Genomic DNA, 72,089 nt, shown 5'->3' with positions numbered 1-72,089 from the left:
GTTTTTTTGTCTATATGATGTTGCAGTGGCCGTAATATCTTTTTGTTCTTGACCCTAGGTGCTACCCTGAGTGTGATCGTGGACATGGACATTAATGTCTCAGTGGTTATCTCAGCACTCATTGCAATCTTTTACACTCTGGTTGGAGGACTTTACTCTGTGGCCTACACTGATGTTGTCCAGCTCTTCTGTATCTTTATTGGCCTGGTAGGTTCATGTTGAGCAGAAGTTAAAAGATGATTACAACTAGTGTTGAGTAGATTTACTGTATTTGTTGCACCGAATTTCATCGCACCTTGACTTAAAAATGCCAAATCATTACACACAAAAATAGTCACTGATTGCTGCAAAGATAACTAAGGTGGGGTAAATAAAGAGCTAAAGTTTTAATAACCATTAAACCTATACGTGTTTGTTGTACTGTTTTTGTTTCCGGACGTCTACAGTGGATCAGTGTCCCTTTTGCTTTGACCAACCCTGCGGTGTCAGACATTACCGTTACTGCAGTGCAGCAGGTGTACCAGTCGCCCTGGAGAGGCAGCATCCAGAAGGGTGACGCCTGGGTCTGGATCGACAACTTCTGCCTCCTGGTACAGCCACCTCAAGTTATTCATCCCTCAGCTTCATCAGAATTTAGTCTAGGTCTGAAGCTCTAACACTGATTGTATGAATGAACCGAATACCATCACGCTGAGACTATTTGTTTATTGTCAGAAACTTCTTCTGTGAGTGTCATCTATGAAGTGTAAATACGACGGCTCGCTATCAAATCATTTAGTTGAACCTCATGGCGAGGAGTTTCATGCACTCTGACATTACTGTGTTACATTTTCTTCTCATGTTAACTGTGTTTTTTGGGAGTTTTTTCTTATCCAAACTGAGCCCTTCGAGGCAAATTTGTGATTTTGTGCTGTCTTAATAAAACTGACATAACTATGTTGGGGTTGAGTTCTGCGAATGTAATTCACTGGTCTCTAAATCTACTGCAGATGCTTGGAGGAATACCTTGGCAGGTGTATTTCCAGAGAGTCCTGTCGGCCTCCTCGGCCACCTATGCCCAAGTCCTCTCCTTCCTGGCCGCTTTCGGGTGCCTCGTCATGGCCGTGCCCTCCGTTCTCATTGGGGCCATCGGGGCCTCCACAGGTTCGAGAGCTAATACATGAGCTAGCATATGCACAGTCTGAGTGTGTTTTTGTTTGGAGGGGTCGGGGGGGTCCATGTTGCCCTTAGATCTGAGAGAGCCTGGTAAATAGCAGCTGGTTTACCTCATCCATAATGAAGCAGCAATCCATTTAATAACCACGCTGTGTAAATATTACATTAGAGGGAGACAGGGGACCAAATTAGAGGTTTGATCTCCAGATTTTTAGGCGTCAGATTCATCAGTGAACATCTGAATACACAACTTTGTTTTTGGCTTGTATTAACATGAATGTGATAAACATGAGCTATCATTACAAACTTAAAATGATGAGATTGTTTTCTCTGCATAAAGTCATATTATATTTGTTAGGCTTCAAGTTCAACCTTGCTTATTCCCATTATCTGTAACATGTTGTTTATTTGGGTTTAATGACCCTAAAATTGTAAAAACAAAGAAAACTAAATAAAAAAAATATTGCATTGCTCTCATATTTCATTTTATATCTTTCCCTTGCTCAGACTGGAACCAGACAACATATGGTGCCATTCCTCCAAAAGAGAAAGACCAAGCAGACATGATTCTACCCATCGTGCTCCAACACCTCTGCCCCCCATTTGTCTCTTTCTTCGGCCTGGGTGCAGTGTCTGCAGCTGTCATGTCATCTGCAGACTCCTCCATCCTTTCAGCGAGTTCCATGTTTGCGAGGAACATCTACCAGCTCGCCTTTAGACAGTCGGTGAGTACGTGATGTGTGTGCCCTGAAGTCATCTGACAAAATGTTTATACAAAATCCAATTTCTTTGGCTTGTTTTTGGCTGTTCTGCACATGTATGTTACAGTCCTTTTTCCACTCCTTTCTGTCACCTCAGGCATCTGACCGTGAGATTGTGTGGGTGATGCGTATTACTATCTTTGTATTCGGCGGCCTTGCCACGTTGATGGCGCTGTTGACCGGGACAGTTTACGGCCTCTGGTACCTGAGCTCAGACCTGGTCTACGTCATCATTTTCCCCCAGCTGCTCAGTGTGCTCTTTGTCAAAGGCACCAACACGTACGGCTCTGTGGCTGCCTACGTGTGTGGCATGGTGCTGCGTATAGGTGGAGGTGAACCCTACCTGCGTCTGCCTCCTTTCATTTACTACCCTGGCTGGACCACGGAGGAGAGGATACACCACATTACTGGAGAAATGGAGGAAGTCGTCATCCAGAAGTTCCCCTTCAAGACCGTCTCTATGCTGGCCTCTTTCCTGGGTAACGTTGCTTTCTCCTACCTGGCAAAGTACCTGTTTGAGAGCGGCAAGATTTCACACAAGTACGACTTTCTGGATGCAGTGGTGTCCATGGACAGTGGAGAGATTATGGATAAGACGACGCTTGTGACTCGCAGCAACAACATCGGGTTGTCGGAGATGGCGCCTGTCAAACCGCGGCTGAGCGTGACCTTGGCGGCCGCCTTTGCGCGCCGCGACACTCTGCCGGCAGAAACAGTGGAGGAAGAGGAGGACTCCAGCCCTGATTCCTCCCACCATGATGACAAATGAAGAAAAACCAAAATAGACAAAACATGTTGAGTGAACTGACAGAGAACTGGTTACTATGTCAGATCCTCCAAAAAGAAGTAAGAGACAACAGGCAAACATCCTCCCTTTGGGACTACAAAAGTACCACATCCAGCATGTGGTGATTGGATAACAACCACATGTCTGGATATATAGCGTAGACGCTTGCTGATTGTCCGGACATGAAGTTGTCTTTTCTGTGAAGTACATCAAACATTCACTCATATAGTACTTATGCCGTGTATGTATAGTCATCCTTTTTTTGAACTGGTTTGTAGATCTACTTACAGTAAAGAAACGTGTATTCAGATAATTTAATTAATTTGATTTTGATCCGTAATGAAAAAGCTGATCAAACTGCAAATGAGCGGAGAAAAAAAAAAAAAAAGATGCTGCATACAGTTTCTACTATGTGGTGAAATATTTAATCAGAAATATGACAAGTGATCAAACACATGGCAGGTACTTACTAAGAAACGACTGACAGCACAACCATATTTTGGAAGGAGGGTTTACTGTATGTACCAACTGGATAAAAGCAATAACACATACACACAGTTTAGCACCTGTGCAGCAACTATTATAAATCTGATTCTGTGTGTGTGTGAGAGAGAGAGAGAGAGAGAGAGAGAGAGAAAGAGAGAGAGTTAAAGTAAAATAGATCATCAAAAGGGAATGATGGAAAACAGGATATTTTATAGCTTTAATATGTCATATCAAGCCAATACAGTTATGTTATGTGTAATTAACATTTTTAGTATGGAAATAATTAGGTTTTGATTTATGAATGAATTAATACATTAAATAGACTGTAATGTTAAAAAGTGAAATACGTCCGACATATTAACCAAAGCCCAAAACTAATTGAGTTTGATACAGTTTTGTCAGGCTTTTCATGATTACAGATAAACACATCATGACTGTGAATCAAGAGAGAAACAATCCATGTATCATGCTGAGTAGAAAATATACAAGCAGTAGTGACGGTAGTTGACTTGAAGCATTAGCTAATATTCTCTTAATTAATGTCAGGTGTAGAAGCAGTTTTAAATTAGTGTTTAAAAATGATCTTGTATTCAACTGCCTTAATGAAGCTCTGCAGCGAACAAAGACTTGAATATGAATGTAACCTCTACAAAAAGATCGAATTATCTCAAATAGTGTACTTCTACTGCGGTTTGTGTCTGTTTTTGTTTGTGATTTTGCAAAGTCAAACAGTGACTGGTGATAACAGCGTGGCGGCTGGTCCTGCTTCACAGATTTGTTGTAAACAGCAGTGTACAGATTATTTTCTCTGTGATGTGTAAGTTTGTATAGATATGGAAAGAAAAATATCCACATAGATAACAAATCATGCTGTTTATTCATATAAGCTAGAAAGGATGCTGTCTAAATGTTTATTTATTTTTGATGTCATAAAAGATGAAACAATAAAAAATAGAACAAATTATTTCAGGAAAATATATAAATTCTACTTTTGAAACAAGATAAAATTGGTATTTCACTTTTCACTGACTCTTGTTAAAAATGCACTGTGAATATTCCAAATGTGGTTTTACTTAATTTTCTTACTAAATTGGATTTTAGCATGCACATTTTATTTAGCTGTCTTTTTTTTTTTTTTATTGGTCATGATGCTGCAACATGAAAAGCATCGTGGACGTTCTGTGCCATCTAATTTCTTAAAACAAAGCTATATTCTCTTAGGTTCAGCCAAAAAGATTCTTTACCGTCGGTTTGTTGTATGTTTATAACTTTAGAGGCCTGAAGAGGTCATTTACACACAAAAAAAGACCAAAGGTCCTTTTGTGTTGCAGAAATAAATTTTTTTCTGCTTAGGACCCATTTGAAGGATTTCTGTTTTATAGGAATATTTTCTTTTCTGTGTGTAACTTTAAGCTCATATGAGGTATCTCAGACTTCAGACCTTCAGCTGTCTGTTAACTGTAAAATATATTTTCTTTCTTTAGAAAAAGGCTCACATTAACTTTGCAGTCTGTGCAAGCTCTTTCTTGTCTGTCAGGCCCTTCAGCTAGCTGGATGGTAGACGCAGAAAGAGAACATGTCCGAAAACGTGACTGAAATTACAATCGCTTGGCTTGCGTCTTTGTCCCCCCTCCACGGCCACAATGAAAGACAGCATCTTAAAATAGCTCTGGCTCTCCGGTTATTTACATTACTTTAAGTGCTGTACTCTCTGTCGTCTGGGACTCGGGGAGGAGCCACCCAGGGATGGGTGGGGCTGCTGGTGGTCAGGCAGGGAAGATGGACTTTGGGTGGGGGTTAGAGGGGGTGTAGCTTACTGGCACCCGTTGCCATAAAATCCACCAACCCTGATGTGCAAGAATGACGCAGGTGCCCCACCCATCCACCGCATCCTCCTCCCTCCATCGCTGGTGTCCTTTCGGACGTCCTTGAGAACTAAGACCAATCCCATAAAAAGAACAGAGGATGGGGGAAGAGAGAGAGAGTGTCCCATCTCCATTCATAGAAAGTACCTCAGAGAGCACTCATGATAATTAACAATTATGAAGGAAAACTGTTGCTTGTCCAAAAGTCAATCCATTTATTTAAGGCTTCAGGGGGTGAGGAGGAGAATGTTGGGGGATGGTTTTTTGCTTTCTTCTAGAGAGCATTTGGATGTAAACCAAAACAGATTCATTCATTCATAACGACTGGACATATTGAGAACGTCCTATGATGCCGTTCCAGGAGTCATTGATATTTGGCCAGTGCAGATTTTAGTCCTGCATTTGTAATAATCTCTACACATTTTGTAGAAGTTTGTTTTGATAGAGGATCCTCTTCTCTTCTTTTATGTTTACACATAAGTGCACCGAATGACGTTTTGCTTTTCCATTTATTAAGAAACCCATGAGGATTAGATCGACTGGTCACACAAACTGGAAACTACCCTTCCAAACCTCTCGTACAGCTGCATTTTACCTTCCTTCTTGGTCTGGATGAAGATTCTTTAAGTGTCTAATTAGGTCCCAAAAGGAGAACAAGCACCCTTTAACCTATGGCCGATGGACGGACATGTTTAAAAATGGCTAATTGAACCATTTTTCCTTCACTACATTTTATCTGCTACAGCTGTCTGGCTTATTTTCCCCGACCAACCTTTAGAGATAAAAGAGAGTTCTGGGAATCAAGGTCCCACTAGAGCACTTTCCCTCAATGTGGACACGAGGAGATGAGATTACAGAGAGCAGACGGTGCATTCAGATAGACATCTAAATTGCTGGAGTCAGGCATAACTTTAGAGAGCAAAGAGACCAGAGTCCATGGATCACACTGCTCGCTGGAAATGTTGATTGTGATATGGAATGTTTTTTGTTTAACTTTTAAAAGCTTGGAGTAGCCTGAGCTATGATATTGTTTGGTAAATGATATCTCATTTCAACTAACATAATTGGCTACAAGGGGCGTAGCACAACATTTTGGGCCCTGTGGAAAGGCATTTTCTATGGGCCCCTCCCCGCATCCACAGCTATTCATTCTAGCATCTTTTTGGGCCCTCCTCACATGAGGGCCCTGGGTACTCAGTCCCCTTTTCCCCCCAGTCTGTGCCCCTGTTGGCTACCACCTTACATAAATTAGGGACTCTGAACTCTGCATCAACAAATGTACAGTGTAATAAATCAACTGCAACAACAGCACAATTTTTAAGGTTTGACTCGTACAAGCAAATAAAAATCAAGATAGATCTCTCAACCTCTGCCACTTCGATTTTTCCTGCTCTTAAAACTTGTACTTGAGTGGGGTACTGTCTTCAACCTCAGAGAGCTCTGATCTAACTGAAGCTCCAAACAGCCCCTGGACCCAAACACCATCCTGTCAGAACTGTTCCAGTGTTAAAAACAGTGAAACGATGGGTGGAAAGCGGCGTTAATATTTCTTATTGTTTGCCAAGAACACTTAAAGGTCCCCTTTAGACATGTTATAAGATATATGGAAATGATCTGCTTTAAATAATATTTTTCAACTACTGAACACAAGATGTCTCCTACTTCACTGTCCATTCCTCCTAGTCCATGAGGCTTTACGTTGGCCTTCACGTGTCACTAAATCATGCTCGTACGTACACGTTGTCTGAAACTCTGATTTAAGAGGGGCACAGACAAACTCCCCCCAGCAGATCATCAGCAGATCCAAACAGCCTTCATTTTGCACAAATGGTCAAACATCCAAGTGAAGTAACAATATACAAAACACATTTTCGAGTGGACGTGGGCTTTAATATTTTTTGTTGTAAGTAGCGAAAAAGTAAAAAATGCGTGATCTGAACCTGATTAAGACATGGTTTTTGGATCAGAGTGTCTCTTCTCCAGATGGCGTGACACAAGGCAGCTCATATTTCATCTGTGGTTGAGCCACCATCATGTTGGCGGACCACTATTTATGTCCCTCTTAAGTAATGCCCCCTGTAATCTAATTGCAAGGCAGCTAATTGAAACACTGAGAGGGCGGGGGAGGGAGAAGGGCAGAAGAAAAAAAAGTGATGTAGGTACAATAAGGAGATATAAGAAAGTATGTGTGTGGTATATCAGCGTAAATGTTGATAAAAATGAGTTTTTACTTAAATGGCACAAACATACAGCTTTTTTATACACAAGTACAGACACGTGCACAAACATAATGCCATGTGTAATTGTTTCCCACATATCGCTCCATCTCCTCCATTAGTCTTTCTAAGCAGCTGAGGAGCATCTTTAGCAAAATGAATGTAGCGGCTGCTCTAATCGAATCAGCCACGAGAACCTAATTATAGAACCGGCTTTGTTTCACTCGGGCCGGCTGCAGGTAGAACCGTCTGGGGCTCAGCACAAGAAGATTCCTAATAAGTCAGAACCATGAATCAGCTTCACTCATATGGAATTAGAGCTGGGATTCAAACTGTTACTCAGATCCTTACGAGGCTCGGTGGTGGAGAGCCTCGTGCTCCAATGGATCAATAAGAATCTAATTGTTTCTAATTGTCCAATGGACCTGCATGTATGGAGAGTCAGTGGGGCAGAGATTGAGCAACAAAAAAGACCTCTTGCATGTAAACTTCAAGTACAAAGCAACAGTCATGAGTTTCTTTATTTGTGTTTGGTAGAATTTATTAAAAAAAGATGATGCAAAGTTTCTGTTACAGTATTTACCAATTGATTTGGCTCAGTTTTCAAAAAACAGTTTCAATCTGCAAACTTTTTAGTGCAAAAAAACCAAAATGCCCCCGAAGTTTGCAAGGCTTTCTCCCTATTTTAACAAAAATACGCTGGTGAGCATTGCAACATAATTGCTAAAGACTCTACCACATTTCTGATATATGAGTGAAAAAAAAGAAGAAATTAAAATTATTTCCTTTTAAACCCTATCAAAATGTTGCAGTTTTTGAGAGTCTGTTGCTATGAATGTGTAGTGAGTAAAATATGTTATGTGCTTTACAACCATATGATATCGCTGAACTTTAGCTTATTGTATTTAAGATTTTTAACACGTTTGTACTTTTGTAACCGTTGTGACAAAAAACATCTTGAATCTTGTTTTATTGTTTTTTTTGTACATGTTGTTAAAGTGATTGGAACGTAAATGCTTGATGTCTTGAACACAAAATTTATGATTGTACAGAACAGGGAAGGTGACTTGATGTAGTCCAAATCATACTTTCGCTGTATCAAAGTAGGATTTACTGTGGTGTAAAGTTAGACTCTAAATTGATTTATTTATTATTTACAGTAATTCAGGATAATTCAATAAATAAAATGGAAGTCAGTACTACTGTGTATAATTTTACATACCGACTACTGCGTGCATTTTCCCCCTCATTGATATTTGTATAATCTTCTCTGAAATGACTGTTGCAAACTCAGTTTTGATGTGAATTAGTAACTGTAAAAAAATGTATTTGATAGTGACCATCTTATGATTAAAATTCAGTGATGAATATATAAAATGTATTTTTTTCCAGTTGTTTTTATTTTGTGTGCTATGTGAGATTTAAGGCCAAATTTAGGAGTATAGCACGTTTTGCCACAGCAACTGTAAAAATACTAATGCATCAGTATCTCTATATCTTTATATTCTGACTTGTGTTTCTTTATTCATATGAGGGCTGCCCTGCTGTACAACATGTCCCCCTCGGTCCATCTCTTTTCTAAAGACAGCAAGGAAGGGGCACGTTTGATGGACGGTCATTTTTCTTATCCCATTGAAAATCAGTGGGGAGAATAATGTAGCAGCCACACACACATACACATACATACAAAAGCACACATTAGCCCCAGGGGACCTGTTCCCTCTCCAAATGAAGAGGGAGGGAGGGTGGATGGGTCCCATGTGAACTATTCACATGCGCGCACAAGGGCCCTTGTGGTGGTGGTGATGGGGGGTGGGTGACACAGAAGGAAAGATGTGAAAAAGCAGTTTGTATGTATATATAATTTCATTAATATAGCCTTAAGATTTTAGACAAGAGAAAAATTAAGATTTTTTTAAGGACATTTGAGATTTTGTTAAATTTGACCTAATTAAATTCTAGATTTTGATTTTGTTTTTTGACAGCGTTACATTGATTTGAGTGCAAGAGGTGCAGCATAAAGGGACAGAAATGGTGAAGCACAAGAGAAGAAACAAAGGACAAAGAGAGGAAGAAAATGTTAGGAGGGTCGTCGTATCTCTTAGCTCATCACGACGCACATCCAGCCTCCAGCCCCACCCTGTCCTGTGTGTGTGTGTGTGTGTGTGTTTGAGTGTCTTTAGTATCACAACCAGTGCCCTGGCTGAATCTGAGCCAGAGGATCCATTAGAGCTGATTGAAGAGCACAAGGGTGCAGACATAACCCTGAGAGAAGGTGACGAGAACACACACACGCACACGCTCATGCGCTCGCATGCGCGCACACACACACACGTGCGCGCACACACACACACACACACACACACACACACACAAACACACCAGTCCGGGCTAGTCACACAAAGCATGAGTAAAACTAGAGCTACAAGCAGCTACTGTATGTCACAGCCATATAAAAGACACACACATGAGCACAGAGATGCCCATAAAGTAGATCCACCATGTCAACGCATTTAAACATGCACAAAGACACACACAGTCATGACCCCACCCACACACACTCTTTTTCACAGCAGGGATTTTGAATTATCATGGTCAGGTAAAGCACGGGAGTTAATAATATTAATGATGTCTCTGTTCTATTTAAGTGTTCCAGTAAGCCATGACAGTGTGACAGCATGCAGACTACAAGGACCCAAGAAGGGAAGCTAGTAGAATACAGTAAGAAAAGTCAGACTAGACGTGTATGAGATATGGTGACATCCAATTGTGGGGTCAAGAAGAAGTCAATATGTGTTTTGGAGAAAGACGAGTGTTTCCCTGTTGACAGAGAAATAGAGAGGGTTTCTGCCTCTCGTCTGTGTCGTTGTGTTAGACAGGAGCAGGGAGAGGATCACTGGAGAGGAGCTGAGTGAGGGCGAGAGAGGGGAGGCACATGGATGAGGGACGGGTGCCGTAGAGAGCACAGAGACCGTTTTGAGGAGGACACACTTCAGCACGCCGCAGAGTGACAGTGTTTGGCTGGGTGTCGCATCAGGAGCTGCTCAGGTCATAAGCAGGAGGTCTTAATGCAGCACTGTCCACACACACACACACACACACACACACACACACACACACATCCATAACAACATGTACAGATACACATGGAGTGAAAGTACTGGGGGGAAAAACAATGCATCATCCTTGACTTGTATTTGGAGCACTGCTCAGTTTGGACACGTTTAAAGCTCCTCTGGCCTTGGCATAAAACAAGATTCAAGATATTTATTCTCACAACAGCTATACAAGTATAAACATGTTAAAAGCTTATGCATGGGAGGCTCCATTGAAGAAAAACAATTAGTGGACTATGCAAGTGGCATATTAAATTATAATGAAATAAAGTAACAAATCTAAGAGGCAGTGAAAGAAAAACAGTAAATATAAAAACACATAAATTATAATAGAATAAAATATAATAACAAAATGTAAGATGCAATAAAAAATATATACATGATTCAAGTCCTATTTACAAAACAGTGACTGTTGTACACAGAATGAATATTGCACAGGGGGTTGAACTGTATTTAAACATACCAACAGATAGGTTTTCCAATCCATCAACAGGTGCAGTATTACAAACATATAATGTAAATATGGGATGCTGTGTAATATCCTGCCTCCTTTGTTTTTCAGTGAATATACTGTAAGATGAAAATAAGTATCTTCCATCTCACTTCTGACCACCAAGTAAAGCCAAAAGAATATGGGGTTGCACATTTGTATTTGAGTTTTTATGCAAAAAAGTAACTTCTAAACAGAAAATTGCAACTCCACCTATTGCCATTAAGAAAAGAGATATGTCCCCTCCAGGCTCTTTGGATGATTTCATTTAATTAACTATTTGATGCCCAAAGAGCTAACGCTATTCAGTATTTCACTATCATGATAATATTTCCCATTTATCATCTCATGACCACTTAGAATTATCTTGTGACCCTTTGGAGAGACCTGAATTCTAAATTAGGATCCACTAGACTAAACTACCTGTAGCCTACAGTATTTTTTGTTTTATTTTATTGCTACAGATAGCCTATTCCACCACTGCAGAGGACACACATATGTTTTTAGGTGAACAAAATGATTTCACTTCTCCAAAAAACTTGAAAAGTTACTTCCTCATCAGTTTTAAACAGCACTTTAAACAACAACAAAAAGCCCCCACAAAAAGTGTGGTTTCAGTGGTAGAGCAGAGTAACTTAGAGTAACTAATGTAATTGTGGATTAATGCATGACATAAGAAAATCATATGTTGCTGCTGTTATTTATTATTATTCTACAATGTATGGTCAGTGGCTGGATAGAATACTTTTAAATGGTGTTTTAAATGTGCTCCAGAAGCGATGGGGCTATGTGATGATAGTCTTGTTGTGGCAAGCCCACGCTCATGTGCCCGAGCGTGAAGAAACAACAATAGGCATGGGCGAGGCGGATGAATTAATGCGGATGGTACAAATTTAGTACAAAAGGTGGGGCTGATTGCTTGTTTTCCTAGTGTCGTCATTTGCTGTAGTTGGCAAACGTTAGTGTTTCCAGAGACCGTTTAGTAACCTATAGAGGATCTTTGTTATTTGTTAGTAGGCTGTGAACCTAGATAGAAAACTAATACTTGGTGCCCACTTAGCCGCGGGGTGTTGTTATAAACCAAATCTGTGGTAAAATAAATCTGATTTAACCATAGACTGCATGGATTTAACTGGAGTGTTTCTCAAAAAACAAAATGGCTAACGTTAACATTGCTTACTGCTAGTTTATCAGAGAAGACAACTTTTGGCTCCCCGTGTTCCAGTGCCACATGGTTAACAACAGCTGTCAGGCTCTCAGTCTTCCCTGAGAGGATTAGGCCTACCAAATATGAAAGCAGCAGGACAACGCTGTTAAATTGGGCAAATATAGCTACCCAAACTGACTGCACACACCAAACTTTTCCATCTAAAAAAAAACATGAAGTCTAACCCCAACATGTGTCACATCAACATAAAGCCTATGGTGTCTTCTGTCAGGGTAAACAACCCTCAGCCCAACATGATGTATGGGTGGATAGACATATAAACCAAAACACTACGGATAGATACCTGAAGGGGAACCCATATAATGAACTCTCACAAGCTGCCATATCTCTTAACCTTCATATTCTCTTGGAAATAGATGGAAAGCTTAAATTTACAACTTCCTTGATCCAATTATCTTCTGCCAGACTGTGAGGAAAATGGTAACCTTTAACGGCAATAACAGACACAAGGTCCAAACTGGACAGAGGACGACTATTAGGTGTATGTGGTGTGCAGAGAGAGAGAGAGAGAGAGAGAGAGAGAGAGAGAGAGAGAGAGAGAGAGAGAGAGAGAGAGAGAGACTTAATCATTTATTTAATTATAGCAAAGTGTTTGTGATATACCTGTTTTTCAGTGTCAGTTGCTTTATACAGTGGGCAGAAAAACTGTCACAATTAATTTTTGTTCGGTTGCTTTTTGGTGTTTTCAGTTTGTGGTCGGACATTTATGAATAATTCCTTTAGCAATTTCTTAATAAATTACAAATGGTGGCCGCTCATCTTGCAGGCAAATCATAAAAATAAAAATTTGGATACAATGTGGCCTATATGTACGTTACTCTTGTACATTCAAGAACAACCTGCTTCTTTATTTATTGTCCACTAGATGTCGCTCTAATCCAAAGGTAGAAATGTCTCGACTAGGAAAGGCTGGGTGATACATTCATGTTCATGCTTTAAAACAAGAGCTTCAAGTGTCAGGAAAGCAACAAGTTTTTGCGCTTTCAGCTGCAAAAGTTGGACATGATGTTGTAACCACGAATAACAATATGATATATATCATATAATGTAGCTATAGTATGGTGGAAGTGGTGATGTGCTGAAGAAAGAGACAAAATGTTCAAAGTTACTTAATTAGATTTATCCAGACATGACACATGACAAGTGGTTTTCTTTTATTGTATTTGGGTCAAAATGCATCAACATACCAATATTTGTAATTACATAGTTATTTCAAATGTTTGTTTTCTGCTTATTGTAAAGCTTGTATTGTATTCAGAGTTTATTTTAAACAAACATTATTCCAGGATTTGGACTGAATATCCAGATGTTTAAAAAGATTTTTGCTTAATCAAAATCTTTATCAACATTTCCACAGTGGCATATTTGTGTGTTGTCCTTGAATTAACACTTTTGACCACCAGCCATATGGCTAGTTGTTTAAATGTGCTATGTTTAAATGTTACCAGCCACTCAATTTGTTTTGATTTTTGGCTGGTGAGTGAAGCAAATCTACCAGCCACTTGCATATTTTACCAGTATTTGGCTGGTGGATGGGGCTAATTTTGAACCCTGGTTGCTTTACTTTCCCATCAGATTGGCTAAATCTCAACAAGATTGAATCCATAATCATATTCATTGTATAACTGTATCAACACCATTCTGATTGGTTTTTACATACCATATCATTTCTGCGACCTGCAGCTGTATATCTAAGTGGTTCTGTGTTGTTTTCCATTATACAGATCTTGATCATTTTCTCTTACAAAGAGCTGGTGCTTTTTATGCCAAAAAAAATAAATGAATGTTAATTAATGGTTAAATTAAACATCGGAGATAACCGACCAATTACTCAGATAAAGAGTAATAATGTCAGCTGTCCTCCCCAGCAGAAATACTGGTGTGTGGACTGAAATATGAATACAGCCAACACTGCACTTCAAGAATAGATCAGAGAGCTCTTTGGTGTTAAGCTAAAATCGATCTTGGGTTAAGATGCATGTGGATTTGAGGAAAAGTCTTTTCAAGGGATTGTGGCGAGACCACAGATCAGTCAGACTTTCTTACCTTTATTAAAGTATAGATTTTTGGTACATTGTGTTATTCTATTTTCAGTGCAGGGGTTTTACACACAAAGACCCCAGACACACTTATACTACCTCCCCTCTCAGTTGTACAGGAACGTTGGGTTTTTGTATTTCATCTTCGATACAAAGGATTGACTCTGAGCCAAGGTGATGTAATCAACCTCCATTATACGAAAACTTGAGCGTTTTTTTTGTCAAACACAGGTCTCTAATGCAGTGTTCAAATTCTTAGCTAAAACGTGGGAGGCCTGAGGATGAGTTTTATTCCTGGGGGGCCTAGAAGAAAAAATGCTCCCCTGCCTCCCTGGATTTTGGCATTCAGCTCAACTGCTTGATTCTTCAAATAAAACCAACACCACCTCACATGTTAGCAACGCTTTGAAGCCCATAATGCATCAAATCAATGCATCACAACAAGTTACATCAAGCTTTTATAATGCATTACAAAGACATACTGTATAATAACAGCCAGAGGACGTTAAATAAGTTGACAAAACAATCTCACATTAGGGTCCATTTAGTAGCTGCACAGGAGCTTTCGATCAGTCTTCATGCAGATTGCAGAAGAGTTTGATAAGTTTTCAAAATTTTCATTTTTATATATATATATATATATATATATATATATATATATATATATATATATATATATGTTTGTATATACATGTATATATATGTGTATATATGTATATATGTATGTATATAGTGTGTATGTATATATATGTGTGTGTGTGTGTGTGTGTATATATATATATATATATATGTATGTATATATGTATATATGTGTGTGTGTGTGTGTGTGTATATATAAAATGTGTATGTGTGTTATATTTTGACCTTTTTAACTGTTACATACCGTGCTGCAGAAAGACAGACATTTTGTTACCAATATGAACACATCCTTACTTGACCTGTCATAAAGGCATTACTGCAGGCAATAAAAAACATTTACCATTGATTATGGTTACAAAAAGCTCCACAATGTTCCCAAATCTTTACCACTTGTCATGAACAATTAGTAAAGTAGGCAACTGTATTGGGTTATTTGACCAGTGCATCCAATTGTATAAGCTGTGCATATGTTTTATATGTAAAATCTTAATATGTGGTAACTATAGCTGTTAAGAAATGTAGTAAGTAACAAGCACAATATTTGCCACTGCAATGAAGTAGCCTATAAAGTAGCGGAAAAAAGGAAGTACTCAGGTAAAGCACAAGTAGGCTACCTACCCACTTAATCTTGTTTGTTTAATCTGTACAACAACAAAGTAGGCTATAAAATGACAAGTTGTGATTTTAGAGGTGCTGATAGGCATCTTTTACCTTTGGACAGAGCCAGGTTTGCCCCTCTCTGTCTTCAGTCTTGTGTGAGTGGTATGAATGTTCTTATCCAACTCTTGGCAAGTACAGTAGCCCAGTGGTTCCCAACCTTTTTGGTCTGAGGTACCCCCACAGCCCTGAACTCACGTACCACATCGTGCAATACATTTTTTCTCATGCAATTGAACTGTCAATATTTAGGTTGGTTTGGTCAGCAATCCTACCACTAGCCTATAGGCTATTGCTACGTTGGGCGAGGCTGAATGTTTAAATCATTTAGTTTTCACACACTCTTACTGTCTATAACTGCAAGATAGTGTTCAGGTGTTAGTGTTAACCCTGTTAATATGTGGATATATTCTTTTAATCAAATCATATATATATATTATTTTTTTATTTTAATTTTTTTAAATTAGTTGAGCTAATCTTTCCACATAGGTCTACCATCTGGCAACCGCAGAAGTACCTCCCTGGTTGGGAATCACTGCAGTAGCCTATATACTTGAGTAAATGCATGCATTAAATAGCCCTAAATAGTCACTTTCATGCATGCATGATGTCAAGATGTTCACAAGTAGGAGGTTGAGGCTTACATGGGGCCCTTGAAGGCATCATTATGTTTTCACAGAGCTTTCCAGTGAACAGTTAATGTCTCCGTTGGCTGTCCTTTTCCTTCTCCTCCCACACAGCCAAACCAATACAAGCATTTCTGTACAGTGAGGAGACTCTCAAACTACCCGTCCTATCTAGGGCACCTACAGGGACACTACCGGGATAAAACAAAAGAGAGAGAGAGAGATGGCACAAACCGACAGACAAAGTTTAACTTTCCCTGAGATAGTGGAGCTAAACGTGGGTGGCCAGGTGTATGTGACCCGACTTGAAACTCTCACGGCGGTGCCCAACTCTCTACTGTGGACCAAGTTCACCCAGAGCTCCCCGGGCGACCTGCCAAAAGACAGCAAGGGCCGCTTCTTCTTCGACCGCGACGGCTTTCTCTTCCGCTATATTTTGGATTACCTGCGGGACTCAGAGCTCTTCCTGCCCGAGTTTTTCAAAGAGCGGAGGAGGCTGCAGAAAGAATCGGACTTCTTCCAGCTGCCGGAGCTGTCGAGGCGCCTGGCCGCGGTCAGCAAACAGAGCTCGTACACGGAGGAGAGCGGGGAGCCGGAGGAGGCTGAGGTCAGCAGCCCGGTCACCTCCTCCTCGGACCGGAGCCGCTCTCCTGGGGCCAAAGCCGGCTACATCACCATCGGGTACAGGGGCAGCTACACTATCGGGAGGGACATCCAGGCGGACGCTAAATTCCGCAGGGTCGCCAGAATAACCGTCTGCAGCAAGATCTCCCTGGCTAAAGAGGTTTTTGGAGAAACCCTGAATGAGAGCCGCGACCCGGACCGCCCGCCTGACAAATACACCGCCAGGTATTACCTCAAGTATAACTTCCTGGAGCAGGCGTTTGACCGGCTGGCCGAGGCTGGTTTCAGCATGGTGGCATGCAACTCCACTGGGACCTGCTCGTACGCCAGTAACGACCCGGGGGAGGACAAACTGTGGACCAGTTACACAGAGTATGTTTTCTCCCGATAAATGAACTGAAAACTGCTACGTGGGTGCAGGCGCGCATTCATGCTCACGACTTATTTTAACAACCTTAACACTTGGAGCAATCGTCAGTTACAATATTACTTTAGTTAATTAACTTTCCCAGACAGTTTCAGCCGTGTCTAGTTTCAGTTTCTTGTTGTTTTTGTCCCTCTCTGATCTGTGCAGTGGGATCAGCCAGAGTTTAACTTTTCTGCCATTTTCTGAAAGAGGAGGACTCCAAACTCAAACATAGGCTACATCTCATTGGTTTGTGACCAGTAAAGATAAATGTCACTCCTATGTGTTTTTTTTTTTGTGTGGCCTAACGTTAGTTGGCCTCATAACCTTCATGGTTTTAACAGACTGTTCTTAAGTAAATTTCATAAACGGTACCTCAGGTTGGCAGAAATGTTAGAAGCTGGCGTATTTAGTAAATAGGAATATATATATATATTTTTTTTTTTTGGGGTTGATGGATATAAGGCAGGAAGTTGCATCTTTCATATGATACTTTAAGTTTTAAATCTTTGTTGTTTCGATTATATAAGCAACACAGGCTACAATATAACTGCTTTCAAGAATTACACATGGGTACTTCTTCACAATACATTATGTGCCATTTATGAGCTGTTGTCATTGTTTTCTCTTTATCTATAACAGCAAATAAAGTGTAACATTGTAACACTATCTTCCCCTGTCGTCCCCTTGAGTTCACTGTGAAAACTTATTTCAGATTTATGTCTTTATACATTGATGCTTCTTTTCATGCAAGTGTACACAAACATATACATCATCAGTGTTCTTGGGGAATTCTCTGTGAAGGCATTTTAGAAGTTTACACAACTATCTTATCTGGGCTCTTGCATAAAATGAAATTGAGACATTTTCATTGATATATCGATGGACTTATTAGAGATCAAATCCAACCCCGTACTGAATAAGAGATAACCTCGGTAGACTATAATGTCACTAAAAAGGGTTTGATGAGAATTTGACCTGAATTAAGTTACCTTGTATTGCTTTTAACATTAAATGTGACATTTATCACATCATGAACTCACTGGTCACTGAATCAAGAAGGGAGCGATGATGGTACAAATAACTTTGTTACAGTAGAAGTGCAGCATGAACGACAGCTCTTATCAGACAATCTGCTGCCAAGTCACAGGTTTCCTAAAGTCATGGTACTAAAACATTGCAAATTTGCTGATTTCTACACATTTAGGAAAAGTAAATTTGCATTGCCAGTTCTCCTCATAGAGGTTCATCCATGTACATTATGTAAATTACTCTGGATCTTACACATGTTACCGTCCGTTTCAACTAAATTGCCTCTTCTTTTACTATAGGAGGATATATTTATGTCCAGTTCAAGCTAAAGCTAAGTTGAATGCCAACAAATTGTAGCCAACAGAGTAACTTGGTAGCTGATCTGTCAGAGCATAGCAGTGTTCGTCTTTGCAACACAGAAAAGCTCTGTTATCTCCCCTGGGCAGGATGGGAAGGAGGAGGAGTATTTCTCTTTGGCTGACAAGTACAGTAATCAAATGTCTGTTCCCTTGGGGGATCCTCCAAACTATCCTAGGATCAAGTCTAATCTAGAAAAGGGGTCGGTGTGGGCTGTGTTAAGAGTGTACCTGAATTTGAATGTGTAAAAAGCAAACAAAATCATTTTTCTCAGATGTCCGGAAGAACTGAAGCTGTTAACTGTAAAACACATTAGGATTGATTTGTTCCTTAACTCTCTATATGCAAACAAAAACATATAAAGATGCACACACACACCCTCCAACAAACCAACCTCCCACACACACTTCTGCCACCATTAAACTTTGTAAGAGCTGCAAAGATAGACTTGCCATTGCCTACACAAAAGACCTCATATCTGCTGTCAGCTGATGCTGCCATCTGGACAGAAAAAAGGAAGGATCGACCACAACTCTTCCTCTAATGCGATCTCCAGCAACACGACGTGGTGCTCCGCTGTCCTCGGCAAAAACACAGCAACAGGGGCTCAGCAAAATCACACACATGTTCTCACCGTACCTTACATGTTCTGCATTAGATTGAGACCGTATGAAATTATCAAAAGACGCATTAAACACTTAAATTAAATTGTTCATTTTTATGGTTCCTCTGAGATGAGGATGAATGCCTCTGCCAAGCAGCTATTTTTAATACAGACATTATGTGTGTGATTTAAAAAACACCTCAAACACATTTCACACAATTCATGCTATTTCTTTCTGTAAGAACACTCTGTTCCCCAAATGCTGAAAATCTGCACACACACACACATATATATAAATGAACATAGAGCGCAGGAGGGAGAGCGATAAAGAGAGCCAAATTAGACTATTTGCAGAGTTGGAGATAACAGCTTTTTTCATATCACCCTCTACGTGCTGAATCTTTCACACTTGCTCTGACAAGACTTAGTGTCTGCCTCCAGCTCACTGCAACTTGCATGTCTTTAATAGTGTTTAATTTATTTTTTAATCCTTGTCCATTTCTTCTGTTATAGACACATCACACTGTTCACAGACAGAAAAACACATGAATAATGAATTAATACGATGTGTTTCTCTTTGCTTAGGTGTGAGAGCAGAAAATAAAATCTGATGGCATCCAGATAAACGTAACAACATTCTCCCTTCATTTCCATTTTATCTGAAATGTCGCATTTACAGTAGTGGCGCTTACATTTGCATTTATCAATACTGTGTACTGCAGGATTTCTCAAGTACTTGGGCTTGGTTGTGAAGCATGCGCATGAAAATGAGGGAACCTTGCAGACTTTGGAGTGTGTATTTCCCCTTTTGAGAAAGCCAAAAGCCTCACAAAAGTCATAGAAAGAAAGCATATGGTAGTTCCCAATTATGTTTTCATTAGGGGGAAACTGTTTGGTTTGGCTCTCTGATAATCATCTTAAAAACATTAGCACCATAAGTGAAGCTAATCCTGTAAAACCACCTACACATGATAGGCCTACGCGATTTGCTTTCTGCACACCGCTAGGTCGCTGAGCGCAGCGCAGGTATTCGTCATTAAGGTTGGCCCCGTTGCTAGGTAGAAACATGCTGCTATGTAATTGGTTGCGCTTTCGAAGGTCAGTGGCAACTAGATCAAAGTTGAAATAATTTGAACTTTGAGCGCAGCACAAAGCGACAAATCCGAGTGGTGCGCGACGCCAGGGGTAGCACAGCGACTAGTTGGGCGCCATCGCCCTCCCTCCCCATAGAAAATCAATGGAACGGCCAGGGCAAAGCGGTTGTGCATGTGTAGGCGGCTTAACAGAGAATCACCAACTGCCAAACATTTCAAAATCCTTAAGTCACCTTAAATCTACTTAAAACAGCAATACGTCTTTATCATTTAAACCAGGATTTCACTCAACCTGAAACTATCCAAAGCTGTCTTCATTTGCAGAGTGGAAATATTGTATTCATGTTTGTCAGCGTAGTAAAACTGTATGGGTGACAAATGACTCTATTTCTTGAAAAAATGAAAAGTATCCTTAAAAGGAATAGTTAGACATTTACGAATGTACGAATAGCATACACTGCTAATTGTACCAGGGTACGAATAGCATACACTGCTAATTGTACCGGGGTGCAAATAGCCTTACCCTTTAGAAAAATGTCCTTGTTGGTTTTATTGCTGAGAGTTAGATGAGAAGATTGATACTGCTTCATTATTTGTCCGTCTAATATCTAAGGCTATAGCCAGCAGCATGTTAGCTTAGCTTAGCACAAAGACTGGAAACAGTTAGCCTGGCTCTGTCTGAAGGTAACAAAATTCATCTACCGTACCAGCACCTCTTAAACTAATGGAAGAGTGACATAAAAGCCACAATTAGTGATCCAAATACAATAAAAAAACAATCGACACAATACTGGATCCTGCGATCACTCCCTTTGATTGACAGATTGATATTTACTGTATTACTCAAACTCCTAATTTTTATAAACCTCAAATGTCCCTTTTCTACGTTTCTAATGACAAGCACTAACAGAACAAAGCAGAGCTGTTTAGTAAAGCTTGATATTTCATTGTTGACCTTTGCTGACAGAACAATCTCAACTCAAGGTCCACTTACTCGCCTAACAGTTGTTCTGGAGTTCTTTCACAGCTCTTTAATCTCTTCAGTTATTAGAGCAAACACTTCACTGTTTGAATAAACCCAGAGAAGATATGCAGCCATTGACTGCTAATGTAAAGTACACATATTTTAACATTGCAGGCTTTTATCACTGCAGACTCAAACAGTTAGTGTTTAGCCACCTGAACACACACTTAGCCCAATTAGGTGTTTGTGTTACCAAGCGGTGGAACCATTAAGGGTTCATACATTCCTTCAATCATTAACAGTTCTTAGAATTGTGTTCAACTAAAAAAAAAGAAAGCATTGTGTGTATTTGTGACTCATCATAGTGAATGTGATGTATCAGTGACTTTCACAAGAAAACAAAATCCCCTTTCACTAATCCTTCGCCGGAGCAGAAGTGTGGCAGAGCTGCTAAAACACTGTTTAAAGCCACAATCCATCATTTGAAAGCCCAACTATGCTCTTGAATTGTGACTCTAATCCATAGCAATGTGATGCTGACAGTCAGGTCTGACAGGTTTGTTATCGTCATAAGGGATTGCAGCTTTATATTACCTAATTTCCTATTTATTTTGTGTGTGCCGGTCTGTGTTTGAGTACAGCATGAAGTCGACCTCTGAACTGGAGAAAAGGTAAGATGCAGGAAATGAAAGCAATAATAAAACTCTAGTCAGGACTTTGGTCCCCCTGCAAGACTCCTTTAAGTCTGACATAACCCTGTTTTATCTTAAAGTGAAATCCCAGCAATAATACAAGACCTACACATCTGCACACAACAAACCTTTGTTCTCTTGCTGCTGTTTTTTTTTGTAGCTGATAGCACAGAAATGCAACACAAAATGAAAAATAATAAAAACCACAGATCTGTTTTTAAATCATGACAGCATTTCACAATTCATACAGTACAGCCTAGTTTTGCTGCTTGGAGCAGCACTAACGGTGAATATGGGGATATATTTTCAAATCACACTGGCACAATGAAAGTTCGTGGAGGATTTAAGCTGTACAGCCCTGAACTTTTGAAAATGCGAATTACTTTTATCAAGTAAAGGCCGTTCATGTTTTCACAACCAGCAGACACAATTAAAAATGAAATGTTGTAATTTACGTTGAACTTGTCTTAGTATATTTAGAGAAAAAATAAACAAAACACTGGAAGTACAGTGTTGTCTTTGGGTTATATTTTTTATTGGATTTCTCAAATCGGTTTCTTGCCCTGCAGTCAAGAAAACAAGTGAGGCTTTTCTTCTTTAATACTTAATAAAGTGGACTCAATTGACAAATAGGAATGCATGAAATTACAGTGAACACTACAGTAGGTTTTGGAGAAACAATGTTCTTAATTGTTTTGGCTTTTGCATGCTTTCTTTCTTTTGCAACACTTTGATGTTTGGGGGTGGGAGGGGGATAAAACCCAGGTGTAGCTGCAGAAAGACAGATTAAAATCTGTGATCCCCCAGTGGACATTTTATCTGTCCCTTTCAAGGATGCAACCATAAAGCTCTGTCTCCCCGTCTGCTCTGTGTAATTTTGTTGGGTAGAGGGAGGGTGTAAATGTCGCCAGTCTCCGCTGAGCTGTTCTCAGCACCCAGCAGCACACCGGAGATTGGTGCAGCTCCCAGTGACAAAGCTGAGCCTTGCACTGTGCCGGTAAACTAAAAGGTAAAAGGCTGCCAGCATCAATCAGCTGCAGGGAACGGAGAGGAAGAGAGGGAGCATCCTCCTCCCCCGCTGTGGCTTCCTTTCACAAGAAGTGCAACCCCCTCCCTCCCTCCCTCCCTCTCTTTCAGGGCTGTCTGAAAGGGCAAGATGTGGGAAAAGTGTGTCTGAGAGACTGTTACTGAGGCATTTTAATTTGACCATTTCATGAATCGTAAGATAGCGCATTATTTTTGTCCTTTGTGCAGTGGTTCAACAAAACTGTGTTTCCTGTCAGCAACTGATACTGAAGAAAGTATAACCTTTAGCTTATAAATTCCCACCTTTCTTTGCCTTTGCAGCTAGTCATGGTTTTCAAGACTTTCTTTTAAAGCGTAACTCTTGCCAAAATGCAACCTAGGGTCTTTTTGGGAATGTAACCGAGTCAAACTTTCGTTTAAAAGCATATTTAGGACGGAAGCGCCACTTTTAAGATTTACCGTAGTCTCGTTTTTCGGTCAAATGGCCTTTTGAATGGGAGTGGTAGGGGCACTTTTATGCTAGCCTCAAAATAGCTATATTTAAAACACTAAGAAGGCTCGACACAACATGAAACTTTGCTCAAAGTATCACCAGGGGCTCTAAACCTTAACTACACCGGTCCACAAGGGATATACTAAATCTGTGGCTACTTGTTTTGATATCAACTCGTTTTGACTGCCGAGGTGGTAGCGGCCGGAAACAACAAGAGCTACGTGAGTTGTTCAAAACCTTTCTTTTTAGTAAACTCTGGGTACACAAACAATGTTCTCTTAAGGTTTAGAGCCCCTGGTGATACTTCGAGCAAAGTTTCATTTTGTGTCGAGCCTTCTTAGTGTTTTAAAAATAGCGATTTTGAGGCTAGCATAAAAGTGCCCCTACCACTCCCATTCAAAAGGCCATTTGACCGAAAAACGAGACTACGGTAAATCTTAAAAGTGGCGCTTCTGTCCTAAATATGCTTTTAAATGAAAGTTTGACTCGGGTACATTCACAAAAAGACTCTAGGTTGCATTTTGGCGAGAGTTACGCTTTAACGTAATTCACAAAAAGCATTGAAGCACCTGCAATTTGGAGCCAAAGAAATGGGCCATTTAAAAAAAATGATTTTTACAGAGTATGATAATGTCTGTCTCTCTCTCTGTCGGTCGGTCGGTCCATAACTTTGGTCCAGACTGAAACATGAAATTTTGTGCAGACATTTGTGGTCCCCAGAGGATGAATCCTATTGACCTTTCCTGTAGTCCCACCAGCAAGTTGACATTTGTAGTTTTTGAAAGAAATATCTCAACTATTGGATGGTATTTAATGGGGCAGTGTTTGTAAGTGTGATTAACTGACTTTTAGGAAAAGTTAAAAATTCGTCCTCTTAAGTGTTGACCTTTGTACATGAATTATGGCCCAAAACATCATATTTAGTCATCCTAACAGTTTAAGTGAGGATTGTAAAAACAAAAACAGATTCCTGGTCATCTTGCCTCTCTGTCTGTTGAGCTGAACGCCTCTGTCACTCTGCCTGTCTGTTAGGGCTCTGGACAATGTTACCACAGTGATGTTGCAGAGAGGTAACTCACCAGCTATCTGTAGACAGACAGGCCCACTTCCTCGTTGCTGCTTCCTGTGTCAGTGTTTTAATGTCAAGCTATCTTACAGACTATCCAACTGTTTGCTGTATTGTTAGGAAAATGTATTTCAATACAAAACAGTTATTAAATCTATTAAAGAGCAGTTTTAAGTGGCCCTGACAGCTCATTGTGGGGATGGGGTTTACTGTGGGCAGTGTGGGCAGGAGCAAACTCACATTTATCCCTGGCATATGAAGGGTTAGCTTGTGTGGCAGCTTTGCCCCTACTGTATGTAGCTTTGCTGTGGCCACACACAACTAAGAAGTTACTCTAAAACCTTGGATAAAAGTTAAGAAAAAGGCATACATTTGCAAAAATGAACAAGTTGTAAAGTATTTAACAGAAGATGGATGAGGACAAAGCCAGTAGTGAGGGAACTTTTAATTAATGTTTAAATGTGGCCAACAGAAATAAAATAGTACCATTAATAACAGCTTTAGGGCAACCATGAATTTCATCCATGAAATAATAAGGCAGCAATGGGAGCCTTAAAAGTTCTTGAGATTCTTTAACAAAAACGAAGGTCATGAATCTCCACTTGGCTGCTCTGCAATCATCAAGCAGTAAAATAGCAACAGTAGCTTTTTAAAAATGGCCCAGTCATGTTCAAAACAAATCTCTCTCATTATGTCTCATGGTTACTTATTCCTATTTACACTTGTTAGACATTTAAACTTCCTGGATTTGATGGGAAAAGTTAGCATTTTGCAAAAAACATTACATCAATCTGGTTAATCTTATAACTCAAACTAAATGTCTCTACATGTGTAGCCTGCCAGTTCTGTTTGACCTTCTGCTGTTTCCGGCTAACTGTACTTGTGGTATTTAAGTGGGTCAGGCTAGAGTCACAAAAGTCATCCTAAACAGATGGAGCATGTCAGAAACTGAAAAATGTCTCTACTTGTGCCTTTGGGGAAATGAACTCTCCCTTCCAAAAGACCAGTTCACAGTAAACTGTAAAAACATTTCCATTTATCAGACCAAGAGCGCTGGACGATCGATGTGTAACATCTCAGTTTTACAGTCTCTGGTCCAAAGAGAACTTAGCTTTCCAAGAACCAATACAATGATTTCTCCTGAGGTGAAAAACCACCACGGGGTCACTGTCACAATAACCTAGATAAAATCTTCGTGACGATATTGTTGCTTCTTTTTTTTCCAGCTCAGAGGTTACTTATTTATCAGAGTTGAGAGGAGGCGTAAAGACAAACACGTCAGATAGAAGAGTGCCAGTGAGGTTTTTATGTGAGCTGTGGCCAATGTATGATTTGCATTGCTACACAACTTCCTCATATGGATAAAATACTGCTTTGTGCTGCTCCTGTAGTTTACTTACTGTACTATATTACTGCTCTGTAACCTTCCTCGTGGTACAAACAATGGTGGGCACACAATCTTCTTTAATTTAGCATGTCAGAACCTCAATCTACTGTTTTAGGTTGGGAAACTTCCTCATTTAAAAAGGCCAGAGGATGAATGTTTCTCTTCCCTTCTGTCGCTTTAAACTTGCTTCAGCTATTTCCTGTAAAATGTTAGTTCACCCAAAACATTTTCTTACTTGGATTTTTTTTTCCCCAACAGAAAACAATCTCAGCCAATTAATGTTTATTATATAGATATGTGTTTGAAAAGCAAAAAGAGTTCCTTCGTAATTGCTGCCAAACAGGGACTTCAGTTTGATCTGGACTGTCTCAACAAGAAATAACATACAAGACACAGTCTATGCTCTTCTCGAGGTTTAACCAAACACCACATCACTCAAGGAGAGTCTGATCAAGAAAGCAAGTATTTGAACAGAGCCTTTTATTGGTGCTGTGGTTTGGTGGCACAGAAAACCGAATAAAACAGATAAAACACGAGAAATTGATTAGTTTTACAGGTTAACTTGCAGTTCCTCACCCATATACCTTACTGCATAAGAGCAAACAAGCACAGAATATAGTCCAGTTTTATTTCTAAGGAATGTTGATACATTACACAAAAGATTGGAAGATTAACTAAAGGTTATACTTTCACAAAATCAGGGTAGGCACAAGATTTGTTGACATATCAATAACCTTTGTCCAGTTTTTTTGATGGCATAAAAACACCTCATGTAAAATGTGCTGCATTTTTGTAGCTGCTGTTAATTCTCGGCTCCCTATTACTAGATGCCATTGTTGTCAGCTAAATTATTAGTACACGCTGGCAAGTACCTTTAGCTACTGTAGTTTCAGTGTCATGTAATGATCATAATATATCAAAATAGAAGTCATAATATTGTACACTACAAACCTTAGGGCAGACTATTTGGGCATATTGAAAGGACATTTTTCTACCCACAGTATTACACTCAAATTTTAGGTTTTACTATGAGACCAATGTTGCCACCATGTGGTATACAAAGGGATACCAAATAAAACCCCTTATAGATTATGTTCAGTGCACTTTATTTACAAAAACATTTCAGCTGTGATTCTCATGTTTACCTGAGAAAAACAAGTGTGTGATTGATAGATAATAGAAATGTCCCCCCCTTAAATAGGCTACATTAACAAGAAAGATCTGATATCTTTAATGCACTATTGAACAAATATCAAATATAACAAGAATATGACAAATAGCAACACTAATATTAAAATAAAAGCTTTAATCAAACAATTCCCATAATTACTTTATTTCATATAATTCCCATAATTACTTTATTTCATATATTAAATCTACATTTTCTTGGAAACAAATTATCAGAAAAAAAAAAAAAAAAGGGCGGACAAACTGTCATTAACTATATTTGATTAAAAAAAATACAGCCATTAAGAGTCTGCTTTGCGTGTGGATCCACAGATTTTATATCACAGAGTTTTAATCTGCAATTACTGTTTGGAGACAAAAGTCGTGGCTTGGCTATGTGGACGATGTTTCCACTGGGTTCTCGCAGATTTATCCAACACGAGTTCCCAGTGATTCGGCTGCTTGCTCTGTGATCTCAAGTACGGCATGTTGGGTCACATGGATGGGGCACCCGCTGCCAAAATATTAAGAATCATTAATAATAATAATAATAATAATAATAATAATAATAATAATAATAATAATAATAATAATTAAATAATAATACAGTTGGATGTCCACTTGACAAGCAAATTAAATGCAAGTTTCTTGGATAGTGATTAAGCCTATAGTCCAAGTACATTTGATTTTAAGTGATTGGGTTTTATGGTTTTATGATTCATTCCCGTTTTTTCATGGCAAGGAAATTTGCCATAAAAGAACAATTGTATGGATTCCGAAAGAACAAAACAATGTGGGAAGGCTAGTGACATTAGGTATAGAAATTGAGGTGTGATGTTTCTGAGAGAATCAAAGTCATTATCTCACAAAGACCAATACTCACACTTGAGTTGGAAATAGCACGGCTCACAGTAGGGCTTCCTGTTTCGGATTCGAACCTGGACTCCAGTCTCAGTTCCTTCGAGATGTCGGTGGCAGCCCACACACTGAGAGGAGAAGGGAGAGGTGAGAAAACAATGAAAAAGGAGTGTTTAAGAGAAATCCAGCTGATCTGGAACATGTAACATTTGTGTTAATTTCACCAGGTTGTCTGCCAGCCAAGCATAGAACAACTAAGCTTTGTTTCTGCATACAATGACATAGTATAGATACATTCTACGAGTGCTATGTGCGTCTATAACTTATATTGAGCAGAGAGTTGTACAAGTGCATCGACTTTTACATCTACATGCTAATGAACATAGGTTGACTAAATCTGGGGGTGAGATTTTCACAATAAGCATCTAAAAGAGGGCTGGCTTCTTCTACTTAACCAAACACATGAAGAACACTAAAGACCGAGAGAGAAATAGGGACACAGGACTACAACACCATGCATGACCATCAGGTCAGATGTCTTCACACAGACTAGAAAAACAGGCGTGTTAGGAAAGATCGAAGAATAGAGAGGTGTCATAATTGCTCCTGCCAGCAGTTGCCTACAAAGCTGATGTGATTGTAACTAGATATAAGATACTCCTGCTGACCTATCTAAAAGTGCGGTCACATTAGTTCAGTCTAATTACATTTTCCTACAATAAGCACCAAAACAGGTTGTCATGTCACCTGTCTGACGCAGGTAATATATATTGAGCAGAAAGCTCATGGGTGTAAACCGTCTGTAGTCAAGTTTCTATTCAACTGTAGTGCAAATAAATACAATCAGCAAAATCAAAAGGTGAATTAATGGGTGTTTCCATTTACTAACTTTATGTGAATATTGGCCTGTGGCAGCACAATCCGTACCCAAAACCAGATTTGTTCTACGTATGTGCGTAGATGGTTGAGGTTGGGACTTGGGGCTACACCTGTCATGTTTTAATGTGCTCTATCAATACATTTGACTGACTTGACCATTTGTTTCATGTTCACGTGATGTTTTCTTCATATGCTGCCATTTTTCATCTCTTCAGTTGAGAGGAAGCTTGAGCGACAAGTCCCAGGCTCCTTGTACGCCATGATTTATTTGCCATTTCTATTGTGTCCCCATTTTGGTTTAATCGATACACTAACTTTTCCACCTCAGCCAAGTGTAAAAACTGTCCTACATTTGGACTTGTGTTTCTGGCATTTCCACTCAGGTTAGTGAAAATGTGCATACACACAGGTGGGAGGAGATGCTGTGGCTTTTAGTCTGGCATTGGAATGTTGTGTATTGTGCAGGGATTGGAACTACTGTGACCGCACCTTGACCCGGTCAGGACCTCTCACCTGGAAACAGGCGAGGTGAAAGCAGAGACCAAGGGCCTCTATGACCATGGCTGCCCCACTACCCAGGACACGCTCACACACACAGCAAGTCCTCCTGCCACAGACCATCCTGGGACCGCACATGTTAACAGTGTGAGGCCAAAAGGAATAAAAAGAAAAATACAGAAAATAATACACTACAACATGCACAAGAGAGACAGCCTCTATATTCAAATGAGTTGCTTACCTGCCATGATGAGAGGAATTGACCAATGCATGTCTCTGGGATAACAATGATCCAGTGCTGTAGCGGGATGACGAGTTCCTACTCGGAGTACTGTAACCTGCAGCAGCTGAGTGTGGGCGAGGGTAACTGAATGTAGTGGTTGAGAGTGGGGTCTGACGCAAAGTATCCAGGTCGTCCAGAGAGTCAAACCTGTAGAGCAGACGTCACAGTTCAGAAAACAGTAGTAAGGTCAAAGACAGGGAGGAAATGTCAAAACCAAAGGATGTGAAACAAACTGCCTAAAAAAAGGTTCAGTGGAGTCCCGCTCAGTTCAAATACACCCACCTCTTCATAGGTACCCCAACATAGATTGGCTCCTTGTAAAAGCTGCTGCTGCGCTGACGTATCCAGCTGTTGTCAGTCAGAAGCTGAGTCCTTTTCTTCATCTCCTCCAAAATCTGCTGCCTGTCTTTCTCAGCCTTGCACACAGACTGTCCTTGTCCTTTTCTGTCATCACCTGGACAAATCAAATTACTTTTACTATTTTTGTAAATTACTTTGTTTGTTTATTAGGCCTATTTGTCAATCCACAATATACTGTACATTTAATTGGCAGTTCAAAAGTATCATCCCCAGAAAGTGCGCGCACACACACCTCTGCCCTCCGGGGACTTCAACTGGCCCTCCGGTTCCCACGCCAAGTCCCCCACGGACTGAGCTACTGTTGCAAAGGTTACAATAGGAACACACCGCCCACGTTAAGTGTTGCGCAACTGATCACGTGCCTGGCCTTTCACACTGGATGCGTATTTCTCACTCACTCTCACTCAAAGAGACAGGATGACTGGGGAAAACTGTGGTAATTGTAGCCTCTCATAGCTCTGTGTGTAGGTTACAGAAAGTTTAGTGTTGAACGGCATGTTTGTGCACACTGCATTGCAATACCACTATTCATCATGCTTGTTCTGCTACATGGTGTACACTCTGTCCGTCCACCGGTCTCTCTCTCTCCGTGTGCCTGATTGAGTGTCTCGCTGTGAGAAGTCAAGACAGCCAAAAATCACTGTAATCACTTGGCCGTTTTATTTTGAAATGTGTTTATTTTGGTAAAATTTCCAGCTGCAGTGGGGTCTTCCTGTATGCGATTACCTGCCTGGCTTGACACATACGCTCGCGTATTGCGTAAAAAAATAGAGGGGACGCCAAAACTATTACTGTAGCATGCGGGCATACGTGGACGCTATGCGCCTGGTGTGGCTGGACAGATTGGATAACACTGCAGTGCCTGCGGTGTGTTCCCAGTGTTAGGAGGGCTAGCAGTACATCAGCAGAACAGAGGGGAATATTATGCCCGAGAAGGTAGACTAACCTCTTGTCTGTTTGTAGGGGCCATCTAATGCTGGGGTAGAGAAGGACTTTGCCCTGTGGAAGGAAAACAAAATTTTTTTAAAGTATAAACAGTCCATTATTATACAAAAAATGTACTTCCCTGAAAATTGGGCCTTTATGGTCTGCACCACAATGGTTGCATGCTTCAAGGTGGGTTTTCCTTTCACAAGAGGTAAAAAGGTAGTTGTAATACCAAATCATCTTGCATCATATTAATTAGAACAAAACAATACTGTGCTGTACTGTGCATACTACACTACAACATTTATGCATAAAGCTAAATACTATATGCTCCCAAGTCATACTGAGCTAATCTTGTTCTGACCTGTTTGCAGGAGACAGCTGAGCAAAGCCACAGGAGTCCTCAGCCCTGAGGTACAGCATGAAAAGCATTAAGGTCCAGCAAAAGCAGAAGGAAGCAGAGCAAATTCAGCATTGTTAAAAAAAAAAAAAAAAAACTAAAAATGTCTTAAACCTTTCATTCAATAGTAAGCACAGTGATTGCTCACACATAACACTGTTACACTCCACAAGGATGGAAAAGAGCTGACATTGTTGGTGACATTGAACAAAGGGGGGGAAAAAGTTCATTTACCAGACATGTCCCGAAATCTTGTCATGCTGCTCTCCTGATGCATTACTTTGAGGGTTTGAACCTGCTACTTTCAGCTTATCTCGGTCGGGGCTCTGCTCTTCTCTGGTTTTGTTTTTCAGTCCATTCACATGGAGCTGGGTGCTGGCAGGACTCTCGAATGTGTTCTGCTTTAAATGCATGAAAAAAGATACAAGAAAATAAATAACATTCTATAGAAACAATGTGTAGCACTGAAATGTAATGTGGGCCAGGGACCCACCTATGAATCCTAAAACTGTATCAAAAAGGAAAGCAGAAGCCAGAAAACATGCATCTAATTAGCCATAAAGGTAACTAAAATGAAGCCAAATGATTTTTAAAAGCCACAGGCAAGTGAACTAAATGATCTCAATTTTGGCTGCAGTGATGTATGTGATGGGTTTTTTTTTTTTTTTTTTTTTTTACACTCGGGTGAATTATTGTTAATTTAACTGATGTCTCATTACTTTTGCCCCTGGCTTCCTGCATAACTCCCCCTTTGCAGCTTGTTGTGCTCTCTGCCACTCTGATTCAAGCCTCTCCTGATCCCGCTGGTATTGCTTCTGAAAAAAACAAGCATTTGAACATTTGAATGTTGCTTCACACTTCAGATAAAAGATTAATGAGATTAACAAGAAGTGTGCTGCGTAGTGTTGGTGGGGGGGGGGGGGAAAGAGAAAAAAAAAAAAAACAGTTCACCTGTAGGAGGCGCTCCTGCTCTTCCTGCCACTTTTCCTGACGCCTTCGATCCTCCTCGCGGTCCCACGACCAGCTGGATGAGGAGGGGCTGAGGGATGGCACCTGGAGCTGGTGATGCACAAACAGACTGTGGGCTCAAACATGATCACAGTGCAGCACACAAACTCTTTCAAGACACACACACACATGCATAACTTAAGTTTGAACATGCATACAAACATCCTTTGATGAAGTAGGGTGGTAACTTACGTCAGATATTGCAGATTCTGAACCTCCTGTGTGAGAAAATAACCGGTCAGCAGAGAGAACCTAATACAGTAGTCCTAAAGATAATCAAATTGTGTTCTAATGTCATAGGTCACACATACACCATACAAAAGGCTGGGGACACATTAGAAGACTTTTGAAATGCACTGGATCACACAATGGAATCTATCCATCTATCTACAGTGAGGAAAATAAGTATTTGAACACCCTGCTGTTTCCCACTTGGAAATCATGGAGGGGTCTGAAATTGTCATCGTAGGTGCATGTCCACTGTGAGAGACATAATCAAAAAAGAAATATCCAGAAATCACAATATGATTTTTTAACTATTTATTTGTAGATACAGCTGCAAATAAGTATTGGAACACCTGTCTATCAGCTAGAATTCTGACCCTCAAAGACCTGTTAGTCTGCCTTTAAAATGTCCACCTTCACTCCATTTATTATCCTAAATTAGATGTACCTGTTTGAGGTCGTTAGCTGCATAAAGACACCTGTCCACCCCATACAATCCGTAAGAATCCAACTACTAACATGGCCAAGACCAAAGAGCTGTCCAAAGATACTAGAGACAAAATTGTACACCTCCACAAGGCTGGAAAGGGCTACGGGGAAATTGCCAAGCAGCTTGGTGAAGAAAGGTCCACTGTTGGAGCAATCATTAGAAAATGGAAGAAGCTAAACATGACTGTCAATCTTCCTCGGACTGGGGCTCCATGCAAGATCTCACCTCGTGGGGTCTCAATGATCCTAAGAAAGGTGAGAAATCAGCCCAGAACTACACGGGAGGAGCTGGTCAATGACCTGAAAAGAGCTGGGACCACCGTTTCCAAGGTTACTGTTGGTAACACACTAAGACGTCATGGTTTGAAATCATGCATGGCACGGAAGGTTCCCCTGCTTAAACCAGCACATGTCAAGGCCCATCTTAAGTTTGCCAATGACCATTTGGATGATCCAGAGGAGTCATGGGAGAAAGTCATGTGGTCAGATGAGACCAAAATAGAACTTTTTGGTGATAATTCCACTAACCGTGTTTGGAGGAAGAAGAATGATGAGTACCATCCCAAGAACACATTGAAGATGGGTCGAGGCTGGGTCTTCCAACATGACAATGACCTGAAGCACACAGCCAGGATAACCAAGGAGTGGCTCTGTAAGAAGCATATCAAGGTTCTGGCGTGGCCTAGCCAGTCTCCAGACCTAAACCCAATAGAGAATCTTTGGAGGGAGCTCAAACTCTGTTTCTCAGCAACAGCCCAGAAACCTGACTGATCTAGAGAAGATCTGTTTGGAGGAGTGGGCCAAAATCCCTCCTGCAGTGTGTGCAAACCTGGTGAAAAACTACAGGAAATTTTTGACCTCTGTACTTGCAAACAAAGGCTACTGTACCAAATATTAACATTGATTTTCTCAGATGTTCAAATACTTATTTGCAGCTGTATCATACAAATAAATAGTTTAAAAATTCATACATTGTGATTTCTGGATTATTTTTTTTTTTTTTTTTTTTTTTTTTTTTTTAGATGGTCTCTCACAGTGGACATGCACCTACGATGACAATTTCAGACCCCTCCATGATTTCTAAGTGGGAGAACTTGCAAAACAGCAGGGTGTTCAAATACTTATTTTCCTCACTCCATCTATCCATCCATCCATCTATCGCCTGATTTCACACTAGATAACTTACAGACTACACACTTTACTTTGTTTATCCTGCTGACCCCTGACAAATGTTTTGCAGCATCTTGCTACGTAGTACTAAAACTTGCTGTATCCACAAACCGTATCAACATGAACTGTACAGTTTCATTGCCTCCAGAGCTGGAGGTTAGCGGGCCACTTTAAGTATAATTCAATTTATAGTATCGAATCATAAGTTACAGAAATACTGTAGGTCTAGACCACACTATATTTTACAAAGACTTATTTTCCAAAATGTCAAACAATGGCTATACAAAATAAGAATGTTGTGAATACAATATACAAGTTAATTATACAGCCTTGTTAGATGCCTTAGTGGCTACAAAACAAGGTTTGTTACAAACAAGTTGGAGAAAATAAAAGCAATTGTTACTTTGCTCTTTGTTGAGCTTTACCTGCAGGACTGGCTCAAATATTTGGTCATAACTATGAAACGTCACATGGTTCACGCGTGGCGTAAGAGGTCTACAGCTCTCAACTACTCTCATCTACCCACAGACTAGACCTGACCAAGGATCAGCAAGTCTATATGTAAATCAGTGCACTAATGTGCTAGCGTATCCCCAGCCTAAAGATACTGCAGACACATACTGAGAAAGAAACAGTTGAGCGAAGAGTTAAGCATGCCATAGCAAATTAAACAAGGGCATTCACATGCTACAGGACAGCACAAATCTGCTTTGTTCACTGGATGATGCTCCACACAACCACTAGCATGTTGCTCGGTGCTCGGTTAAGAAAAACACCACACAGTGCAAACATTTACCACACAAGTAAACCCAGGAGCTGAATCCTGCAGAGCCTGATGAGAGAAGCCATTGTAGTGGGACACACATCAGATTCATTAACAAACCACAAAGGGCCGCATTACAAAATCAGTCAAAGTCATGGTGCAAAACCATTAACACAAAGAACATCAGTAAAAACATCCGCTGCACAGCACATATGGTATAATGTAGACATGATCAGTGCTGTCAGCTCTGTGGTTGCTAGGTAAAGTTACACCAAGACAAGCATTGTTTTTTTTGCCCCAGTTTGCAAAAAAACAATACTGTAGACCTATACAGAACATTCCTTTACAGAAATACTACATACTTAATAGTTTGTAGTCAGGCTGCTTTGATTAAAATAATGTTCAAGTACAACAGTGAAGTTATTATGGTGGTACTAAAGTAAAAATTCTCATATAAATCACTGCATTTTCGGATTCCATTTTTATTAAATTAGCAGCTCCCTTCTTTTGAATACCTTAAAATCCCTTTTAAATGTATACCCAACAATTAACCAAGCCAAGCACCAGCCACCAAAGCTGCTACGCAATGAGTCAAACTGGAATTTTACCTGTCTGTTTGAAAAATTCTGCCCTCCTTTTCTGATTTTTCATACTAATATTACTATGATCTACACAAAGATGAAGGACGGTTAAGGTGAGAATTTACAAAAGTACATACTGTATCTTAGGATTTATTCCTTAAAAAAAAAGTAAAAAGGAGATGTTTGTCATGCATTATGGCCATAACAGACTTTTATTATTGTTATTACCTTTATTTCTGGCTGTCCTGTGGTTGTCAGGAAGCTCTCCATGCATGACTTTACCTTGTAAAACCTGGGAAAGAACACCTGATGAGCACCATGTATTAAGCCACACTATCAGAAGCTTTGTGCATCATTTTAGATATGAACTGATAACGGACTAAAAACACTGCTCACATTGTCTGTCTGCCCATTGAGGTTCCTGACTGCAGTTTCTGTAGAGGCACCACTGTTGGGATGGTGATCAGGGCAACTTATCAGGCCAGGCGCTGCGGCAGTCAGATTGAGGGTCACCCTGTTCTGGCCTGACTGGTTAGGATGACTCCCCTCACTGGTGCTCCAATCTAATTAAAATAACCAGCCATCAAAACTACTGTAAGGCCACACTGTGTTTGTGACCAATGGTTAGAAGTTAAGAGGTCAAATTATCACAAATAATTAAGGTGGTGAAATAGAAGTCTTTTTTTGGCTCATTATCTACCCTTGTTGCCATAGCGCCGAATGTCCATGGTTAGACTGCCGGTTTGAAGTGAAGATGTCATTTTATCCTTCCACTGGTTGTAGTTCATGTGTGCCACAGCAACTCCATTAATGGTCACAATCTCATCGTTCACACATAGCTGGCAAAGCTCCGCTGGACTGCCTGAGGAGGGAGAGGCAAACGTCAGGGAAATGAAGAAAGATGAGGACAGCAAAACATAAAAAAAAAAGAAAGGTACCCACTTCAGAAATGATTTGTATAGCACAAATTGAGCTGTAGTATTGAGAACAAGGTTGCTTTTTCGAGTTGAAAAGTAGGCCAGTAAGCCACAACTACAGCGAGTAAGAGACACCTCCTCGCTCACTTCTAATTAAATATTCATGGAGTTTTAAATCAATGGTTACCTGTTGTTGGTGGTTTTGTAGTTTTATACATGTAAAATAAATTCACACAAAATAACAACATCCAATTTCACTGTTCATGTATGTTATTCTAATCTGTTTGGGTAGTCAAAATCTCTTTTGTAGCTTTTTTTGCTCCTACATGAGAAACTGCTTTGTCTTAGCTGCCAACAAACTGCCTCAGGAACATCATTTTTGCATTCGATAGTGCCAATTTGTCTATACACTGCGCAAATACTTGTCAGTGTCTTGAATTACTGCTCTTTTTGTAAGAGCAGGGTGTTGGAACAAATTCCCTCTTGGAAAAGCAAAAAACATTGATTGGGAGCACAATGTAGTACTGCCATGCCTGTCACTAAAAATGTCCTTCCACAATACAATGTTCAAAGCAAAGACCCACACTATGGCAGACTAACCATGAATGTCAGACTAACCATGAATGTAACCAAACATTTCAGCAATTCAGTGAAAAATAAAGCAAAAGTCTTACCAGGTTGAATGAATTTGACTCTCACCCCTGTGGAGTCCCAATGAGTCTGGAAACCAAAGTCTGTTCTACTGTTGGGTTTAAGAGCAAGGCTCACTCTCATGTCGCTGTGAGCCACCTGAAGAACACACACACACACACACACACACACACACACACACATTATCCAATGTCCTGTGCTTCCTGGTGGAAACTAGATGTTTCCTGGGTCTGCTACACAAATACAGTAAAAAAGGGATACACACCGAGGGACAGGGACGTGCAAACATTTTGGGTGGCAGGGGATCAAGGAAAAAAAAAAAAAAAGACTAATAGTTAATGAATAATTATTTATTTTAAATTTAAACAAAACATTGAATATATTAACAAAACTCTGACTACCTTACCAATTTCTTATTTCCCTTACACAATTGTTTAATAGATTTAATAAATACTCGACAAAATAATCAGTTCACAAGATACTTTAGTATTAATCAGGTTAACCACAAACCGCAAAGGAAACTCTGCCACAATGTGCACGTTTTCTATGCTACTAGTTTCAAGTATATATTTAGAATAGGTGATTGACTGCACTAAGGATAGGGACACAGTTTTGTTTATTTTGCAAATGGCAATAAATCATTTTAAATCTTTTAGTGTTATTGGAATAAATAAAACAACAAAACTCTTCACACTAAACTCAAAAAGGCTGCAAAAAAAACTGCACCAATAATGAAAAAACACCGTTATTAGATGAAGAACCTACGATTCAAATGATGAAGTTACGGTTTAATGCAGGACACTTTCTTTCATGTTGTGGTCAATTTAGAGATTTTGGTCTGTTTTGCTTCCATGTCTTTTACTCTTATGGAAATAAAACATACAAAATACACATTTAGATGGCATTTGTTTTAGGCTGCATCTGTAGATTTCTTCTAAATTTAAACCTAACATTTAAGGGGGAAAGACTCATTAACTGGGGAAGTTCTGTGAAGATAGGTTTAGTTATTTTGTATATCCTCTTCACCTGCAGTGCCTTGTCAAATGTATGCAAATTAGTGCATTTGAATTAGTTAACGCCTAATTTGCATATTGATGTGGTGATTGTAATGACGTTATTTGACACAGACTTTACTGTAGCTGTTCACCTGGACTGTCTCCGTTAAGTACATCACAGTAGCCTATAGGGCCATGATGCCTCAGCTAAACCTTAGCTAACTTATTACATAAGCTAGTAGCTCATGCATGTTAGCAAGACAGAAGAACATGCATCCAGAAAAAAGGGCACTTTCGAGGATGAAAAAGGGCAGGTGCTCATGCCCCTTTTGATGTCTGTGTGCGCGTGCCTGCCGAGGGACCAGTTTATAATGTACATAATCTGCAATCATCACGGCAGCCCTGCAACAATTGCCATCTTTGTGAAGTCTGTAATGTTCTCAGAGTATTTATTAGAAAGCTAGTCTATAGCCACAACGTTCCACTCCTCCCATTATGCCGGTGTCACTGGAAATTGCGCCGGATGTCAACTCTTTTTGGCTGGAGGTCCGTAACCTTCCGCTTTCTTTGGGTTGTAATTCTAAACTCTGGTTGATTTATGAGGACTAACGGTTAACTGCTCCTCAGATCTCTGCAGGGTAAATCCAGACAGCTAGCTAGACTACCTGTCCAATCTGAGTTTTCTGTTGCACAACTAAAACAACTTTTAAAACGTACACACATTCCACCAAAACAAGTTCATTCCTGAGGCTGTTGCAGCGGCACCGTGGCTCCGTGAGGCACTTAGCACCTTCCAAGACGATTGTGATTGGTTTAAAGAAAATGCCAATAAACCAGAGCACGTTTTTATCCCATCCCCGCAATGTTGTGTGGACTAGCCATACCCCCGCTGCGCTGTGGAGGAAGGTCTGGCAATGGGAGACTATTCCAAGGATAACCCCTTGAGAGGAATCATCTTCGAGGCATTCCCCAAGACAATTATACAGAAAATACAAAACGCAAACTACATTCACCCATCCACACGACACACCCAAGCCTAACTTCACCAACACCGACTGGTTTTGTTTTGTTGTCAGAGATGCGGATTCAATGCTACATAAATGTTTGTGCCCTTAGCTAATGGTGGTTCAGCTAAGGCATTTCTTCAACCCTCACTCAAATACGTAGAGCAGAATATTAAAAGACACATAATACATAGTGTCAAAAAGTGAAGATCATTAGCTTCAAAAAGATAAGCTGGTGGTGGAGAGTATATGCACTCAGTCACCACAGTGATGCAGTAGATTTTAGGGCTAGTACGGTTCACCGGCCCGCACATCCACACAGGTGTTTTCACTTACTGTTGATTAGAGGCCGATTCACCTGTGTGGTGTGACTAGGTGTGTTAACTTTAGGCAAGGCAGCTTTATTTGTATAGCACATTTCAGCAACAAGGCAATTCAAAGTACTTTACATGAAACATTAAAAACCGTTAGAAAACAGTTAGAAAACAGTTAAAAACAATTTCAAAGCACTAAAACAATTAACAATTTAAGATCATTAAAAGACAAGAATAAAATGTACAGTGCAGTATAAGAGTTTTAAAGAAAGAGCAGTTAAAAATAGGTTATTTAAAGAAAGGCAACATTAAAAAGATATGTCTTCAGCCTGGATTTAAAAGAACTCAGAGTTGCAGCAGACCTGCAGTTTTCTGGGAGTTTGTTCCAGATATGTGGAGCATAAAAACTGAACGCTGCTTCCCCCTGTTTAGTTCTGACTCTGGGAACAACAAGTAGACCTGTCCCAGACGACCTGAGAGGTCTGGGTGGGTCATAGTGTAGTAGCAGATCAGAAATGTATTTTGGCCCTAAACCATTTAGTGATTTGTAAACCAGCAAAAGTATTTTAAAATCAATTATTTGAGGCACTGGAAGCCAGTGTAGAGACTTCAGTACTGGAGTGATGTGATCCACTTTCTTGGTTTTAGTGAGGACTCAAGCAGCAGTGTTCTGTATCAGCTGCAGTTGTCTGATTGATTTTTTAGGGAGATTTGTAAAGACACAGTTACAGTAGTCAAGTCTACTGAAGATAAAAGCATGGACAAGTTTTTCCAAATCCTACTGAGACATAAGTCCTTTAACCCTTGATATATTTTTAAGGTGATTATAGGCTGATTTTGTAATTGTCTTAATGTGACTTTTAAAATTCAGGTCTGAGTCCATGACTACACCAAGATTTCTGGCTTTGTCGGTTTTTAACATTGTCGTTTGAAGCTCAGTGCTGACCTTTAATCGTTCCTCTTTTGCTCCAAAAACAACCACCTCAGTTTTTTTCTTCATTTAATTTAAGAAAGTTATGGCACATCCAGTCGTTAATATGTTCAATGCACATATTCAGTTGTTGTATTGGGCTATAATTCCCTGGCGATAAGGTTATGTAAATTTGTGTGTCATCCGCATAACTATGGTAACTTCTTTTGTTGTTTTCCATAATCTGAGCCAGTGGAAGCATGTAGATGTTGAACAGAAGAGGCCCCAGAACTGAGCCTTGGGGAACACCGCATGTCATATTTGTATGCTCAGATGTATAATTACCTATAGACACAAAGTAGTCCCTATTCTTTAAATAGGATTCAAACCACTTTAGTACTGAGCCAGAAAGACCAACCCAGTTTAGCTTTAGCGCTATTCACCACATTATCTTAAGTTTGACTTGTCATCTCAAAATATTACTATTTTTGTCTGTGCTACTTGCATCATAATTAGTAAGCCATTTCAATACGAGCAAACCATTACAACATGTAAATTCCAGATATTGTTTCTCCTCTGAATGCCTCTCTGTCCATGACAGCTCAGGCAGTGAAAACCATGAGTCGTGTTTGTTTATTTGCCTAAACATCTTTACCACTGGTAATTCATTAAGTCACAAAATATATCAGCAGATATTAATCCGTGCCTGATCTCTTCTCCAAGTAAGTGCTTAAAATACTTGGAAAAAGTGATTTTTCCTTCCATTTGCCCGTGTTCCTCTAATCCAATTTTGGCTTATTTAAGTTTTTCTATTGATCGATGGGCACTGTCACGGACTGATAAATGAAAAATGATTTGATAATCCCTGATTATAAAAAGAGTACCGTTTGATCAAACGTAATTATATCCTAAATTCAAACATTACAAGTTTCACCAAGTTACATCAATATACACATAGTATAAATACTGTGTGCTGAAAAATAATCCAACATACCTTTGGGAGGTCAATGCTCGCATCAGATGGGAGAGTCAAGCTTTTGTTGTGGTGGGTCTGCAGGTTTGAATAAGGCTGCGGTAGTAGCTGGGTTTGGGTGTAGGGCTGATGGTGGTAGCCATCGGTCTGGAAGGAGGTCGGCCTGGAGACGGTGGCACCTTGCCCTTGCTCCTCCTGTTTTGTACCAGTCTGTTTCGCCTGGTTAGCTTTCTTCTGCTGACCCTTCAGATGGGCGGTCACAGTCGGTCTTTTGAGAGAAGATTTGGTAGTTGGAGAAAGGGATTCCTCTTGCTCACTTTTCAACAGACCCTGGTTGTCAAGCTGAAGGTTAACAAAAACAAGATGTGCTCAAAAACTGACCGTACAGATTAACCAGGACAGTACAGATACATTTCATTGCATTTACTCTGCAGCATTGATGTAGGATTGTGCTGAATGTCTATAACCAACAGACAAATCTAGTATTGAGTCGACACTGCTCACAATGGTACAGCAGCGTTTTTATTATTGATGAGTGTAATAGGTGGTCCCTATGCACCCATCTAAACACTAACCTTCCACTAAGATTAGACTAATTCTAACCATCCAGACTGCAAAATAAGATCAGCAGGTGGCAGGCCCTGCTACTTTAAAAGCTCCAACACTAATTGCAATTTTCACAGCAATACACAGACCTGCTGTTTATCTCTGTCCCACCACTATATGCATCATTGTAATCACCAAGATTTTGAGAGCGCCTGGATTTCAAAATTAGACACATTTCAGGATGTAAAGCCTGAATGAATTGTGGGGATGGACTGTTGAAAGGTGACATTGTTGGTAAGATCTAAAAGTCTTATAATCTATTAAAACCTGAGTGTTCCAGGTTTATTCGAGGGTGATAGAGGGGGAGGATGGTAGTCAAAAGTGCGCGACGCAACGGGTAGCGCTCCACCTAGGAAAACTATGTTCCGGCCAGCGCAGAGTGGCATTACCGCGGATCATTAAGGTTTGCTAAGAAACTACAGTACCCAGCTGTTCTGGGAAATTATTTAGCATTTATGAAAAAAAACTAAATGATGTCTTTGTGACCTGTTTTTATTAAAAGACAACCATTATTCTTTAAGTCAATACCATGACAGGAAACACATGGTTTAAAAAAAAAAAAAAAAAAAGGCATTTTTCCATTTTTTCCCTTACTGTCTGGAGACCATTTGGTTAATCTCCAATATATTCAAAGAAAACAGTGCTATAGCTTTGATAACCAATGAACTCACGTTGCACAGTCTCGGCAGCGAGGACACCCTGGACTGCTTGGTCCCAAAGGGTCTGGCTGTGATTGCAGAAGAGAGACGAGACGAGCCCTCGGACCTCCGGTAACCCCGAGGAAGGCTGGCTGAGCCGGACCATGACGCAGTTCTGAACAAGTACTTGTTGACCCCCTGCTTGACACTGCCTTGCTCCACAGCTGGTTCCCAAGAGGTCTTCTGGCTCTCTTCCTGGGACTTGTAGTTTTGGTGGGGCAAGTCCTCCAGAGCATCAACTCCTGCCTGGTTAACAGCACCAGGACAGAAAGGGGAACTTTTGGATCAAGGCAGAACGGAAGTTCCTTGTGACTCGACATGGATTCAGTAGGATCCCTGGGCTGCAAAGGAGCTGGGCTGCCCTGCACTTTGACTTGGGTCTGGGTGCTGAAAGGGCAGTCCAGAGAAGGGTTGGTAACTCCTGTTCCATCTGAAGCCACGGAGGCAAAGTGGGTCTCCTCTCCCAGGACAATCCCATCAGAGGCAGGCATGGCTCCAACTGATGATTCCTGAGGATAAATAAGTAAACACTGGCTGGAGATCTGCCATGTAACTTTTTCACCACAATTACAATGTCAACACAAACGGGTACATCTGTAAACGTACCTGAGTGTAGGCTGACTTGTGGGGGCTACGTGGAGCCGTGGGGCTGAAAGGTGCCTCCGTGGTGTAGCTGCGGGCCAGCAAAGCCCGAGTACGTGGCCGGAGATCAGAGCTCAATGATTTTGCTGAAGGAGAGGTGGAGTAAGGACGAGGGGCAGGGTAATGCCTGCGTGGTGACTGTTGGTCTCTGGGGAATCGGCATGTAAGGAAAGAGGAGCCATGTAATGTAGGAGGCAGCAAAGGTGTGGGGGGGGTGTCATATTACATGAGTTGACTGTGGCGTACTGAACAGTTATCAAGCAAGGTCAGCGGCTTTTAATACAAACTTCAAATTAATTGTTAGTAGAAACAGGGTTTGGAAGTCTAAGCTCTAGATATTACATTTATAGATGAAGCGTACCTCTTTAGCAGTCCGCTTTGTGCTTCGTTCTTCTCAAATTTAGCCAGAGCTCCATTGGCCATCTGGTTAATGACATGTTCTCGGTCCTGCGACTTCCTGCGGAGGTCAGACTTGCTGCTCCTGCGACGATTCTTCCACTTTGACAAGTCCTGAAACAAATGCACAGCCCGATACACTGTTGCTTGCATGCATGCAACTACAATGTAATGTCATTATCAATATTTTAAGGCTTTAAGACATTTTCTTTGAATGATTATACTCGAGAAAAACATCTGTCAAGACTAAGTTAATTCTTGGCCTCAGTTGACAAAACACTCTACAAATCTTCCTCCGCACATGAAGTTATGGCATTATAGATGTTCAAATTTGCACTTTTCGAGGAACTTTCAGGACTGACATTATCAAGGTAAAGAATAAACTACAATTTTTAAACTAACATGAAAAAAAAGTAATTAAAGTGCTCATCTACAATTCCAATACTTAAGACTTACATCGTGCCACTTAGCTTCACTGTCCTGGTCCAAATCGTAGATGGTGTTCACATCAGGAACTTTACGCACAGGGTATACCATCGGGATATCACTGAGTGATTTGCTCCTGGTTCAGACAGACATGGAAATAAATAATTGATATGCAAGGCAAACAAAGAAGGTATTTAAAAACATCGTACACATGGAGCAGAACAAGCATGATTAATAGTGGTATTGCAATGCAGCACGCACAAAACATGCCCCACACAAACACAAACACACACACACACACACACACACACACACACACACACACACACACAGCAGGAAAGTCACATGCAAGTTAAGTAATGCAGCAGTATAAATGGCAACAGATGTTGCTGTCTGGATAACATAACAGCCATGACTTGTAACAAGTAATAGCAATGCTGTGGGCAACAGAGGATGTCAGATGTGACATTCAAATAACTTAAAGCAGCATTTAGCAGGTGGTATATCAAAACTGACATAATTTGATGGGAGGAACCAAGACTGATTACAAACAATCCTGTAGTTTGTTATAAATTCCACTGAGAAGTCTCTGCCCATAAAATTAATAGTGGGAGGTATAACAAGTGCTTCATCTTTATGAAAATGGTAAACGTTTGCAGCATAATTTCCTTTGTAGGTGAGTCGAATACAAACAGCACGCCCAGATGAAGCAGCAGCATAGCAGTTGTGGTTGGAACGGTCTCCAGACACCTTTGAAACTTTAGACTCACCAAATCCAGCCAGGGTTGACCTGAACTGGTCTCTCAGGTCTGACCTGCATTTGATATGCTCTACAGAACCAAAGAAACAAGACAAAGACTGATAAACGCCATTATAGATCTAAATGTAAAGGCAACTGGTTTGACAAAAGTAACTAACCGCATAGAAAACATGAAGGCCACGCAGGACAAGGGGCTAAACCAAACGAAAACCACATATAGAGAGGAAGCATTATATAGATTACGTAGAGGCAAAAAGAGGCAGTTATTTATAAAACACATATGGCTTCAGTACCACAGCTGTAATACAACCCCTACTAAACACAAAAGATCTTGGCAGAAAGAATGTTTAATGCACAATATTTAAACTTTATTCTCTCACACCAAAGCAATACCCACACAGAAAATAAACTGGAAAATATAACGCTGGCACAAAATGAGTTAGGATTCTGTTATGGCTATCAAAGTATGACACAAGGCATGAGTCATTGGTTTAATCATTATGAAGTAATGAGTCACTCAGCATGATGCTGTTAAAAACGTCCTCACATCGTCAGCACTACAAAGAAAAGGTGCCAGAGTAAATGCCAGATAATACACCAGTAGACAGGAAAACAATCCGCAACAGTACAAATTCAAAGCACATTTGGTTTTCCTGATAACTTCACAGAACATCCATTTGATCAAGAGGGCAAAATTTGCATATCAGATTTAAAGTGCTCATATTATGCTCATTTTCAGGTTCATAATTGTATTTAGAGGTTATATCAGAAGAAGTTTATAGTTTAAAAAAATAAAAACATTTGTGTTGTACTGCACATTGCTGCAGCTCCTCTTTTCACCCTGTGTGTTGAGCGCTCTGTTTTAGCTACAGACTGAGGCACCTCACTTCTGTACCATCTTTGTTGGGAGTCGCACATGCGCAGTACCTCGTTAAGCACTGCTAGCTAGTCAGAAGCAGAGTATGAGGGCGTGCCACGCTAGCAGCTAGGCGAGCATTATAACGGCGTTATAAAGTGATGCATGTTCATCATGGAAGTAAAGGCTGGACTACAATTCAATCAGGAGAGATTTTGTTGCAGATATGAAAATATTTATTGTAAATAAGCATAATATGAAATGTACAGAGTCTTTGGGGATTAGACTTCATCATTAAAAATATTTTAGAAGGGGTAGAGAAGCCAGATATATTCCCCCATTTGAGCCTAGAGACTGGTTATGGCGGAGAGGGAACCCAGAGACGGAACAAAGGACCTGACTGCCGGAAAGGAACTCAGGTTGCACTTCATTAGAGCTGTTTGGAGCAGTTGGTGAACAGTGTTTTCTGTTGGAGATGGTAAGTCCCTTTGGGGTGGACTCTGGGCTTTTTCACTTTGGAAGCCTATTACATGCACAAAAAAAGATATTTAACACAAGAAAGAAAAGGGAAAACGCCAAAAAGCATAATATGAGCACTTTAAGTAGTTTGCTGATGGATTACATATTTGCAAATGCAAGAATAACAGGTACACTTTGCCACTTTGGTAGACAATAAGATAACAAGTAGGATGGTGTGTTAGAACTTGTGTAAAACAGTCTGCGTTTGGGACTGCCTGTGCACGCTCGGTGTGGATCTTCATGACAGTAGAGAACGTTCAGGCTTGGAGAGGGTTTCTTAGAAATGGTTTGGAGGCTCTCCAGATGTACCAGAGATGTTTTGTACTGCAGCAGATGTCACAAGCCAGGAAATGAAGTCAAAAACTTCCTCAGAAGAACCCAAAGCTTTATGGCTACAGTCAAAGGAAGATAAAAAAAAATACATAAAATGAGTACAGACGACTTAAAAGTAACACAGGAAGTCTTCTAAAGAGAGAAACTTAGATAGAAATTTGCAAGATGTTGGGTTCTGCAGTTTTAGCTTACGTCATCTTTCAAGTAGTGCTAGCTATTCCCATGTGCCTAGCAAACTAGGATTCCATTTGCTGGTGTAGTTAAGCTGGATTTAGTAACCACTCTCATGCTATAGCCAAAAAATAATAACAGACAGAAGACATTGTGCCTAACATGACATCATGTCACACAGCCAGTTACTTCAGCACAAAGAAAAAGCTAGTCAGATTCCACTTAAGTAGGTACAGTAAGTCACACTCATGAATACTTGCTGATCAAGCAATGCATCGGCAAACCTAAAACATTAAAGCAAACAGTACAACACGGCAGCTTCAGCTTCACCTTGTATTAGTGAATAAAGCATTTGTTAATCTTAAAGATTTCACACTTGCACGATCAGCCCTGCCTTGCTTCGTAGAGCAGTAAAAAACAGCCAACAGACCTTAGGCCTTGCAGAATACGATACCAGGGTCTCCTCTGGGAGCCGAGGTAGATCGTCCGCACACGAGTCTCCTCTTCAGGTGTCCAATATCGGGGTAAGAAACGGTCGTAGTTGGGGTTGTTTGATGTCTGATGAAGGGTCTGCTGCACTCGCCGGAAATACAAGTCATCTAGGACAGGATCTGCATCAGTATAATCGTCGTCAGAGTCGTCCTCACACAGAGCTCTTAGGAAAAGCTCTTCATCAATGGCACACTCGGGAGGACACGCAGTAAGGTGGGGTTGAGGAGAGAAAGGGGCGTCTTCAATGCTGCAGCAAAGAGCGGTATACCCACGTCTAGTTTTATGATGATCACACAGATATCACTTTGGATAAAGTTCTAACACCAAGTATCACAGAAATGATCTTCGAGCTGCTCCAACATGTTAAAAAAAAAAAAAAAAAAACCAGAAGGGTGGCATGATTAATGCATGTAGGCAAATTCTGTTTTTTGGGAGGATAAGGTTAGGGTTACACAATGCTTTTTAATTTTCAAGCAGTGGAGCGGTAGGTAAGGTTGAGTAATAAAGCTAAGCAGAGCATCGACAACACGTTGGCCTGCCACATCAAATATTGGATGTCATCATCTAGTTATATAATAGTTAAATAAATAGTTATTGTAATTTGTTGAGCAAGATTAGTTTAAAAAAAAGATGACATCACAAGAGGTCCACTTATGTGTAATGTGCTGCCATTTTCATAATACCAAACACTTAGCAACTTAAGAATTATAAAATATGAAAAAGAATTACCACCCTGTGTTTAGTCTACTTGTGAAGGCTGTGTTTATGAATGCATGCCTCTCCATCATTGTTTGGGCTTGGTGTGAAGAAAAAGTTATTTAAAAAAACTCCAAACTGCAGATCAGTCCATAACTGATTTGCCAACCTTGAAATTTGCTATAAAATGCATTTCAACCAAGAACAATGTCATATTACTAATGATAGATATTATTTAACCCAGTTCTCTCATAGAAATTTTTACCACATACAATATTAGAAAGACAGTTTCCTTTACACTGTATGTTACTGTTGGACTCTGAAATAAAATGATCTTTTCTATGGTATGTTTAAGATGAAATTCCACATAAAGGAGGGAAATACAAATAAACACAGAAAGGTAAACATTATAATCCACTGAGGAATTGAAGTTTAAAGAAAACTCCTTTAGCAGCTGTGGACGAGTGAGTTAGTGGCAGTAAGTGAACTCTCTGTACAGTAGCCGACACATTTGCAGTACCTGGAGAGTGGACTAGCGCAGACCCTTTGATTCTCTTCCCGTCCTTGTTTCCTCCGTAGGAGTGGCGGTGGGATATAAGCCTTGTTTTGTTGGGTTGAAGGCTGTGTGGGCTCCATCTTGAACACCTGCTCAGCTTCCGCGTCACTTCCACAACCTTGAGATCGCACAGACATGTGGAAAATGAGCAACAGAAAAAAATATACAAGATTGGAGAACAAGGATACTAAAACCAACAGAATAGAAAACTGACTGAGCCTAAAAAAGGGTGTTAATGTCAGGGAGCATAAAAGAGAAGCAAGTTTAGTGTGACCGAGTTGTCACACAGCCAAGTATGTGCCCTCTCCCATCACAAACTTTTATCACCACAGTGTGGAACTTGCCACAGTCTAGAGACCGAGAGTGCAGACAATTAAGGACACTGAGTAAGAAGATCAGAATGTTGTTGATCCAACAAAATTTGGTTGATCAAGCATAACATGGTTGTTGTAATTCACGAGTTTTCGAAAAATACATTTCGGTTCTGGCATGTTCATGCAGATTGCAGGTAGAGCTCAGGAAAAAAATAAATGTTTGTGGATAGGAAGTAATGTATTCCACTCAAGCAAAAGTTGGAAGAGCAGTTTGTTTAGCAGGTTTAGCTTGCACAAAGAAAAACAAACGCGTACTGCATGAAAAAGTTCTGAGCAAAATGGAAAAAAGGTGTCACTACTGGCCACAGTTTTTGACTACCAAGGGATTTTAGCAAATTGCAGTGTATAAACTAACAAAAGGAACTCTCTTTTACAGCCAAACAAAAAGGAAGTCACACTTCAGGAGACTGTATGGAAAATGCACCGGTAAACATACTTTCATTGTTTTGGAGGACACCACGGGAGTACAGGAAGTCCATGCCGTCGGCAGAGTTCGCCATCTTATAGCTCGGTCTGACGCGCTGACATTCCTCGTTCTCTGGGTCCCAGCACTCTTTCACATTACTGCCCTCATCTAGAGCCTAGATTTAGAAGGCGGGGTTAGTATTGTTAATAATAATAATAATAATAATAATAATAATAATTAAAGAACTACAACTGTGTAAAGAGCAGCTCACCTTGGACAACGCCAACCCTAATAGCCCTTCAAAGGCCTTGAAGTTCAGCTGAGGACCACTGTAAAATGCGTCAAGGTGAGCCTTGCGACCCAACCAGTAGATTGTGATGAGAACCTGAGTAAACAAAGACATGTAACCGACCACACACACAGCTTCCTTCCCCATCCCTGCTAAAAAAGGAACGTGTAGGGTTTCCTATAAACTGAACTTACTCCAGCAGCCCGCCTGTTTTTCCTCACCTGTTATACCCCACCTACGGGTGGCTAAGGTACAACATCAAATGCCCACCCCGATCTAATTCTTCTTCAACTCAAAAGCCCAAACCACAGAGAGGGATTTCTGATGTTCAATAACTCACTTACTTATTAACAGTTTGGCAGATTAGGATCTAGGCTAACAAACAAAAACAGTTCTAACTACGGGTGTAACAACACATCAATCTGGATCGATATTTCAATTCAATCAACGATCCAATTTTATCGATACAAAGTGAAGATAGATACATATGGTCATCTTTAAGATGCGCCTATATTTTGAAATCCCACTTTATATTTATTCTTGGTAATGAAATTTTCTGTGTTGCGTTAAATGGACTTCGTATATATCGTCTCGTAGCTTATCAGTCGCAGGCTCCTAAATTGAATCAAAATTGTATCGTGGTAGACTTTGAGATATCAGTAAATATAGAATCGTTGTCCAAAGAATCGATATATCGTATCGTGATAAAATGTGTCATTTACACCTCTAGTTCTAACTAAAGTAGTTAAAAAGACATGACCAAACACATCAATGAAAAGGTTGCAGTGAGTTACCCAACTATAAATATCAATGCCATCAGCATTGTAGATAAGACTAGCATTTTACTTTTTCCAAGTAAACTGCTGCCAAGTGTGACACTGCCATTTTTTAGCCCCTTTCCCTCTCATGCAGGTTTGACAGATGCATGTCCATCTGTGTCTGGCAACGTTAAGTTTTCAATTACATCAGAAAGATGTAATAGAAAGACCTTGAAGAGTGCTCTGCATTTTAAATACTTCTCAGAAGACAAACCACAGAGACGTTAAAAAAGAAAATATGTAATTAATACAGTATACACTCAATGGCCACTTCATTATGTACACCTGTACAACAGCTTTGCATGAATTCTACTTTTATGAACTGTTGTATTTTCTGTTCTGTATCTTTATGCTTATGTAAAGCACTTTAAAATCCCCTTCATATCTGAATTGTGTGTTATATAAATAAATTGCCTTGCAATCAAAACTGAAGATTATCATCTTTGTAGAGTCAGAATGTATGGCAGAGCTGTTGTATTGGATCACAGATGGTACAAGTGTACCTAATGAAGTGGCAGGTGAGTGTATACACAGCGTTTTAAGCTAAACGCTAATGTCAGCATGATAACAGCAATTCCACAGGATGATGTTAAGCAGGTATAGTGTTCACCATCTTAGTTAAGTGTCTTAGCATGATAAGATTTTCTAATCTGCCCTAAACACAAAGTACAGCTGAGGCTGATGGGAACATTATTTGACACCAACATTTTGACCTGATGATGGACGGCACTAGCTTTAAGACACAGACACACACACACACACACACACACACACACACACACACACACACACACACACAGTGTCAGAAATACACCTGCCATTAGTAAAGACAGTGTGTAAAGGCCAGTGAAATATGGACCTCTTCCTGACATGCGTTTTACTATTTCAGCAAGCAAAGCGTTTTGGACACAATTTATTTCTTATTTGCCTCAAGGCGAGGAATATTTTTTGACGGTCAGCCTGTCTCCCTGGAAGAGCAGCAGCCTGTGTAGCAAAGGGATTATCCACAACACTACGTGTCAGAATTTGTATTGTTGTATCTTAACAAAGTAATCCTAGAGCGGTCAGCAGACTGTAAAAAGATCCATTCATGGCCCTTAAGAGATTTGAATAATTGAATAAATATTGTCTAGCACAATGCTAGGGAGATGAAAAAGATGAGAATTTAGAGTGGAAATAAATGCCTATAAAATGGATTCCCCCATTTTGCTTGATCACTGTCTGTAGCGGCTATCTAACCGGTCAATTGAAGGCAGTCGTGCCATCATTGGTAGAGTAGCAATAGAACCGTATAAGGGTTACTTTCACGTTTTTCAGCAGAACTTATGTACAGAGAGCCACTATAATATGCAGTTTTTAAAAAAACAGGCAATTCTGTTGGCCATCTACACCTGTTTGAATCATTGAAACTAAATTGGTGATAGTTTTCCCACATTTGTACAACCTGAGAGCAAACAAGCGTGTTATGAAAGTCTTAAGCACAGCGACAGGAGGTGTTCATTATTCTTTAATAGCTTACCACCTACCTCGTGCCAAGGAAATCATTACACTATAGGTCATCATAATTATTCCTATTTAATGGTGTTATTTGCCACTTATTTTATTTATCATTCATTATTTAGGAACCCTTAAATCTCTCACCAAGTCCTGTTAACATTGGCCCTAATTCACCCGTGTTGTGCATTCTGGCATCAGCAGACACTATCTGAATATCTACATTGAGATGTAGATCTGTAAAATGAAGAAAACTCAATAACTAATAATGAACATTATAAAACATCCCTCCAAATAAAAACAGCAATTCTTCCTTAATTTGAATGTTTATGGTGTATTCCACATTGCATCACCACTGTATGCAAAACCAGTGACGCTCAGCTCTGTTTTGCAACTCTAAAATGTTATGAATAACTTAATTTTTTCATGTATCTGGTTCATGTCTCCATGAATACTGTTTTTCAATGGATGCAAATTGACCCTAATTGGTTAATTCAAAGAAAAATGCTACACCCATTTCAAAGAAAGAGCGCTCAGACAAACAGCCTCATTACTGGGTCCAAATGGTCAGCTATTGTGCAATTCTAATAAGGCTTCAACCAAAACAACCTCGTAGGCTTCGAAGCATGTAAAATACCAGCAGTGCACACAAGCGTGTACACATACGGTACTCACATGTTCCACGTACACAAAGCACACACAGTTGTTGTAGCTGGGACAGACAAGTGTACAGATGCAGTTTAAAAAGGCATAGTGATAAACAAAGCTACATTTTGGCACAGGCCAATACCAGATTTTTGTGAAAAACACTCAAACTCAATCAACAAATCAAGCCCCTTGACCATCATCACTCGGTTTCTTCATGCTGGTGGCATGTTGGCATCAACATCAGGAGCTGGAACCTGTGCGCTACAGCTACTGGTTTATTTTAACTGGGTTGATAAATAGAATGTTGACTATCTCACATGTACACCAGGTCAATGCAGTGGCAGTGTTAGGGGACCTTTACTAGTAAAAGTGAGCATGACAGAGATGTTTAAGGTTTTAAAACTTACTGGCCAAGAGAGGGAATGAGGAAAATATGATTGATACACAAAAAAAAAGAAACATTTGAGGAGAATAATTAGAGCAAACTTACATTTTTGAGTCTTCTGTTGCTTTCATCTCGCCTAAAATAAATAAGATAAATATCGGCATAGAATATTGATATAATAGTTCTTAATGCTGCAATTTACAGTATAACTGCACATCGTTACATCCCTTTTACTGCCGTTAGAGAAAAAACAACTACAGTGACATCTCAAGCCTTCTCATTTGCAATGCTCTACTAATCAGCTACTTATCAGAATTTATACAGGCTATCAACTCTTATAAAGCAGCAGCTTGTCGCCAGGCAAAGCTCACACCTTTAGAAATGCAAAGCAGCTGTGAGACTTAAACTACAAACCCTACTTTTTCAGCACAGGTATTGCAATAAAAATATCTCAGTGTTAAATGTGCTCAACATAGTCAATACAGAAAACAAAGCGCCTCCACCGTCATATTAGTCCTGTGAGTTGACCTTCAGAAATCAAAGTGTGCTTCTCTTCTGTGCTGGAATGAGCACCTGTAGCTTTAGGCAGTTTTACACGTACACTTAACCTGACATGACTTCTGTGAGACAACTGTACTGTACCTGACAGTTGCACGAGAGGACAGGTCCTGCAGGTCTCCTGGATGAAACAGCTGAGACACATTCAGTCCCAGTTTTCCACAGGCTTTGAGGAATACGTTCACATTATCCTGCAGATTAAAATGACAAGACAGCCAAATGAGTGCAGGTAGAAAACTGCTGCCTGTAACATTATGCTCGCTTAAAAAAAACTTTCCTTTGTTAGAAGCTAGCCAATTCGCCCCATCCCCAAACAACGACACTACCTTGGTAGCATCAGATAACTGTTAGCTAAGCAAATCAATACTTTAAGTGAAAATTGAGAGCTGAGAACAGGATAATTTAGCTCAACATTGTCAGTTTCTACTTAGCTATTGTTATTACAGCCAACTGTGAAAGTCCTAATGATTATTTTTGAAAAGGAGTCATTTTAGGTACGCCATATATTTAGGCTCTCTCACTTTGATAGGGAAGGTTTGACAGTTAACACTTTGGCCGCCTCTAGTGGCGATTAGACAAACTACTGGGTGATGTCAGTAAAGTGATACACAGAATGCACTTTTCTTTTTAAATAGGAATATCCATAGTGATTCAAAACTTTGTCCAATATGCACTTTTTTAACATATAATCTGAGTTCCAATTACCTTGTAAAGATAATCTACTGAAAATATAAAAGATGCTTAATATTCACTGTGATTAATTACCAATGTCAATTAAGGTTCAAAGTTCTACAAACTGGATATTTATTCTGAACTTATTTAAGTGGGTGCTTGAGGCAAAATTAAAATCAATGTAAACATGTAAGCAAGCAGTAATATAAAGTATATTTAATTTGTAGTTTCTGGTAAAAACATGCAAAATAGCCAGTATGTTCCTTTAGGATGTCAAAGTAACTGTTGATTGTATGCTGCATCTGCATCTCACACCCCACCATCACCACCTTCAGTCCAGCATTTCTTGGCCCCTGATGGGAGGTTGCAATTGATTTATTTGCGCAGTTTTGGAAATTATACTTGTATGAAGCCATCAAAAACACAGCCTGAAGCCAAAATAAAGATCTGTGCCGTATAATAAATTATTTTTTTTACATATTTAGCAGTTGTCACACTGAAATGCAGTTTCAGGTCTGTGGCAACACAGTGTCTCATTGCCTTGAACAGGAAACCACACAATGTGTCAAAACTTCCTGGGTAGCAGAGACAGACAGACAGACAGACAGACAGACAGACAGACAGACAGACAGACAGACAGACAGACGTAAAATCTAACACTCACCAGGCCAGCGATGGGAGTAGAAAGCCTGTTTACTCTCTTAATGATGCCAGGTTTCAACTGGTTGATCAAGCTATAAAAAAGGGAAAACAAATTAGCAAAAAGTTTACATATATTCCAGCTATACGCTGCACATATTTGAGAACCAATATATTGTATCATCAGGGTCCCATTCCACAAAAGCTAAAAAGATTTGGTCTAATAAACAGACTTACTTCCAATAAAGAAATTACATTTAAAAAGAAACTTGCTTATAAATCAGTTTAATTGCATCTTAGACAAAGAACCAAGAGCTTTAAACAATTGCACCTGACTGCAGTACGCAGATCGGGGTTGGGCTAAATGTGGGCAGCACTAAACATTTGACTACGCGCGGGTGGGTCGCCATCTGGCGGCGGCGATCAGGGATATATATTCAATATATAGATTATAATAAATAGATATTTGAATTATAAAAAAGGAAAATAACGGGTTGGGTTTAGGAAAAGAAGAACCAGTTGGGATTAGGAAGACAAGAATGGAGTTGGGTTTAAGGAAAAGAAGAACGAAAGAAACGTTGACTTGCTGAAAACAAGCCCCGGTCTCTGGGGGACGCGAGACAACAACGGACGGTAGGGTTAAGGAAAACAACGGGGAAAGCAAACGTCACACGCGGGAAACGATCTCTGGTCTCCGGGGTGAAAGTCCTGCGTTTTTCTCCTCAGACACACATTCTTCCTCCTCCGGTTGCTATTGGGCAAGTGTGCGAAGTCAAACGTTTAGCCCCTCCTCGATCTGCGTACTGCAGTCAGGGCTTACTCGCTTTAAAAAGGTATACTATGCAACTTTTCCCTCTTCGGTCCCCCTACAGGTTGTCTCATTGGAACTACATAGTATGCCTTTAAGCTGCTCTAAACTTCCTGGCTAACCTGCTAGCCTTAACTTGTTATAAAAGTCAGTGGTTATTTAGAGGAAGAAAATGGCTACTTCTTAAACTCCACAGAAGATAAAGAAAAGTTGTTGGTGAAAAAAAAGGTGTCTGATGGTCTGTATTACATGCAATTTTAATTTCTTGGGATATGAATTGTTGTATACCTAAACTTAAAAGGCATGTTTAGAGATACCGAGTGTCGTGACCGAGTGCAATTTAGGATACGACTATTTCTAGTTCATCCAGGGCTGCTGCTGAAGCTAAACTGGCAAATTAGCCTGCCTGATTACACTAACCATAGGTTTGCAGTCATTTGGCTTGAATTAAATTTTCTGAAATTAAAATGTGACATTGTAAAAGGTTTGTGCATCATTACTCACTCGCACAGCAGGACTCCGTTCTCTAAGGCAGCACGGAAATCATTGCTACCAAACAATTTTCCAGTCACTTCAAACAAGTTATTTTTATTTAACTAGTGATAGATTTAGGTTTTCCAGTTTTCCAAGAGCATTACTTTCAAATACACACCTGGAGGTCCAACACAGTCTCAACAGTTGAAACTAAAAAGCGATTAACCCTTTTCCTACATTTTACCTAAAACCATGCATGTGTTGCTGCATATACATTAACATTTAACTATTTTAACTATGATGCTCAAGTACTGTGATGACACATTTGAGTGGATGTCTGTAAATGCAAACAGCCAACTGAGAAATACCATTCACATCAATAGGATTTTATACTAAAACCTAATATACTGACAGACATCAGCTTTTATCATTAGCTAATACCCATTAGCATACTGGTATGGTATACATGTCAGCCGATAGGTTTAAAAACAGTTTTCAGAGGTGGTCCACGTACTGACAAAAATTATATTTAAGCATGATTCCTTATATTCTTAGGTTTTATTTGTGCTTTGGTTTTTCTTACAGTACTGAAAGAGAGTTTCTCATTCCCACATGTAGATTCAGATTCTAACTAAGTGAGAATCACAAAGTCTGGAACATAATGTGAGCACCGTTTGTCTGAACAGATAGGGGCTACAAGGTCACCGTAAAACTATCTCCTGATACATTTAGTTTTCCCATGCCAGTTGAGATGCAACAAGGGGGGGGCGGGGGAGTTGTACAGGGGAAGGAGGCGAAATGGCTCCAAGAGGTCTCTTGTGTTTCTTGATTGTCTTCATGTGTATCAGATTGCATGTGAGAAATGTATGGTCATAATAAGTCAAGTGCGTGTGTGCTGTCACTCTGAAGATGTATTTAAGCTCAGTGTTTCTGTTGACTAATTGAAGAAACTTTCCCACATTGGGCTGCTGTCTTTTGTGAAATTTATGTTCTTCCTATATTTGCAAATATATTTTTAATGAAATACAAAAACCTAACTTGGTTTAGTCTTTGACTGTCTTATTTGTTTCACTTTACTAAACTTGTAAAACTTCACTCCTGCTGCAAAAAAAAAAAAACTTCCACTACAACCACCAGAGAGTGCTGACAAGTTTATTTTTCAACTGTAAAACATCCCTCTCAGTATGCCCCATCACAAATCAATCAATCTTTTTAAATGTATTTATTCATTTATATTGAGGGGTTATTGTCAAATGTTTGTGCAACATACAGTGCTGCTCATGAGTTTAGGAACCCGTGCTAAAGTTGACTAAAAAAATATAATCTTTTGGAAATTGATCACACACACACACACACACACACACACACACACACACACACACACACACACACACACTTTGTTTGTGAATGAAGCATCTTAAATAAATGTTCTTCCTTAAAAATGCAGGGGGCATAAGTATAGACACCCCTATGTTAAATTCCCATAGAGGTAGGCAGATTTGTATTTGTAAAGGCCAGTTATTTCATGGATCCAGGATACTATGCATCCTGATGAAGTTCTCTTGGCCTTTGGAATTAAAATAGCCCCAAATCATCCCATACCCTTCACCATACCTAGAGACTGGCATAGGGTACTTTCCATAAAAATCATCTCTCAATGCAAATCAAACCAGCTATTGGGCTAACTGAAATAAAACCATGCCAATCTCTAGGTATGGTGAAGGATATGTGATGGTGTGGGGCTATTTTAATTCCAAAGGCCAAGGGAACTTCATCAGGATGCATAGTATCCTGGATCCATGAAATAACTGGCCTTTAAAAATAAAAATCCGCCTGCCTCTATGGGAATTTAACATAGGGGTGTCTATGCTTATGCCCCCTGTATTTTAAGGAAGAACATGCATTTATTTAAAAGATACATTATTCATTCACAGAAAAGAAAATTGGGGTCCTTAAAAGGTTGGATTTTTCATAATTGTTTTTAATTAAAGCATTAACATCAATTTCCAAACAATTTTTTTTATTCCTCTTTTTAGTCAACTTTAGCATGGGTTCCTAAACTCATGAGCAGCACTGTATTTCTTTGAAAAAAAAATGAATATGACCGATAATGAGATTTTTTTTTTTTTTTTTTTTTTTAAACCCTCAAATATGGATACCAGCCCTTTAAAAAAAAGAAAAAAAAGAAATCCTGCTATATTTTATACAGCTCCAGTAGGTTTCCAAAAGCTTCACAAAACGGCTTTAGTCTTAACACAAGTAAGAGTAAACATTCATAGTACTGACCTGGAGAAAACAAAGCAATGCAAACCAACACAGTTTGTAAATTGCAGTGTGGTTGCTACGGTGTTAAAATTATTTTTAATTCAACGGTTTGGTTCAACTGTTGAACAACGAGTTGGTTCTTTATGCACTCCTGGTAAAAAACACACACAAGCTGTTCAGTGGCTCTTAGTGGAACCAACTATGGTAAAAAAGAAACAAATAGGAAAACAAGGTCCTGGTTGAAGTTAATTGAAGTAATTAATTAGCCCAGAGTGCAAGCATTTGCCTGTTTTCAACAGTAAAATAAAGTAAATTAAGTGAGCTGGACACTGTTTCAGCTAAAAGAAATCAACGTATCCCTCAACTACTGCAGAAAAGCAAAGTTCTATACAAATAAACGCAAAATATCTAGCAAGCAAAACAGTGGGCTATAAAAAATAAATGTATATTAACAAGCATCCTGACAAAAACAGCAAATATGTTTTTGATCAAAACAAAGAATACAACATAACCTAAATGGTTTTACATGGCACAAGCAAGCACAAGGCAAAGCAGGCTTTGTAATGAGGACATAAAAATGAGGCTATTGCGATTCGGCTACATAACTAACGGAGGGCCCCAAAAGGCTATTCTTCTCACTAATTAGTCCCCCCAGGAATCCACAATCACAATTCATTTTTGGTAGAACTGGGCACCGGGCACAGAGCGGAGGCTTCTCAGTGGAATGAGGGGGACAATGCAGTGCCAGGTTAACACAATAACACACAATCATGTGGTCAAGATAATGTCTGTTCTACAGCAACACAACTTTAATTGGTCATTTCAATAAACAACTGTCCCTATGAAACAACATACTCAATGAATTTTAGCCATGTGCTCTTATGTACAACTTGCAAACTTCTCCACAAAGCTTAAAATTTTGTTAAAAGGGAGTTCCCCAAATCCAAAAGGATCAAACGAGGCAATTATCTCACCTGCAATGTAAACACAGGCATCCTTACTGAATCAGTGATCCAGTTCTAACGTGTAGTCTATAATGTAACATTTAATATCGATTATCTGCAACTATTTTGATAATTGAATATTCATTAGTCTTTTTTTTTTTTAACCAAGCATTTGTTAGTTCCAGCTTTTGAAATGTGAGGATCTGAAGCTTTTCTGTGTCACACATGAAAGAAACCATTTTGGACTTTTGATCAGATAAAATAAAAAAATAAATAAAAAAAATTATGTGAAGATGTCACCTTGGGCTCCAAAAAAAATTATAACTAGCATTTTTTGCTATTTTATGATATTTTATAGACAAAGCAAATAATGGAGCAAATGATTGGCAGATTAAATTGATAATGGAAGTAAAGAGATGGCGGGCATAAAATAGAACGACACCTGCCTATACTGTAAATTGGACTGTGCTCCTATTTCACCAGAAACTAAAGAGCCTGTTAACACAATGTGGTAGAGGCCAATCCAATGAAGCATATTACCCTGCAATGTTAGTTCCAACACATTCCCGATGTTTGGCACAAGGGAGAGTTTATGACACCATTTCCTTAAAGTGCTCATATTATGCTTTTCCCCTTTCCTTTATTGTGATGTGATTTTTATATATATATATATATATATATATATATATATATATATATATATATATATATATATATATATATATATATATATTTTTATATATATATATATATATATATATATATATATATACACACACACACACACACATATATATACACACACACATACACAAAGTGAAAAAGCCCAAAGTCCACCCCAAAGGGACTTCCCATCGCCAACAGAAAACACTGTTCGCCAACTGCTCCAAACAGCTCTATTGTAGTCCAGCCTTTACTTCCGTGACGAACGCACGTCACTTTATAACGCCGTTATAATGCTCGCCTAGCTGCTAGCATGGCACGCCCTCATACTATGTAACTGACTAGCTAGCAGTACTTACTGCGCATGTGCGACTCCCAACTAAGATGATACAGAAGTGAGAGGTCTCACTCTGTAGCTAAAACAGAGAGCTCAACACACAAGGTGAAAAGGGGAGCTGCAGCAATGTGCAGTACAACAGAAATATGGTGTTTTCTGAAAATTAAACCACAAACCAATTCTGGTACAACCCCTAAATACAATTATGAACCTGAGCATAAATAATGTGATCCCTTTAGAACACACACACACACACACACACACACACACACACACACACACACACACGAGCTGTATAGTAACAAAGTAGAACTACTTCACTACTCTACTTAAGTACTACAAGGCTGTATCTGTACTCTACTGGAGTATTATTTTTTTCTCCTACTTCCACTTTTACTTGAATACACATTTTCGATGAGTTTAATACTTTTACACCGATAGTTTTATGTGCTGCATTGTTACTGTTGTGAATTCCTCACGCTACGGAGACTGTGTAGGTTACAGTGTGTGTACGTTAGTTAATTTACGTAAGAAATCCCCAAGATCGCGCAATGTTTCTTTTGTTTACTGTCGCCCGTTCAGAAGTCAGAGACGATGCAAGTTTGTACTCTATTTAGCTATTGTTGCAGCAGATTAAGCTATTCCTGAGTTGTTTCAGTCTGCAGTGAGTCCTGAATGTTAACCGTTTTACCCTGTGATGTGAAGCTGCTAGTTTATCTGGATGTTGCTAGCTTGCAAACTTTCCTGTATAGCTACATCACACATGTTACTAGCTAGTGTGCGATACGTTTTTGGGGGCTTTAATCGTTACTGTGCTGGAGAGGATGTTTGTTTAACTTGCACAGTGTGATAGTTATACATTTTATTTCAGTATTTGTTATTTTTAATATATTTAATATTTGTTAATTCCTTTGGCTACAGCCTTGGCTAAACATTTGACATAATATAAACAATATGATATTCAAACTTTTGACTGCTTTCTTTAATAACTAAATAACACAGTACTTGTACTTTCAGTACTTTAGTAGTACATTTTAAAATAAACTACTTGCAATACTTTAGTACAAAAAATGTTGAATACTTTAAAGGGGTGATAGAATGCAAAACTGATTTTACTCTGTCATAGTTGAATAACGACAGGTCGGTGGGTAAATAGGACATACATAGAAGCTCAAAAATCACACCCCTTTACTATGAAAATCTCATTTTGAAACTGCCGCTGAAAACGGGCAAATCTCAACAAAGCTGGAAGTTCCCAAAAAAACGGAACCTTTGTCAGCCCATGGGTGTATTAAGAGAACGGTCACGCCCCAACATTTACATAGGCTACACAACTGACCTGAGATCAGGTAGTGTAGCTAGGTCACGCAGATCTCTGCTATTCCATTACAAAATTCACTTCTGAAACTTTTTCATGCGAGAAATCAACTATGTAAAGCTCAAATATGGGCCGCTTTACGAAAATGGATGGCTAATTGCAAATTCTGTCCGACAGTGTGTCGGAGTTCAGCGCTGGTGCTGCCTGTGTTGCTGCCTCGCCGCCCGGCCTGCCTTCCTTCACACACCCCGGCCTGCTCTGAGGTACTTGGAGCTCCGTCACGACTGGCAGCCCACAGCACTCCATACCTGCTCAAAGTCACCGTCTCTTGGGCTAATGGACAACTAAATGCCCCTGCCCTGACAGAGCTCCAGGGCCTGCATCTCCCCTCTTCCTGCTAGCTAAATGCCCGGTGTATGTGAGTGAGAGCGTGGTCAGCGAGCTTGTTACACCAGCAATCTCTTACTACAGGTTTCAGTTAATCTTTTAATGTGTGTAATTATGTGTTGAGTTATTTAAACAAACGATTGGGGAAATAAACGCCGCTTGTCCGCGAGTCTCATTAATAGAGCCTGCTGCTGGATGTAGCTCTATCAATGAGAGCTAGCTAGCCTCCTCTTAGAATTCCTCTGAAATTCACAAATATTCATTAACTTGAAATCGGACACCGTTGTTAGCTTTATAAGACATTTAGCTAGATGTTGTATACGTGGCGTGACGAAATTCAAACCGTAAATATACTCTAATTACGACCAAAAATGAAGCTAACTAGCCGCAATCTGTACACAGGATTGAAGGGACAGTCGCAGCCAACGAAACCCTTACAGTTCAAATATTCATTAACTTGAAATCGGACACCGTTGTTAGCTTTATAAGACATTTAGGTATATGTTGTATAGCTAAGTGGCGTGACATGTGTTTAACGTGGTAAGAGATTGCTGGTGTAACAAGCTCGCTGACCGCGCTCTCACTCTCACACAACGGGCCATTTAGCTAGCAGGATGGGAGTTGCGGGCAGTGGAGCTCTGTCAGGGCTGCCAGCCTAACTGAGCTCACAGCAGGCCGGGCTCTGTGAAGGAAGGCAGGCCGGGCGGCGAGGCAGCAGCACCGCGGCTGAAATCCGACACACAGTCTTACCATATTTGCAATTAGCCATTCATTTTCGTTAAACAGCCCATATTTGAGCTTTATATAGTTGATTTCTCACATAAAAAAGTCTCAGAAGTGAATTTGGTAATGAAACATTGCAGTGTCTGGAATATGAGATTCTGTCGCTTCTCTAATGTGTGTGTATTGGGGATTCGCTCAACCAATCAGCGCGCATCTCTAATGTCTGCGTATGGCAATTCGCTCAACCAATCAGCGCGCAGCTCATCTAAATATTCACGAGCATACCATATTTGGAAGAAAAGCTCTTGTTACAAATAGGGCCAAAACACAGGGATGCATAAGGGCCAATAAAATATCAACCAGGCCATTTTCAGCCCAACCAATGTTACATACCCCATTAGGAGACCATAAGGAACAATGTGAAATACTCTATATAAATCATTCTATCACCCCTTTAATACTTCCACTTAAGTGTGGTGCTTAATGAGCACTTCTACTCAAGTCACTTTTTTGATAGAGCACTAGTACTTTTACTCAAGTCTGGGTCTCTAGTACTTTATACAGCTCTGACAGTTTGTCAACATTCAGTGCCAATGGTCTACAGTTGAATTCTAGTTTTTGTATTATAGTTGTATGTATTGGTTATGATTTAAGGATTACAACTTCAACAGTGTTTGGACAGGAGCAGTCCTAGAACAACCTAGAAAATGGATTGCTATGAAAACCACATCCTCCACAACGAGTGCATGCCTACACCACTTCTCAGTGGACAAAGAACAAGCCTCAGTGTTAGACTGCTCTCTCAAACATCACCTAATTATCTGCCTTTCTTCCATGTGCAGTCCTCTCTCAGGTCCTGCAGTCAAACTATTTTTATCTGTGCAACCACAGAAGATTCTCACATAGGACTCTCTGTGTCAGGAGGCAAAACTTATCAGTCTTATCGAATAATATTTTGCATTTAAACTCAGAGATAAGTCGGTAAAACTGGTGCATGAGTGTTGAGGGAGAGGCATTTAAAATATGAGTGTCAGCATCAACTGTTTTTATGTAGTTAAAATCCTTATGATAAAAAATAAAAACACAATACACAAGTGGTTTTTCATTGCTGAAATGTCTGCCACTGACTAACTTAAAACATTTCTTGTCTCCACAAGGGGTTAAATGACTGACTACTGACTAGCCAAATCTTCATGGTTGTTTGCACAGGATTAAATGTAGAGGAGCACAAACAAACAAACAAATAAAACACAGATGAAAGTGAACCATGTACCTCGATCCAACGTTGAGCCTCGTCGAACGCGTCTGCACAGCTGACACTGGTCTGCTGGCGCCACTCCATCGTTAATCTTCCAAACGAGCAAAATGCACAACTCTAATCAAAGGGCAGATGAGGTCACATTTAGTTAAACTCATTCATTATGGAGCGACCACGCCATGAGCCACGACCGAGCTCAGCAAATAAGTTAAATTCATGTCAACAAACGAGAGGAAAAATCGATGCAATTTGATTTAAATAGAGATATTTTTAAACAGCTGCTTGTTCAGTCACCTTGTGCTGTGTGGCTGCTCACCGGTGAAAGTTCTCCGCTAATTGATCACCGGACACCCCGCGCTTCTGCCCCCGACTTTCCATCACTGACAAGTTCCGCTTATTGGTTAAAGTGGAGGGGAAGGTCTCCGCCCACTTCAGAACTACATGCAACATGTTTGAGCTGAAGTGAAACCGAGAGGAACCGAGTGGAGCAGAGTCTCATCGCCCCCCTGGTGGCCTGTCAGTGTGTCACTGTGCTTAGACAGGCTATAACTGTAGGCAGTGGTGTAGTCTAATGTATTGTAGTGGGTTTACTGTACTGCATACTGGCCAGAATCTACCTTTTCTGTGGGGGGCATATCATAGTGGGGGGTCTGGGTGTCCTCCCCTAGGGTAGTTTTAAGCATCAACGACTTCATATCATGCATTCTGACACACTTTTATGCACCAATTTACATTGGAAATACATTTATTTAGCCTATGTGAAGAAGAAAAACACAGATGACATTTCAAAATATATTACAATTATAATGGAAAGTATGTTGTTGCGTGTCATTGGGCATTTTTAAGTGGGTATATAGAAAGCTTTCTTAGTGGGTATACTGCATATACCTCACTTAGACTACACCACTGGTAATAGGCTACACAGGGCCGCAGCACGTTTATATAAGCACCTTTCAAACAGGCAATTGATAGTGCCTTACACAAATTTAAAACAAATGGATACATGATAAAGTTGAAAGAATTGACAAAAATATTACACCATGAATACATTTATTGTGCAGCATTAAGTTACCCGCCAAAAAATAAAAATAGATGCAATAGAGAAAGTAATCAATCAAAGGCAGTCAGCACTTTTTAACCTAGATTTTAGTCCCAACACCCATAAGAAAGAAACTTAACTGTGTTTAATGGGTGGAATTTTGATATAGCCTATATATGAACATTTGGTGCTTGGGTTGTCCATACTCCCAGGAATAATATTCTAGTGGAGAAATACTGAATTCTAAGTTTACTTATTTATTTATTTACTTACATACTTGTTCTTGACCTTAAAGTAGTGATGTTTTAATAAATTGTCTTAAATACTGAAGCGATCCTATAAAATGCTCACTTTGTTTTAGTTTTTTATTGTAAAGTGTGGGCTTACTACCCCAAAATTGCTACTACCTCCACAGAGAAAAACACAGATGACATGTCCTCAATAGTAGCTATAGCCCTGTCTAGATATGACCAATAAAATAAACAGCCTACTTGATGTTTTGTGATTTCTGCATCTGAGATAATAAATGACAGTGCACCCAGTTGTTAGGTGAACATTCATTGGCCCTAGCTGAGCTTAGTTCCTCTATCTCACGGCTGCCATTATGGCATGTTAAAATGTAAGAAGTATCGTGTAACACATTAACTTCAGAGGACGACGAGCATTTAAATGGCAAATGAGTAAAATAAAATGTTTACGTAAGCTACAGATAGAGAAACAATCTGCTTCTGTCTCTTCTTAATTTCTTTCATAGCCACGTCCTCTGTCCTCCCCTGTAAAGATATAGAAGCAGCATGATAACTTATGCAAAATATGAATGTTTTTTTTCAAGGGCAGGTCTCTTCACTCTCTTGCCTTTTATATTGAAGCAATGAAGGATGGCCTGTGACAATCTAATTTTCACACTTGAGCTGCATACGTCTATGAATAGAATATTGTTTTTCTTTTGTAGTCTTTTTACACATTTGACACCAAGGCATAATAAGAATATGGTGGGTAGGCTTCATCTTGTATTACAGCACATGCTCACTCCAATCCAATTTCCTGCCAAATGCCCAAAGAGGTGCACTATACGGGGAACAAGGGCGGTGATGGAATCACAGAATTTAAAAGTAAAATGAGGTGCAGAGGTGTAGAACACTGTAGAAAATTTAATGAGATGCATATTAAAATCACAGAGAACATTATGTGAATCAATAATCTTCACAGACTTTCAACTTGTTATCTTAACCAGGGAAATTAAAAGATAATTTCCTGCACCATCTGTTGGTATTATTACTCCAACAAAACAATAGGGATTGACTTTTTTGCTTCAATCTTAAATCCTCTTGCTCACTTTTGTATGCAGTATAGTACGAGTGAGAGTAGGCTATCCTCAATGTTCCGAAATTGTATTGAAGTGGTTCGCCACACTGTGTCCCAACCATCTTCAAAAAAATACATCCGAGGACATGACCACAGGCACTCTTTAACCTTTTTACCATTTAGTTCTGAAAACAACAGGTGGACTCCTAGAGGCTGCGATAGAAGAAACATTTTTTTCAGATGTTCCTTGTTCTGTTTCTAAAGATTTTACTGTGCTATCAAAGTGCTAAATGTTCTTTTCATCTTTTCTTTGTAGTGCTTGATAATTGTTTGAATTATCTTAGCTTGTTAGATCTGTGCATATTCATGTCAGTGTCTTACTAAAGTGAGATTGTGACTGCAGCTCAGTCTTAGTGTCAGTAACATTCTTTCCAAACAAACAGGAATAGTACTCCACCATCCCGGCATACGTGATGCTAATTGATCTTGAAACTGAAGAGAACAGATTGATGCTCATCATCTTTATTACCGGAAGGAGGGTGTGTTGCACATACTGAGCTGCTGCTGATTAGATGAGGAGTAAGATTAGTCAGTATTAGCCCAACAGCTCATACTACAGTTACATACAACAATATCATTGGTCCCAGGACGATTCATTCAAATTCTGTACATAATATAATCTGATCTGTGTGTTTATTTTATCTGTTCAAGATATGAGATAGACAGATAGATAGATAGATAGATAGATAGATAGATAAATAGATAGATAGATAGATAGATAGATAGAGGTAGGTAGATAATTAGATAGATAGATAGATAGAAAAATATAAGAAAGAAAGCCAAATAATATTAAATAAATAGAATGAAAAATTAAATAAACGCTAAGAATAGAGAAAAGCATGGCTGTAATCTTATACTCTAAAATCTACTGAATGTACAGTGGGTAAGGGTTACAATTAGTTGTAAGAAAAATATTTTGTATTGATTTTCTTATCTTTTTAAACATTTACTATACACTATAGGACAAAGATGAAATGCAGTTTTTTTTTCATTTGTGGTTTTTCATTGAGTTTCATTATGAATACATCACCTTATCCTTATCAGAGCAGAGGAAATTATCTATTGCATTTATTTATGACAACCAGTAGGTGTTGCTGTAACTCTGGATGTGCATACATCATTTGGAAGTGGGTGGGGGATTGATGGCTTGGTATTGGGTTGGGAGAATGGGGATGGTAGACTGAGTGAAATGGACAGTGACGACAATCTGATTTGCCTTCACATGAAGCAGTTGTTTCCCATATTTCCCATTTGTCTGTTCCCCTGGGTGTAGTCCAGTGTGGGAAGAGTGATGTGATGCTGCTTAGAATACACAGTTTTCAATTACATCCACTATCATTACTGTTATCAACAGCAGCAACATCAATGGCTAATCTCCTTTCCATTATGTTCTAGATAGAATTTGAATTGAAAACCAAATGGATTGGACTTAAACTCTTAGCACCATGAAAGATACATTTTGAATATTTTTACACAGAGATATATATTTACTTATATTGACCTACTGACAGCCAAAACATTCGGTGACTGTGTCATCATACACACAGTCTTTGTATTTACAAATGGTCGATATTATGGTTTTTAAGCATAATAAAGCATTAATGTTAGTTATCTCTTATTGGGTTTGGGTTACATTAATGCTGTATTAAATGAACATGCTTAAATATAACGCACATCTTAACATTACACCTATGCATGAATTCTGCTGCTAATCATTTAAAAGCATTTGTTAATTCATTACCACTTGGAAAACTGTATATATGTTACTGAATTATGGAAAGAAACATAATAATGGTAAAATATATACAGAGTAAAGCCAACGATAAGAGCTTTAGTAGTTTCTTATACTTCTTATACAAATGAGCAACGTGCATGTTGAATGTATTTATTAAACCATACAATTAAACCATACAGTACATTGCACCATTAGGTTCAGTCTCACTCCAACCCCCTTCACTGTAGCATCAACCTGATCTGTCTGTCTGTATAGCCAAAGTACTCTCTGTACTGTATTATATTAGCTATTTTACACAATGAGTGAGAGCTATGTAGTAATTGTATACTCCATGCAGAGACTGCATTAGTGAATCATTAGGGTCATGGTTCTCCAATCTGAGATCATTAGCTGGAGGGCTTGCCTACAGTGCTCTGCTGTGAACTGAACAAAAGGCGGACAGAGAGGTTAAAGTCTCCCCAGAAGTAGCTATGGCCTTTTTTTTTTACATATATATCTAGATAATCATGCATGCTAAAAGAAAATTTTGCATATTCATTTACTTGTCTTTTCATTTATCTGTGTAGCCTATGAATGCATGAAGATATGAACATTATGTTTGCTCTTACTTACTAAGCTGTTGCCTTTTTAATATTTTACTATTATTGGGCCATGCAGAGGTGAGTGAGTCCAATAATTTCTCTGTGTTTAACAATGGAGAGAGTGATCGGCTCCAAACGGCTGAAATATTACCATGTTGTCATTGGGGAGCATGGCTATGTCCATAACTATGAGTACATATGTAATGGGAAAAATTACATTTAAGCATAATTCCTTATATTTGTATGTTTTATTTGTACTTTAATTCTCTCACAAATGCTGAAAGGGTTTGTCTCATTTCCCACATGTAGATGTTGATTCTAACTTTGTGAGACACTCAGTCTGGAACATGATGTGAGCACTGTCTGCCTGAACCGATAAAGGTCCAAGGCCACAGTAATCTATCTTTCTCTGCCTGTTCACTTTTTCCCATGCCAGTTGAGATGTAACTGGGGGATAAAAGTCGTACAGGGACGAGGAGGTGAAATGGCTCCGAGATGTCTCTTGTGATTATCTTCATGTGTATCAGATTGCCTGTAAAAATTATAGCGTCATAATTAGCCAAGTGCGTGTGTGCTGTTACTCTGAAGATGCATATAAGCCTGGTATTCTGTTCACTCATTTGAGAGACTGACTCCACACTGGGCTGCGGTCTTTTGTGAAATCATGTTGCTCCTATTTGCAAATATATCTTTAATAAAATACAAAAACCCAACTTGGTTTTAGTCTCAGACTGTCTTATTTGTTTCACTTTAGTAAACTTTGAAAACCTTTACCCCTGCTGCAACAGGAAACTTCCATTACACATAGTAGCTATGTGTATGGCATGAAGTGCACTAGAAATGGTGAAAAATGAAGCCATATTGTGTAGGAGCAATTTGGGCTTGTTGACTGTTAAGAACTGCTTTCCTGCTGTTATCCTTTAACAAATTAATGATAATATATCAAGGGTTTTCACAATAACACAACAGGTTCAAAGCTGCGATTTTCATCTTTTAGGGACTTTAAGCCAGCATACAAGTACATTTCTACTCAACGCCAAAGTGTGAACCATGAATGAAGTTTACAGAATAAAACAAAGGATGAAGTGGGTTACACACAGATCATAAGACGAAAAAAAGAAAAGAAAAATAATTAATTTCCCTTAATTGTTCCTTTAGCACAACAGCCTTAAGGCTCAGGCTTATTAGTTCAGCTTCTTCACCTCCACTGCCCTCTCCTCCCCTGTGCCTGGTGTGTGTTGTCCCTGCCAAGGTCTGAAACATTATCACAACAGGATGTGGGCTGGGGAAACACAGAAAGTGCTTCCTCTGCAGTGCCACTCACTTGGGAGATTCTTCAATTATTGCATTTTAATGTAACTTCTGAGTCTGAGCTGCACTGCAACTCAAAGGACTCAAAGAGAGGGGGTAACATTGGTGTTAGACTTGTGGGAAAAAGCTGAATTGATCATGTTTTGCCTTTCTGACTGCCTTTAAAGTGGTTTTGTTGTAGTGTCTTTATGTGAAGAATAGTACTCTCCACTAATGCATGAAAATATTATAAACTGCAGTTGAGTCCATGTAACACGTACATGAAGGTAGCAGACACTGTACATTGCTGTCCAAGGGTCAGTTAAAGTTACTGATTACTGTTCATCGCATTAAAATGATGATGGGTAGTAAGGATATATCACTTTTCAAGAAGGTTCCATTCAAACAATTAAGAAAATACAAAATAAAAGCTTAAATTATGCATTCCCAGTTATCAACTAGTCACGTAGGAGTGTACACTATTAACCTCCGATTATTCTCTCTAAAGCTGAACTGAATGACTACTTTTGTAGATGTCCACGCTGTTTGTTTATAGTTTTATAGCAAATTAAACTTTTTATTGCGGCTATGATGTCTCTTTAGAATGAGAAAATGTACTCCTAGTCCTATCTTCGAGAACAGCAAAATTACCTCTGATGCATTACAAATTTGAATAAGATATTTGAACAATTCAGATGTGGCACAGATTAAAAATATTATGAATGTGTTAAAAAAAATGTTATGTTGACTGTTGTAGTGTGGCTTCTGGCCTTTATTGGCATCATTGACAACATTAGTTTCAACTAAACAAGCAAGAAAAAAACTTGCTGTATGGAACACAATAAAGATACAATGGCAAACACTATGGAACTCTGATACAAAAGGAAAGCATTTATACCAGATTAAGCAGAACGTGGGTGAGTAAAGGGTAGGCTACTGGGAAGGAACAGGAGAGAATAGTGGCTGTTTAGCAGAAGGAGACTGGGACACACAAGGTTAAGTGCATCGCTGCACCTTATTGGGAAACATCCGACTGAAAATCGTGATGCCTTTAATCAAAAGGAGACTGTGGAACATGTTCTTCTTGTAGCCTATAACCTATGCCCTAAATACTGAAAGACTGGAACGCTACAAGCAGTGCTACAGGTAGACATTCAGGACCCATAGTTCAGGACCGAGCATGTGTTGCTAACCTGACTCCGCCAGATGGATTGTTTCGCATTTGCTCGGCATATCCATCTGGAAACTTTCCGTTGGAGAACTTTTGGGAAGGGGCGGAATACTGGTTATTTGATTGGATGAACCATCGGTCTATCACCACCTAACCCACCTCAAAACCAACGCTGATTGGCCCGGTCGTTTGGCTAACGGCTCCAAATTTTCTCTGCCTCAAGATGCCAGACTGATCTGCGAGTGGAAAACTGCAGCTCGCAAGATCAGGACGGTCTCACGAGGCTAATGTGTTGCAGAGTAAAATGAGTATTATTTTTGAAAACTCTGGTTGAAAACAAAAGGTGGGAAACTGTTCCTTAGGGATTTATCAGTAGGCTAATTATACAAGGCACTGTCAGGTGAGCAGTCAATATTTGAGACAGGACAAGCAAGGACAAGTTGTCCTGGATCCCCTTGACCTCTTGTGCCAATATCTGTGAGCGAGTTACAGCAAAAAAGTAAGTAATTGTGTGTGTGTTTGTGTGTGTGTGTGTGTGTGTGTGTGTGTGTGCGTGTGTGTGTGTTTGCGCGCGCGCGCGCAAAGTCACTTGGGTTGATGGTTGACCAGCATTTTAGTTGTGATAATTGCTTGTTGATGATCATGGTCACAAAAACATCGTCAGTTGTGGTCGGTTTGTTTGGATTGATGTTGGTTAGTTAGAATTTTAGTTAGTCTGATTTGTTGATAGTTTATCTTTCTTATAGTTGGTTTGCAGTGTTGGTAATTGATGAACATAGCCTCCTTATTTTTGTATAATTTTTTTGTGGCGGTTAATCATAGGCCTACTTTGTAGGCTATTTGATGGTCTTACTGTAGTGTGAGTTGATTTGTGTTTACCAGCCAACATGTTGTTTTTAACTGAATCAGGCAACATGTCTGTGACTATTGAGGGATTTGCTATTTTTTTTTAGTGAGTCTGCTATTTTTTATTTGGTATAAAAATGGGGATTTATTAAACTATAACAAATAAGCTTTCTAGTTATATTCCACTATATAAAAATCCTACCACTTTTAAAATCTCCATGAAACCACCATCTGAATGGAAAGATGCAAACGTTGCTTAGACTTTACTG

General features: G+C 39.5%; 3 protein-coding genes across 4 annotated transcripts in view; 2 read left to right on the top strand and 1 right to left on the bottom strand.

Moving 5' to 3' along the window:
• The window catches only part of slc5a7a (solute carrier family 5 member 7a), a 5,117-nt gene extending 2,178 nt beyond the window's left edge, over positions 1–2,939 (top strand). For both annotated transcript variants that reach the window (XM_028583177.1, XM_028583185.1), the window contains exons 5-9: positions 59–207; positions 447–590; positions 990–1,143; positions 1,663–1,880; positions 2,014–2,939. In XM_028583177.1, the coding sequence (XP_028438978.1) occupies positions 59–207; positions 447–590; positions 990–1,143; positions 1,663–1,880; positions 2,014–2,685 (1,337 nt within the window). In that variant the 3' untranslated portion in view covers positions 2,686–2,939. The remainder of the gene's footprint in view (positions 1–58; positions 208–446; positions 591–989; positions 1,144–1,662; positions 1,881–2,013) is intronic.
• Positions 2,940–16,127: 13,188 nt separating this feature from the next.
• LOC114556659 (BTB/POZ domain-containing protein KCTD12) lies at positions 16,128–17,524 on the top strand. The gene has a single exon (XM_028579663.1). It carries the CDS (start codon positions 16,289–16,291, stop codon positions 17,078–17,080), a length of 792 nt encoding a protein of 263 aa, XP_028435464.1. The 5' UTR covers positions 16,128–16,288; the 3' UTR covers positions 17,081–17,524.
• Positions 17,525–27,840: 10,316 nt separating this feature from the next.
• LOC114547806 (LIM domain only protein 7-like) lies at positions 27,841–64,181 on the bottom strand. The gene is given in 33 exon segments (XM_028567653.1): positions 27,841–27,963; positions 29,228–29,336; positions 29,454–29,642; positions 29,778–29,949; positions 30,802–30,854; positions 31,147–31,191; positions 31,417–31,583; positions 31,902–31,997; positions 32,134–32,241; positions 32,383–32,408; positions 35,647–35,723; positions 35,816–35,981; positions 36,119–36,280; positions 37,010–37,124; positions 41,204–41,524; positions 42,460–42,577; positions 42,580–42,995; positions 43,093–43,276; positions 43,490–43,638; positions 43,981–44,086; positions 44,721–44,780; positions 44,869–44,994; positions 46,373–46,477; positions 47,020–47,328; positions 48,298–48,451; positions 49,144–49,288; positions 49,385–49,498; positions 52,853–52,883; positions 53,390–53,496; positions 54,642–54,711; positions 55,929–55,999; positions 63,809–63,910; positions 64,088–64,181. Coding segments are annotated over 32 exon segments (4,263 nt in total). The 5' UTR covers positions 63,878–63,910; positions 64,088–64,181.
• Between the last annotated feature and the right edge of the window lie 7,908 nt (positions 64,182–72,089).

Source organism: Perca flavescens, chromosome 1 (assembly GCF_004354835.1).
Source record: "Perca flavescens isolate YP-PL-M2 chromosome 1, PFLA_1.0, whole genome shotgun sequence".
NCBI classification, from domain to species: Eukaryota; Metazoa; Chordata; class Actinopteri; order Perciformes; family Percidae; genus Perca; species Perca flavescens.
Note: the sequence above shows the minus strand (reverse complement) of the source record. Positions and strands in the feature narration are given on the sequence as shown.

What these genes read in the sequence shown, in the direction of transcription:
- LOC114556659 (XM_028579663.1), top strand. Translation starts at nt 16,289, where the DNA reads ATGGCACAAACCGACAGACAAAGTTTAACTTTCCCTGAGATAGTGGAG.